We start from the raw sequence: 72089 nt of genomic DNA on the forward strand, positions 1-72089 counted from the left end.
TCTGGCCAGGAAGTGGAAGGCAGAAAGGGCTGGGCTGTAATTCCCTCATAGCCATCAGATCCAGCCCAAGCCATCTGTCTTTTGTCAAGTGGTTCTTGAGTTCTGTAGGGCAGTCTGACATGTCGCCTTCTCTTCTCAATTATAATCCTTTCATTGCTGTGTCACTGCACTGATTACCTTGCACTGTAAGGCCACTCAATCCCTGAAGAGTGGGGATGATGTCTTACTTAGGGAAGACTTCCCAGAGCATGATGCAGCATACCTGGAATCTAATTAATCCTGCCTATGACTGGGTAAGGAAACACATACCCATCTGTTTAAATTACACAATAAGTGCAAACAAAAAAGGTATTAAAGGACCTGAAATTGTCGGTACTTGATGAAACAGAGGCTGGACTTCAGGACAAAGACATCATAATAAACAGAAGAGTGTCTCCTGAGGGGTGACTGCTGAGCTTTGATGTTCCCCACCCTATATAACACTCTGGGTGCTTCACGGGTGAGGGGACAGTGCTGAATCTTAGCTGTAAGAGACAAGTTAGAGTTCCAGATGTGTACAGAAAAGATGGGAATTGGTACTCACTAGAAGACACTTCTTCTGCTAGGTAGAAAGGTTGCTTTCTTGGTTGTGATCTGACTCTCCTTAATCTCCTCAACAGTGGCCTGGATTCAATGAGAGCTCAGGAAAAGGAAAGATAATCACACAGCCATAGGTGCAGGAATAGTGAATCCGTAATAATGCCCTGATATAAAGGAAGACACAAAACACTCAGAGGCATGGCTCCAACTAACACATTTCAGAGAACCTAATATGACAAGCAGGACATTGTCTTTCTTGTCTGGGTTGTCCTTAAAGATGTGCTGTTTGAATTTGATGCTTTGGGTCAACTATGAAGAAGATAAACTCAGCAGCATGTAGAGTACTTGGAAAGGGGGGATCTTGCCAGACTCAGAAAGGTTCTATTAAGCCTTCCTCTAATCCCAAGCCACAGAGCTACCAGGCACCATTCCAGCCTCCACAGTGACACACTACTCTGGCTTTGTAGTGACGATGCAGATGCTCAGAAGGGATGCATGGCAATTTCTGAATATTGAAGTGAAGAATAAACACATCACTCATGGCCTGTGAAGCTAATGCTTCTTAGGGTGTCCAAACTATTAGTAGCATCTTCCTAGGCTAGTGTGCTGACCTTAAAGTACAATGAGATCATTAGGTGTCTGTGAACCAAGGGTTGGTAGCAGTGTGCTCTCCATGATTTCTATGTTTCTGTGCTCAACAATCCTTGATAGTGCCAAGGATGGATCAGGAAAGAACAACCCTTCTGACTCAGGGGGTCAATGTCTAAAACCACTAAGAGATGCTACACTGGAGAGAAAGCTTAGTTAGTTAAATGTATACAGTGCAGGCACTGTGGGGCAGAGACAGCAGATGAGCCATCTCACTGGCCAGCATGCGTCAGTGAGCTCAGGGTCAGTGAGAAACCAGTTCTCAAAAACCATGAGGTGGACAGAGACTGCCATCTACATGGCTTTCTCATACAGGTGCATCCATGTACACATCCACAAAATCATGTACACACACACACACACACACACACACACACACACACGCACACACACACAGGTGCAAACATATACATAAGCACACTAACATGATGTTTTTTTTTTGCAGAATTGTAACCCTATCAACCAAGCTGAGAAACAATCATCACCAAGGACCATGAAAAATGTCAGCTTTCAGTAAGGCTCTCCAAACATGGAGTTCCAAATCTGATCCCACTTCCCAAGCCCTGTGTTTTATCTTGTTGGTGGTTGTGAAAGTTATGAGGGTCCCTTTGTGATGTCTCCTTAAAGGAGGGGCCATGGCTGTCAACAAGCTCTGGGAAAGGGTGTTAATATCAATTGGCAGGTCCCAAAAGAATTGCAGCACATCTGGTCAAAGCCTGAGTTAGTCTTTGGACTGGAGAGACACGTGGGCGGGTGAACATCCCAGAATGGTGGTTGGATGTACAGTGTGGCAAGTGCTGACACCTGCTCTGAACTGTGTGGCTAGGCTCTGTGCAGTGCTAACTATGAGTACCCTGGGGTAATATAAATATATAATTTAGAGTGTGACATAAATATTATTAACAATTAAAGCTTTACAGTTTAAAACTTAGTTATGTTAGGTCCATAACAGGAAGGCCTTCTAGGAGTAGGTGATTCAGGAACTACCCATTGATGTGAACCAGTAAATAGAAGCATTGGTTAAAGGTGGAAGTGCGTGTGTGTAGCCTAACGGTACCAGCATGGAGAACGAGATAAAGAAAAGAAGGAATTGTCTTCCACTATTGTTCTTTATTCCATTTTTGTGACAGGGCCTCTCACTAAACCTGGAACTCACCATTTTAGCTGTACTGACTGAGGAATAAGACCCCAGCATCAACCTGTCTCCAACCTGCTAGAGCTGAAATTACAGATTACACCCCAGACTTGGATCTTAGATGGGAGTTGGGAATCTGAACTCAGAACCTGGTGCTTGTTTAGCAAATACTTTACCCACTGAATCCTCTCCTCAGCTCCATTTCTATATATTTTAAATTTTGACAATTTTCAGTTTAAATTTGTTCATTGCTATGGAACTCCATAAAAAGTCAAGAAGTTCCTTCATTGTACCCCTGCTGAAACATATTTTCTAGAGTATTCTTTTCCTTGAATTAGTTAAGATCTTTTATCTGGAAATGTTTGCTTTCAAATGTATCTATAATCTATCTCTCTATCTCTCTATCTCTCTATCTATCTCTCTATCTATCTATCTATCTATCTATCTATCTATCTATCTATCTAATCTATCTAATATGTTTAGAAATTTCTATTTAATTTTATTTTAGTTAACTTTATTTTCTTCCCTAACAATGTTTCCATGTTGTGTTTGTCTTCTGTGTTTTCTTACCCAACTCCATGAGGGATAGGCTGTATGCTCCCAGTTCAGATAGTCTTAAGTGCTTTAGCCCCTATGGGCAGTGAGAAGAGAAGGGACAGAATGGAGCTTAGGGCATGAAAATTCCCTTCAGCATCTTTGCAAGGCTGGTCTAAATAGTGCAACCAACTGCCATAAACAGCATTTGTGGGAGCTGCTGATATTGTTTTAGAATCAGGAATATTTGAGGAAGAGATGGTGGTAGGGGTGGTGGCATGTGTGTCTAAGGCAAACAGGAAGAAGGTCTCCTTCCAGTAGGATTACTGCAAGCCTGATATTAAAATTTGAGATTCTACCCCTACTTTCTGTTGAGTCCTCCATTTCCTGGGTGTGAATTGTACACTACTCATTTAGAAAACAGGTATCATCAGGTTAAAGAGTCCTAAATTACAATTATACTTTCATCACTGTCTATATGAGCCAGAAACTAGGAAAGTCTCAGTAAATTTATGTTAGCAACTACAATTCAGCCTCCATAAAGTCTGCTGTACAAGTTTCAGATGAGGGCCAGGTATCCTGGTTCCTTGGGCACACTTCTGGTTTCTCATTCTACCTTATATGTTAGGGCTCTCTTGCTTCTTCTGTTGGATCATCTCTTTGATTGCTCAAGCTACCATATCTCTTAGAAGACTCTAGATAGGATATGGATATAATTTTTTATCTTTGTTTTATTGTTCTAGGGAAATGAATTTAATAACCAGTTGGAAATGATAAAGATAACTTTACAGAAGGACATTTATTTCTTAAAGCTGACTATCATCTAGCCAAGGTAAGTTTGTATAGTCTGCCTTATAGGAAAGGATAGATATGTTTTTACCTGGATTTGTATGTGAAGCTGTATTTTAAAAATTCAATTTCTACCCCTTTGATCTTCACTGTTTTGCCTTCCTTTATTAACACTAATTAGTGTTAGTTTTCAGATATTTCTGACACACAAAAAATAATGTGCCTAGTGCCACATTTGATATCTTAAAAACTTGCCATTTCTCAGTAAATAGTAACTATGGTTGTTAATAAAACATAGATATAAATTCCCTGCTTGAAGTAAGGTGTAAGAGACGAGGAGGATGTGGCTTGGTGGAGGTAACTGGGTTGCTATTTTCTGGAGAGCTAGGCTTTGGAAGACTATATGGTGGTAGTCTATGGAAGACCGTAGGATGACCTGTGCTGGGACAATAAATGTTTGATTATCCCTGTCCTTTGTAGGTTTCCATTCCGAAGCAAAGAAGATAAATTCACAAAGAAATCCCCAAAGGGAGGCTATTTAGAAAAAAGAAAGCAAAACCACAATTTTGAATGGAATGACATAAAATAAATTCCCATATACCACCTAAAAGCAACAGATGTCATTGAATTAACATCAAGATTAACTTCATATATTAATCAAAATGAAAACACAAATACCTAGCAGTACTTTTCCATACTGTACTCAATAGCATACAGATACACACATGGTTTGTATTATATTTTTGCTCTAGACTTTTTGGTGCTAGGAAGCCTTTTAGGGCATTATTACAGTGTGTAAACACAGAAGAGCAAATTAGTTTATTTCTACCTCCAAAATGCCTTTGGCTACTCACACTCCTTGCCTTTGAGAAAATCACTTCCATTCTTCAAATGAGAGAGAGAAGCTGACCTTAGCCATCAACAGGACCACTATCACTGCTGAGTTAAAAATGCCACGTGTGGGCTTTCTCAGAGCATTAAAAGCATAGTTTCACTGGGGAATATGCACCAAGACTCAGAGAATAGCCCTTGTGTGTAAACGATGTAACACTTTAGTTTATTACATGTTTCATAAGTTAGTTATCACTTATGAGGCCCAATAATGAACGAGAAGCTGCTTGACTCATGGAGAATTCATGGGAATCATTTTGATTGTATCCCAAACCTACTGGCTCCTAAAATCTCTAGTTCACATCCCACCCACTATCTAGTGTATTAGAATATATTTCCATTATATTTTATCACTGAGTCTACTTTTTTTTTTGTCATCCAGTTGCTTTTCCTGTCCAAATGAAGGCTGTATCTTCAATGAAGTCACCAGATACATTCTGGTGATACCCTTGGGTCTGGCTACTGATTTGCCTGTTACATCTTCTTTTGGAAGAAAAAAAAGACAGACAGTCCAGTGAAGGCTTAATGTCTGAGCATTAACTTTAAGGCCCGAGTATTTTGTTTCAGTGACAGAAAAATGCATAATCCAAGCAATACAGACTTCAGGTTTTTACTTAATAAGATTTAGAAAAACAATGGAATTCTATTTTAAGAAGGATGTTAATATAATTTATTAATCTAATTGGGTGTGAAAAAATGAAAAGCAGTGAAACGGGAATTATCCAAATAAAACTAGAAAATAATACCTTTTATATCAATTCTTAGTGACTTTTTAATAGAATACATGGGCACCTAGGCCAATGCCAGATTACCTCTTATGACTTTCAAATTAATTTACAACCTCCTCAGCAGGTTCCATATTCCCTGCTTGATCTCCCTGGTTATATGTGTCCCATGTATGCCGTGGCACATGTGTGGAGGACAAAGGATAATCTGTGGAACTGAGTTCTCTTCTTCCATCATGTTGGTTCAAGGATTTAACTGAGGTCACTTGCTTGCAAGTGCCTTTACCCACAGAACCATATTATTACTTTTTAGTGATTATTATATGCCACCTCCTTGTGGGTATTCATAGTGTGTGGATGATTTATCTCTCTTCTAGCCCCAAGGTTTTCTGGTGTCAGTCATGATCAGAAAGCAATCCATGGAAGCACAAAGCAACACTTCCTCTATCATGGTCCCTGACTTCCTCCTCATCTGCTTCCCCAACTACCAGCCCTGGCAGCACTGGCTGTCCCTGCCCCTCAGCCTCCTCTTCCTCCTAGCCATGGGGGCCAACGCCACCCTTCTCATCACCATCAGGATGGAGGCCTCTCTGCATGAGCCCATGTACTACCTGCTCAGCCTTCTGTCCCTGCTGGACATTGTGCTCTGCCTCACTGTTATCCCTAAGGTCCTGGCCATCTTCTGGTTTGACAATAAATCCATCAGCTTCTCTGCCTGCTTCCTCCAGATGTTTGTTATGAACAGTTTCCTGACGATGGAGTCCTGCACCTTCATGGTCATGGCCTATGACCGCTATGTGGCCATCTGCAAGCCTCTGCAGTACCCGTCTATCATCACTGACCGGTTCGTGGTTAGGGCTGCCATCTTTGTAGCAACCAGAAATGGGATTCTTACTATGCCTATCCCCATACTTTCTTCCCAACTGAGATATTGTGCAAGAATTATCAAGAACTGCATCTGCACTAACATGTCTGTATCCAAGCTCTCCTGTGATGACATCACTTTTAATAAACTTTACCAGTTTGTCATAGGTTGGACCCTGCTGGGCTCTGACCTCATCCTCATTGTCCTATCTTACTCTTTCATCCTGAAGGCTGTGCTTAGGATCAAAGCGGAGGGAGCTGTGGTCAAAGCACTGAGCACATGTGGTTCCCACTTTATCCTCATCCTCTTCTTCAGCACAGTCTTGCTGGTACTGGTCATCACTAACCTGGCCAGGGAGAGGATTCCCCCAGATGTCCCCATCCTGCTCAACATCCTGCATCACCTGATCCCTCCAGCTCTGAATCCCATTGTTTATGGGGTAAGAACCAGGGAGATCAAGCAGGGAATACGGAACCTGCTGAGGAGGTTGTAAGAAGTAAGACACAGACATTGGTAATCAGAAACACTACATATGAAGCATTATGTTTTTTAACAGCGTCTTCTATGTTTCTAAGTCCCTTAAAACCTTCAGTACATATATGTAACTTTAAATTGTTAAGTAATCATGATGAAATGGGACCTGATAGAGTGAAGATTGTAAAGTCAGCCACAGGTAAAAGAATAAGAACTGGGAAATGAGCTTTCGTTTGCAGCCAAACCCTGAGTTTTTCATTCTGGAGTTATTTGAAAGTTCCCATGGCCTAATATATGTGAGACGAGCTTGCTAAGTTGTAATTATATATGTCATATAATGAGTAAATGTAATTCAATAGTTTAAGAACTTTCTAGTCCCTTAAATTGCTTGTGTGCTTTCACATGTCAAATCTTTTGATTCTCCCTTAATGTTGCTTGTTCCTGCTTCCTGCTGTGCATGACACCTCGATAGACCTTACTAACATTTTTATTATTTAGTTTTTAATTGAACTAAACATTTATTTTGAAATGACATTAGAGACAAGTAAAGGATGAGTAAACATTACAAAACTCATTTGATTTTATTATTTTGCATCAGACTTAACTGTGATTTTATTTTTTCTTTTGCTGAAATAGATTTTTTTTCATACAATATATTCTCATTAGTTTCCCTTCCCCCAACTACTCTCAGTTCCGTCCTCCTTTCCCACTCATCCAGATCCAGTCCCTTTCTGTCTTCTTTTAGATAATAGTCATCTAAGGAATAAGAATAAAATACAATAAAACAAAATAAGAGAAAACAAACAACTCAAAATAAGAGAAAACAAATACATTGAAGAAAAAACACAAGATACATGTCTAGACTCAGAGACACACGTTTGCAAACACAAGAAGACCCTAAAAACATTCCAAAACTCATTTGATTTTATTATTTTGTATCAGACTTAACTGTGATTTTATTTTTTCTTTTGCTGAAATAGATTTTTCAAGGCAAAGGACCTCTAAGGTTAAAAGTATGCCATGGCATCTACTTCTGGGCATGCAGGCTGCCTGTAGGTGCTTTGTTTCCCTAGTGAGACTCCTTTGGAGAAAACAAATTGTTCATTTACAAGTGGTTATCACTTGGAGATGTCTTCTGGGTGGGGTTGGGGACATGTGTTCACTTCTCTGCTCAGCTCTAAGATTCTATCTGGTGCAGACCCATGCAGGCCCTGTGCATGCTGCTGCAGACTTTGTGACTTCATATGTGCATCAAGAGTGCTGTTGAGAAAGTTTCGTTTCCTTGGAGTCCTCCATCCTCCATGGCTCTTACGCTCTTTCCATCTCCTCTTCTGCAGGATTTGATGGACACATCCTGCTTAGGACTGTGTGTTCCAAGGTCTCTCACTCTCAGCTCATTGTCTGGATGGGGTCTCTGATTTTGTTGCCACCTGCTGCAGGAGGTAACTTCTCTAATGATAGCTGAGGAATGGTCCAGGTAGGGAGGCCATGTACCGCCCTGGAAACTTCTTTGCACATGCAGCAGCAGCTCCTGCTCACACTCCTCACACTCTGCCATTTTTAATAAATAGCCCTTCTTTAGGACATGAACTTCCAGCAGCTCTTTCCTTGTGGATAATATCTTTTATAGCTTTAAGATACACGCTTTAAGATAAACAAAATGGTCTGTTCTTTCTTGTGCTATATTTTATCAATGCCTGATTTCATGCTGTCCAGTCTGATTTTTCCATCAGATTTGAGGCACCATCTGCACTCCTCTTTTTGCCACTTGCCTTAGATGTATACATTCTTTCCTCCATGTTGAGCCCAGCTTGTCAGTCTCACATCTTCAAGATTCAGGCATCTGAGCTGGTAGGTTTTGCTAAACACAGATTCTACTATTTGCAGTTATGGTCATACTGCAAGTGTTAGTGACTAAATGCTGATTGATAGGCATTTCCAAGGATTAATTTATCAGCAGGTAGGCCTCTTTTTTTGGAATAGTAACTGAGAACTTCCTGTGAGTTATTTCCTAACAGTCACTTGAGAATGGCTTTTGACACTCTGATGTAGGATGACCTAACTATTCTAAGAAAATACTAAAGAAAGTTAAATTTAACTTTCTTTAGTATTTTCTTCACCAAACTAGCTTTTATCCTTTTTTTCTGCTACATAACACCAAAGTTTGATTCTAACCAAACTATAAGGTGCTTCAAGCACCCTTCTACCACCCCTCCCTCCACAGTCGGCTGCTAGTTCATTTTATTCTGAGATTATATCCTGCACTTACTGATAATCTTACTTTAAGTGCATGCTCATTTATCCTCTTAGAAAAATGTGACATGACTATACCCACTTATAACTTGTCCCTGTCCTCCAGCCTCTGTTAAAGTCTACCTAGTGCACAATGCCTGCCTCTATTCACCAATGGAGGTAATTTTGCCTCTTAGAGTCTTGAGTGTGCCCTTCTGTAAGATCTTCCATGGCATGTGAAGTGCTTTATCTATCTTCTCATCTCCTATGCTTTAGAGGAGCTGATATAAAATGTTTTGTGTTGTGGGTCTTTTGTTGCATAAAAGTGAATAAAACATTACATCCTGTTTCTTACATTCTTTGGATATTTCTTAGGAAAAGGCCTGTATTATTTATATGCTATATTCCCAAAAGGGCAACTGAAAAATCTCCTGTAACTTAAAGTTCAGTGCAGCCTCATATATCATAGAACCCAAGACTTCTTCCCTTGGAAGGAGGCTGAGTTTTGTGTAAACCCTAGCATACCAATATGGCAACTTTGATCTCAATATAATCTCTGGCTTTCTCGTTTAAGGAAGAAAATATTTATATTTGTATTCTGTTTTTGAAGGCTTAGAAGACTTAATCTGTGAAATGATTCTAAACCTGAACTCATATAGGCAATTAACTACTAAATGCAAATGCCTCGGTTCACTTTTCCCTTGCTTACTGCTTCTCCAGATTCTTCAAGAACAGCTGATCTTTATTATATAACATACTACATCCATGTAACAGGTAGACCTGCTGTGTCATTCACCACCTCTAGTACAGTTCCTCTCTCTTACTAGGTCTTGATCCTTATAAAATCCTTTGCTTATTTGAAACTTATAACTTTATGCCTTGAAATTCGATTTAAAATCCATTAAAGTCTTAATCCTTTGGCTCCATTTTATTTTTTTTATTCGATATATTTTTTATTTACATTTCAAATGATTTCCCCTTTTCTAGCCCCCCCACTTCCCGAAAGTCCCATCAGCCCCCTTTCCTCCCCCTGTTCTCCCACCCACCCCTTCCCACTTCCCTGTTCTGGTTTTGCCTATACTGCTAGACTGAGTTTTTCTAGAACCAGGAGCCACTCCTCCGTTCTTCTTGTCCCTCATTTGATGTGTAGATTATGTTTTGGGTATTCCAGTTTTCCAGGCTAATATCCACTTATCAGTGAGTGCATACCATGATTGATCTTTGAGACTGGGTTACCTCACTTAGTATGATGTTCTCCAACTCCATCCATTTGCCTAAGAATTTCATGAATTCATTGTTTCTAATTGCTGAATAGTACTCCATTGTGTATATATACCACATTTTTTTGCATCCATTCCTCTGTTGAAGGATACCTGCGTTCTTTCCAGCTTCTGGCTATTATAAATAGGGCTGCTATGAACATAGTGGAGTATATATCCTTATTACATGCTGGGGAATCCTCTGGGTATATGCCCAGGAGTGGTATAGCAGGATCCTCTGTAAGTGATGTGCCCAGTTTTCTGAGGAACCGCCAGAATGATTTCCAGAGTGGTTGTACCAATTTGCAACCAGCAGTGGAGGAGTGTTCCTCTTTCTCCACATCCTTGCCAACACCTGCTGTCTCCTAAATTTTTAATCTTAGCCATTCTGACTGGTGTAAGGTTAAATCTCAGGGTTGTTTTGATTTGCATTTCCCTAATGACTAATGAAGTTGAGCATTTTTTAAGATGCTTCTCCGCCATCCGAAGTTCTTCAGGTGAAAATTCTTTGTTTAACTCTGTACCCCATTTTTTAATATGGTTATTTGGTTTTCTGGGGTCTAAGGAACTTTCTTGAGTTCCTTGTATATATTGGATATTAGCCCTCTTATCTGATGTAGGGTTGGTGAAGATCTTTTTCTAATTTCTTGCTTACCGATTTGTCCTTCTGATGGTGTCCTTTGCCTTATGGAAAGTTTGTAATTTTATGAGGTCCCATTTGTCAATTCTTGATCTTAGAGCATACGCTATTGGTGATCTGTTCAGAAATTTTCCCCCTGTACCGATGTCCTCAAGGGTCTTCCCCAGTTTCTTTTCTATTAGCTTCAGAGTATCTGGCTTTATGTGTAGGTCCTTGATCCATTTGGAGGTGAGCTTAGTACAAGGAGACAAACTCAAAGAAAAAAACCACATGGTCATTTCATTGGATGCTGAAAAAGCATTTGACAAAATTCAGCATCCTTTCATGCTTAAAGTCTTGGAAAGAACAGGAATTCAAGGCCCATACCTAAATATAGTAAAAGCAATATACAGCAAACCAGTAGCCAGCATCAAACTACATGGAGAGAAACTTGAAGCAATCCCACTAAAATCAGGGTCTAGACAGGGCTCCCCCCTTTCTCCTTATCTTTTCAATATTGCACTTGAGGTACTAGCTCTGGCAATTAGACAACATAAGGAGGTCAAAGGGATACAAATTGGAAAGGAATAAGTCAAACTATCATTATTTGCAGATGATATGATAGTCTACCTAAGTGACCCAAAAAACTCCACTACAGAACTCCTACAGCTGATAAACAACTTCAGCAAAGTGGCAGGTTATAAAATCAACACAAGCAAATCAGTATCCTTCCTATACTCAAAGGATAAGCAAGCTGAGAAAGAAATTAGGGAAATGACACCCTTCACAATAGCCACAAACAGTATAAAGTACCTTGGGATGACTCTTACCAAACATGTGAAAGATCTGTATGACAAGAACTTCAAGACTCTGAAGAAGGAAATGGAAGAAGACCTCAAAAAATGGAAAAACCTCCCATGCTCATGGATCGGCAGGATTAATATAGTTAAAATGGCCATTTTGCCAAAAGCAGTATACAGATTCAACGCAATACCCATCAAAATCCCAACTCAATTCTTCATAGTTAGAAAAAGCAATTCTTTTGATCCATTTTCTCCTGAATTTCTTTAAGTATGTCCTTCATGTGTTTCTCTACCAGCATCATGACCAGTGATTTTAAATCCAAATCTTGTTTTTCTGGTGTGATGGGCTATCCAGGACATGCTGTTAAGGGAGAATTGGGTTCAGATGCTGCCATATTGCCTTGATTTCTGTTAGTGAAGTTCCTGCGTTTGCCTTTTGCCATCTAGTTCTCACTGGTGTTAGTTGGTCTTGTCAATGCTGGACTCACCAGTGCAAGCTGCCTCTTCCCAGGTGGCCTCTGGTGCACAGCTGACCTCTTGCACTGCCTGGATACAGGGTGCTGTGGCCCAGGCTGTTCAGATCTGAAGCAGACACCTGAAGGTGCCCACCGGGGCCTGCTGGACTCACCAGAGCACACTGACTCCTCCCAACCGGCCTCCCAGGTGTCCCTCAGGCCTCTTGCAGGACATGGAGATGTGGTGTTGTAGGCCAGGCTGTTCTGGATCCTGAAGTGGAGATCTGAAGGCTCCCGCCAGAGGCCTCAGGTGTGGAACCTAAGCTCTGTGGTGCCTACCCACTGGAGCAAGCTCTGTGCTCCCAGTCTGCCTCTGGGTGCACACCAGGCCTCTTGCACTTTGTGGAGACCGAGTGCTGTGGCCCAGGCTGTTCAGATCCTGAAGCAGACACCTGAATGCTCCCGCCTGGGCCTGCTGGATTCACCAGAGCACAGTGACTCCTCCTAGCCGGCCTCCCAGGTGCCCCTCTGGCCTTTTGCAAGGCCTGGAGATGTGGTGTTGTAGCCCAAGCTGTTCTGGATCCCGATGCAGCGATCTGAAGGCTCCCGCCAGAGGCCTCAGGACTGGAACCTAACCTCCACCAGAGAACTCCTACAGCTGATAAACAACTTCAGCAAAGTGGCTGGTTATAAAATCAACTCAAGCAAATCAGTTGCCTTCCTATACTCAAAGGATAAGGAGGCTGAGAAAGAAGTTAGGGAAATGACACCATTCACAATAGCCTCAAACAATATAAAGTATCTTGGTGTGACTCTAACCAAACAAGTGAAAGATCTATATGACAAGAACTTCAGGTCTCTGAAGAAGGAAATCAAAGAAGACCTCAGAAAATGGAAAAATCTGCCTTGCTCGTGGATCGGCAGGATTAATATAGTTAAAATGGCCATCTTGCCAAAAGCGATCTACAGATTCAACACAATCCCCATCAAAATCCCAACTCAGTTCTTCACAGAGTTAGAAAAAGCAATTCTCAAATTCGTCTGGAATAACAAAAAACCCAGGATAGCTAAAACTATTCTCAATAACAAAAGAAATTCTGGGGGAATCAGTATCCCTGACTTCAAGCAATACTACAGAAAAATAGTGTTAAAAACTGCATGGTATTGGCACAGTGACCTTTTCAACAAATGGTGCTGGTTCAATTGGAGGTCAGCATGCAGAAAATGTGAATTGATCCATTCTTATCTCCATGTACTAAACTTCACTCTAAGTGAATACTCATTATCCCTGAACTCAAGTTTTACTACAGAGCATTAGTGATAAAAACTGCATGGTATTGGTACAGAAACAGACACGTGATCAATTGAATAGAATTGAGGACCCAGAAATAAAACCACACACTTATGGACACTTGATCTTTGACAAAGAAGTCAGAAATATACAATGGAAAAAGAGAGCATCTTCAATAAACAGTGCTGGTATAACTGGCTGGTTGTAGAAAAATGAAAATAGGCCAATATTTGTCACCTTGCACAAAGCTCGAGTCCAAGTGGATGAAGGACCTCAACATAAAACCAGATACACTGAATCTTATAGAAGAAAAAGTGGGAAAGAGCCTTGGACTCATTGGCACAGGGGAAATTTCCTAAACAGAATTCCAATGGCTCATGTTCTAAGAGCAAGAATTGATAAATGGGACTTCATGAAAGTGGAAAGCTTCTGTAAGGTAAAGGACATAGTCAATATGACAAATTGGCAACCTACAGATTGGGAAAAAGTCTTCACTAACTCCACATCCAATAGAGTGCTAATATCCAAATTATATAAAGAACTCAAGAAACTAATCACCAAAAAAACCCCCCAAACAATCCAATCAAAAAATGGGGTATAGAACTAAACAGAGATTTCACAACTTAGGAATCTTGAATGGCTGAGAAGCATCTAAAGAACTGTCCAAAGTCCTTAGTGATCAGAGAAATGCAGATCAAAATGACCCTGAGATTCCATCTTACACCGATCAGAATGGCTAAGATCAAAACCACAGGTGACAACACATGTTGGAGAGAATGTGGAGAAAGAGGAACACTCCCCCATTGCTGATGGGATTGCAAACTGGTGCAACCACTCTGGAAATCAATCTGGAGGTTACTCAGAAAATTGGAAATAGATCTACTTGAAGACCCAACTATACCACTCTTGGGAATATACCCAAAATATGCCCCACCATAACACTGGGGATACATGTTCCACTATATTCATAGTGGTCTTATTTGTGACAGCTAGAAGTTGGAAACAACTTCTGTCCCACAACAGAAGAATGGATACAGAAAATGGGGTTTATTTACACAATGAAATACTACTCAGCTATTAAGAACTAGGACATCTTGGGATTTGCAGGCAAATGGATGGAACTAGAAGATATCATCCCAAGTGAGGTAACCCAGACCCAAAATGACAAGCATGGTATGTTCTCACTAATAAGTATATGTTAAAAAGAACAGAGTGCCAGAGATTCAGTCCACAGAACTCAAAAGGTTCAACAAGTTGGAGTGCCCAAGTGAGGAAACCTCAGTCCCACCTGGGAGGAATAATAAGCAGTCACAAATGGGGAAGGAGTGGAAAGACCGGGAGGGAAAGTGGATGGGGGGAAGGAGTCGGGGGATAGGGGAACATGATCTGGTATTGGGTGAGGGAAAAGGACTGAAGCCCTGAGGGCCAGCAGAAAGAATGGAAACAGGCAACCTAGGGGCGACCCTCCAGAAGGCACCAGAGACCTGGGAGGTAAGAGACTCTCAGGACTCAAAGGGAGACCTTAGATGAAATGCCAGACAGTTGGGAGAGGGAACTTATAGAGTCCTTTCAGGAGGAAGACAGGGCATCAAATGAGGGAGAGGGTAATCATCTCATAGTCACAACTCTGACCTATAATCGTGCCTCTCTGAAAGAATTACAGAGATGAAAATGGAGAGGAGTCTGAGAAAAAGAAGGTCCAGAGACAGACCCAAAGTGGGATCCAGCTCAGGGGAGGTCCCAAGGCCTGACACTATTCCTGAGGCTATGGAGTGCTCACAAAAAGGGACGGGGCATGACCGCACTTCAGAAGTCCTAACAAGCAGCTGAAAGTGTCAGATGCAGATATTTGCACCCAGTCATGGACAGAAGCAGCTGACTGTTGAATTGGGGAAGACTGAAAGAAGTTGAAGACAAGCGCAATCCTGTGGGAGGCCCAGCAGTCTCAATCACTGGACCACCAAACAGGGAGCATACACCAGCTGATATGAGGCCCCCAACACACAGTGTTCATTCAGAGATGGATGACCTAACCCTAAAGAGACTGGAGGCCCCAGGGAGTTTAGAGGTCACAGGGGCTGAGGGGTGGGACGTGGGCACATCTACATGGAGACAGGGTCATGGGGAGGAGGTACGAGATGTGGAACAGATTGTGGATGGGGGGGTGTGAGTGGTGGGGGTGGGGAATAAAATATGGAGCATAAAAAATGAATAAATAAATAAATAAATAATAATAAAAAACACCAAGTGGAGGTCGGAGTGGGAAAAATGTAAATGCTGCTGTTGCTGACAACACGGATTTGGTTCCATCACCCATGTCAGGTGACTTAACTCCTTGGAACTACAGGTCCAGGGAATCTAATCCTCTCTTCTGGCCTCTATGGGAGCTGTACTCTTGTGAAAACATTCCTCCCTCACATACACATAATTAAACAATGAAATATGCATCATCTCTGCTCTTGAGTGATAGACCTTCCCATTAGAAGGAATACACTTCAGCTTATGTAATACCCAACCATCTCCAGAGAGACTATGCATGACTTTAAAGCAAAAATCTCTTTATTGCTATTTATTGATTTATTTACATTAGATATGTCTGTGTATCCTCAGAGAGGCAGGACCCCATGGGAGCAACATTCAAAACCCATGCCTTTCCAGCCTCAGGGGAATGACTATTACACAGATAACAGTTTAATAAAAGCATCTAGATACCATATTCATGATCACAGGGCATTGAGGAATTGAATAGCCAGACATTGTCTCCAAGCCATGGGGTAGTCCTATCTGCTCTCTAGAGAACTTAGTAAGTGCTTCAGGAACTGTGCATCAGAAAACCAAGTTCAAGTGATCATGAAGTTTATCCTTTGACTCTGTTATTTATTTCAGGATGTTATTATATTCTTGTGAATGTACATGATGAGGATAATTTGTGTCAGAAGAACTTGAGCAGCTGGGGTTTGGGTCATCTGAACTCACAGGACATGTATGTATTCTTTCTCTGACAGAAGCAAAAAGAAGGAAAAACAACCTCATCTTATCTTTTGTCTTTATGTGCTTTGAACCTCCTAAGAAAGGTGGCTAACTTGATATGATGTTATGTGCATGGTCTTATTGTAGCTTGTTATGCCATGTTTCCTTGATGTCTCTGGGGGTCCTGCTCTTTTCTGATGGAAGTAGGAGGGGATGGATCTCTGGGAGAGGGATGGAGGTGGGAGAGACTGGGAGGAGGGAAGAGAGGGGAAACTGTGGCCAGAATGTAATATATGAGAGCAGAACTTAAAAGAAAAAAGAAAAGGTGGCTGAGAAGTATAGACTCACAGAGAGAAATGCATCTATGGAAAAGAAATCTACAATTCTGAAAAAACTGGAGGGAGGGAAAGAGGAGCAGGAAGTAGTTGTGACTTAGGATAAAGATAATGGGAATAGCAGAATAATAGATCTGAAACTGATTGGAAAACCTCTATGGGAAGACTTTTGTATGTATTCAAGAAAAAAGGAGCATCTATAAAGCTTGACTGGGAATATGTTTGCATCCTATATGGTAGACAACCCTTACAGCATTCCCCAGATCCAGATATAAGAGGTGAGTTTGCCTCTCCAGAGAAGAGCATGGCCTAATAACTTCACCTCTCATAAAAATAAAGTGAGATTATTACTCACATTATAAAGCAAAAATAGTGAAATTCCTCTAGTTATTGCTTATATTAGGGGGTCTTATGTCCTATATATTGTTGTATCTTTCCACAGAAAATGCAGAAATATTTTTGGTCCTTACTAAATATACAAAAGTGTTTGTGCACTTGTGTTTTATGTTTATTTTCTCTTTAATCATTTTTATGCCTTTTTTCTTACCATTAATTATTATTTTTTTATTAAGGTAGTTCTTTGACAATTTGGCCTTACTGTTTCCATCCTCTTTTATGTACCTCTACAGAGCAAGCCCCTCTCCTCCTTACTTGTCCATTTCCCAGATTTATGACTTTGGATTTTGTTGTAAGACATTTAATTAGGCCCAATCTGTGTGACTGCTGAGCTGGGGCTTCCCATTGGAACCCAGTGTAGCCATCAGCAGGTACACAGCTGAAGGCAAAGGTTCTCTATTCTTTGAATTTATCCAGAGTAAATAGTTCAGTGGTTAGGGATCAGGCCCCTTAGGTAGCTCCTGTATCCGTGCTTGGTTGTTGATGGGCTCCTATCTCCTGCAGATCTAGTGTGCTCTTGGTAGTTGCTAAGAGTTGTGTTTGCTGTGGCTCTGTGTTGATCTGATGTCCTTTAGCAGCCCTTCTCTCTATATTCTGGCTCATACTTGTACTGTTCTGCATCTTCTTCTACAACGCTCCCTGATTGTTGGAGAGGATGATATCAAAGTCTTGTTTAGGGATGAGTACTAGCTAACTGCCATTTATTCTGTGGACCATATGCCGCTTCAAGTCTCTTCTATCAAAGTTCATTAGAAAGAAGGGCTTTGATTAAGTGAAACCGTTTTAACTGTCTATGGGTATAAGCGTGTATTTTAGAAGGTAATTCGGTGCTGCATCAGTTTATTAAAACAACAGAATTAAGTCCCCACCTCATCCTATGACCTGCCTGTCATGGGTCTTCCAGTAAGTTTAATGCCATATACGAATTATATACTGTGGAGTGGACCTCAAATGCAGAGAATGGTGAGTTACCTCCATAGCAGTAATGATACTATTGTATAAGTGGTCAAATCTTGTTTGTCAGATTGATATCATAGTTTGGAGAATTCAAATTGACTCCCCACGCTAACAACCTATATAGCACATTCTGACACTATGCAAGGTATCAGGTAAGGGAGAGGCTTCTATTTTAGTCCCAGATGTGTTTTTGTATCATGGTGCTGAGTATATTTCACCACTAAATGATGTTTTTACTCTCTGCTTCATTCACATTTTTTCCTGAGAGTTAAGCAGCAGTTATAGTAACCTTGAGTAGGAAAAATGTGGAGTTAATAAATAATACAGTACATTTGTCAAATTTATGGTACTTTCATTGGTTAATCAGGTCTCTACATCTGCAATGGGGTTATTGAATGCCTATCTTTAACCAGTTGGCTAGTATGTTTCTCTATGATATAATAAAAGATGATATTCTGTCCATAACATCTTATAAAACAAATGTAAGTGTGGCTAGCAAAGTATTATTAATATTTAATAACAACATGCCTGACCATTTTAGGACCACACGGGAGAAAAGAGAGAGTTTTTTTTCAATCTGATGGTTATAATATGGTGAATATTTATTTGATGTACACATTTAAGACAATTGTAAGATTAAATAAGAGTAATAATTCCATGCATCCTGTAACACTTCTTTAGTCTATTTAATTTATCTTCCCTGATAAATATCTAGAATATCTTGTGATGATTCTTCAAGTTTCACTTAACATCAAAATCATAACTCCTGATGACAAAGGACTTTGAATATTTTTAAGTGTTTCTTTGCCTTTCAAGAGTCTTCTGTTGTAAATTCTCTGTTTAGCTTTGTACCACATTTTTAAAATTAGGTTATTTGGGATTTTGAAGATTAACTTGTTGAGTTCTTTATATATTTTGGATATTAGCCTCCATTAAGGATGTAGAGTTAGTGAAGAATTTTTCCCAATCTGTAGGTTGCTGATTTGTGCTAATGATGCCATCTTTTGCCTTACAGAAGCTTTTTGGTTTAAGAAGGTCCCATTTATTAGTTGTTGATCTTAGATCCTGAACCATTGTGTTCTGTTCTGGAATTTCTCCCCTGTGCCAATGATTTTGAGGCTCTTTTTTCATGTTCTCTTATATTAGACTCAGTGTATCTGGTTTGATGTTGAGGACCTCTGATCCACTTGGACTTGAGCTTTTTGCAAGGTGAAAAATATGGATATATATTTGGTCTCCTACATACAGACTAGCAGTTACGCCAGCACTATTTATTGTAGAGACTTTCTTTTTTTCCACTGTATTTATTTGTTTCTTTATCAAAGATCAAGTGTCCATAAGTCTATGAGTTTTTGTCTGGATCTTCAATTCCATTGATTGATTTCTCTGTCCCAGTTAAGATCACCCACTGATCTTCCAGAGGTCATGAGCTGAATTCCCAGCAACCAAGGGGTGCCTCACCACTACCTGAAATGCAGATCTGATGCTCTCTTCTGATATGTCTGAAAACTGTGGCAGTGTACACCTGGTTTAAAGTGAAAAGCGAGAAATCACTCTTCCAAGAAATGAAGATAGGGCAAGTAAGGATAGGGCAAGTAGGACTTAATTTTTGGGGACAAAAGGTCTCATTCTAAGGGAAAGGAATGCTACATGTGAATCTCAGAGTGATTTACACAAAGCAAAACAGACCCTGTAAGTGTGACTGCATCTGAGTGCAAGCAATGAAGTCTATCTGGGCTGAGACCTTATATGAAGGTCTTATATTTATTTTCACATAAAATTATGAGTGATAATGTAAACTATGTCATCAGGAAGATGTGTGGTTCAAGTATAATAGAAATGGATATACATTAATTTTGTTGATGAAACAGTAGAACCTTTGAATTCTTGCCTGTTTCTTTTCAGCAATTTTCAACTCTACATGTCATCATGGTATCATCTCCCAACAACACAGGGATTCAGGTGACAGAGTTTCTAATGATCTGCTTTCCAGGAATGCAGGACACACAGCACTGGCTATCCATCATCTTGGCTCCACTCCTGGTTTTGGCTCTTGCAGCCAACTTTGTGCTGTTACTCACCATCCATCAGGAGGCATCTCTGCATGAGCCCATGTACTATCTGCTTGCCATCCTCTCTGTGCTTGACATCATCCTCTGCCTCACAGTCATCCCCAAGGTCAGACCCTGTCAGGACACTCACTTTTCATCTTCAGCTAGATAGTTCTTTGATCTTTGTGTGAATCCTCTCATTCCTGAAGAAAAATGCTCAATGTGTCACTTAATCATCACATCAGATCCTTCTCTCAGCTCTAAGCTGTATCCCCTTCTATTCTTTTCCTATTTATTTATTTATTTGTTTATTTTACATCCCAGTATTAGTCCTGCCTCCTAGTCTTTCACAATTTCTTTTCCCATTAGATATGCAGTTGGTCTTTATTCAGGTCTCCTTTTACTATTAATGCCTATGTTTTGAAGTTTTAATGACCTCCCAACTGATAACTCTTTCCCTATTGTCGTTAGTGATATTTTAAATCCAAATTTCTTCTCAGTTCAAGAGATACTCACCCTCCTTGACTAAAATTTCCCACTTCTATATCCAAGGGATCTAAAATTTAGTCACTGAAATTTAATTGGCTTTTTATGCTTTGTATGTGATATACTTAGGAAATATTTTAGGGAAGATTTCTCAAAGTATGGAGGGACTAGAGATGTTCCAGTGTAAGCATTGGGCTTACTGTCTTTGATCCTCCTGTGACACATGCACCCCTACATGGCAGATGAATCCACTGGAATTGGTTTAGAACCAAGGAACTCAACTGATGATAATATGTGAATAAATTCTTTTACAACAAAAGCTTGGTTAAAGAATAGGTATAAACTAGAGTCTGTAGATCAGTGGTTTCAACCAGTGGGTCATGACCTCTTTAGGGGGTTGAATGACCCTTTTACAAGGGTTGCCTATCAGATATCCTGCATATTATATATTTACATTACAACTCATAATGGTAGAAAATTACATTAATGAACTAGCACAAAAATAATTTTTTGATTGAGGGTCACCACAAGATGGGGGACTGTATTAAAAGGTCACAGGATTAGGCAGATTGAGAACCACTGCTGTAGATTAACATGGACATAGAAAATATTTAAAATTAGGATGCCAACCAGGTGGATTCAGGATTTGGATGGTTTTAATCATATACCTTATGAATTTCCTAAGACTACATATTTTAGGATGATAATGCATGCACAGAGTTTTTGAGAATGATAATTCTGGCAGGTCCTGCTAATCTTCTGGTTCAACATGAACTCCATCAGCTTTGAGGGCTGCTTCCTGCAGATGTTCATCATGAATACCTTCCTTCCGATGGAATCCTCTACCTTTCTGGTCATGGCTTATGATCGCTATGTGGCTATCTGCCACCCCCTGCGCTACCCATCCATCATCACAGAACAGTTTGTCATTAATGCAGCCATTTTTATTGTTGCCCGCAATCTTTTAGCTACACTGCCCACTCCAGTTCTGGCTGCTAGACTCAATTACTGTGCCAGCAATGTAGTGGAGAACTGTATATGTGCCAATATTTCTGTAGCAAAGCTCTCCTGTGGGGACATTCGCCTAAATAAACTATATCAATTTGTGAGCGTTTGGTGCCTACTAGGTTCTGACTTGGTGCTCATCTTGCTGTCTTACTGCTTCATCTTGAGAGTTGTTATGTGTCAGCAGTCTGGAGGCACAGTCACCAAGGCCCTAAGTACTTGTGGTTCGCATCTCATCCTTATACTCTTCTTCTATACTCTGTTGCTAGTCTTTATCTTCACAAATAAGGCAGGAAAGAAGATACCATCAGAGGTACCAATTCTTCTCAATGTGCTGCATCATCTCATCCCTCCTGCCCTCAATCCCATTGTGTATGGAGTACGAACCCAGGAAATCAAGCAGGGGATTATCAAGCTATTCAAACAGTAGTTCTGAGATACATGAGCCAAAGAAGGACTTTGTAGAAGGAATTGTGAAAATCTATCCATATTTTATTGTTGGTTTGATGAGGATACTACAATAGACAAAACGTGTGCATGTTGCTACATTCATCTTGAACTTACAAGTTTAGAATTACTGTTACAATCTTACTCTCACTTTCCTCTATGAATATATGCTAAATCAACCTTTAGGGATACATAGTGTTCTTCATTCTGACTGTCTTTGATCATGATGTGTCAATAACGTAGTCATTAAATATAAATTTATCACCTTCTGTGTTTTTTTCATTATTTACATTCTAATTAGGCATCATAATTTATAGGATAGCCTGAATGGATACTTTGAAAAGGACATGGGGCATCTGAATAGGGTTGGGTAAACCAGGGAGGCTTCTTTCAATACTCTAGGTTAAAAGAATGATTGATAAACAGTCTGGACCAAGGGAGTGAGTGAAAATTGAAGTTATGAGTCACAAGATTTGTAGAGAATCACTAAAGTGAGTAGATATTTCCTCCTGAGTCTAATAAGATAGTCTTCAGTGGAGAAATAATTATCTCAGAAATGCTGAGAACTCATTCTGCATGCTCCTAGACTACTGATAGGAATTAATATTAATTTCATTAAAAAGAATTCCATCTTAAATCCCAAATCATATATTCCTGCTTTCCAACCCCCAATTGAAAATGCATTTAAGCCTGAAATTAGAAAAATTTACCAAGTCTGGGTCACTTTTCCTGGTATGAAATACCTCATTAATTGATTGTCTGTATAAGGTATAGCCTTATATAGTTGGCCAGTTTTTTCACTTCTTATATGGTAACAAAGCAAATAAATATTGAACTTTCTTCTTTGGTCTTCAGGATCACACTAGACCCACTAACATGTGACTAGTAGAGCAGTAATGAAAATCGACGTATGTGTATGTAGTAATGTAGTAGGTTACTGGTTATTTTGGGTATAGCTGCATATGGTAGTTCTATTTCTAGTTTTTATAATCTCCAGATTGATTTCCAAAGTATCTGTACTAGTTTACCGTTTCACCAACAATGTATGCAGCTTCCCTTTCACCTGATCCACACCAGTATTTGTTGCTAACATGCTTTTTATGATGTGTGATTCCCTAAATCTGGGTCATTTCTGGTATGAAATAGCTCATTTATTGTCTATATATGGTATAGCCATGTGTTTGATAAATTTTGTGGACAAGCGGTATAATAACAAAACAAGTCAATATTGAACTTTTCTGTGGACTTCAGGATCATTGGAGTAGTACAGTTAGCATCTGCTTGGAAACATAAATGTCTCTTTAAACATAAGTCATTATTGAGCCTAAAATTGGGTGAAAATCATGATCATATAATATACTCTTTATTATTACATAGGCTAATATAGCTAATAAAAATCTCACTCTTACAAATATTAATGTTAGAATGTCTTAATTATTATAACTCAATGTCAATGAAAGTTCTCAAAATAAAAGTAACATCATCTCACCTTCAAGCAAAACTCGAATTTTTTTTCAGATTCTTTCTCACTGTAGTCAGAATTTCCATTATAAAAAGGACAACACCAAAGATTTTGGCAATAGAAACTGAAATAATTCACTAATATCTATTCAATTTTTTTCTGTGAAGCAGAAACAGTCGTTATCAGTAGTTGGATGCGCTGGGTCCGTAAATGATGTCTGTAGAGGAGTTTTAATCCAGCAACATGGCTGCTCAGGTAAGGGATCATATCCAAAGCCTTTGTAGACCTGTGATCTGGTTAGAATGCAGACACACCCTGGATTAAAGTATGACCTGGCGGGAATACAGCCATGTCCTTAGTACACATCTTTAATTCCTAACAATGAAGATATGGCCAGTTTGTAGACGGAAACAGACATATTTCCTTTCCAAAGTTCCATGTTTGAAAATCATGTCTAATTGAGGGACAAAGTGATAAATCCGAGAAAGATCTAGCAGAATGGATCAGAGATGAGATAGACACAACTCATATGAGAACAGCATAGGAGAGAGAGAGAGAGAGAGAGAGAGAGAGAGAGAGAAGAGGTATTGCAATTTTACTGGGATAGTTTTACAGAGTCAGGTCGCAGAGAGAACAAGCTAGATACTGGTGAAGACAGAATGAGCCAGACAATGAGAAGGAGCCAGAAGATCAGAACATACTGCCAAAGTTATGAGGCCAAGCAGAACAATTCAGGCAGAAACTGAGAGAAATTAAATCAGTCAGCTTGAAAGAACTATTTGTATGGCGACTAGAAACTTCCAGGTCTAGGCCTGGGGATGGTTAGAATGGAGAAAGAAATGTTCTGAGCTCTGACCAAGCTGTGCATTCATAGTTTGAGTGTGACCCTCACCTTACTTCTTCATCTAAGGAAATAAAAGCAACATTTACAGATGTAGATTTACAAACACTCTTTAGGCTCACTTGAGTTTTGATCTGTGAATATTTGGAAATGCTTCTATTTCCTCTTTCAACTGTCACCGAGGAAACCACATGGGAGGTGTCTATGCTTATGATAAATTAGAAATATGGAAGAGGCTCTTCAGTATGAGTGACGCCTGTTTCAGGAGGGCCAATCATTTTGTAGACTCTCAGGACTACATGTGTATTTTGAAACAACTGATTTGCCACCTCATGCATCAGATAAAGATCCTGAAACTGAATGATACTCCTTATTTGTTCTAAGCTGCACGTGTTCTTTGAAGTTGTGCAAAGACTAGAATGGAGAACTTGGAGCTCAAACAGCTTACATTTTTTTTTCATTTTTCAAGTTATTGATTGCATGTATAAGTAGCTCATATTTTTTTCTAGTTGTTTTTTCTAGTTGTCCTTCTATGTTGAAGGAAAGAAAAGCAAGATTTCTTGGATCTAGATTAACAATCTTCCAATATTCCTGAGATTTGGATTGATTTGTATTTACTTTAATATCATCTTTCTCAATAATTGCAAATTTCCATACATCTTTGTATTTCTAATCTCCAATAAGACATCTGAATTTTAAAAAGCTGATTGAAAAATGTTTTGCACAACTAGTAATGGATTGTAGTATATTTATGTTGTATTACAGAGTTTCTTCTGATATATCATTATACATACACAGAGCCCTATAAACAGGTCACAGGGTATTTGTGAATTCAAGAAAGCAAGTTCCAAGGGGAGTGGTAGTGTGATGTCATGAAGGAAGAAGCTTGAAGTGATGACTCTGTCTCCTAAATCCAATAAAATGCACCATGTCACATGTCAGTTCTTCAAAGAGCTCCTGCTTGAGAACTTTGGCTAATGACAAAGAAGCTTTGCTTGAAAACTCAAGGAAGATGGCAGAAAGATGTTGGCCTGGGTAGACATAAACAAAGCAGACTTACTTCTGGCTCTAGCCACTTTCCGTCATTCAGGGCTGACCATTAAAATGCTGTGCTTTGTTCACCTCATTGCAGCCACTCATGTCTACAGTCAGAATAAAAATAAATGTGCAGAGGTTATCAATGTAGGAGCAGCTGGGGGTTTTTCTAGTAGAGTGTTTACTCCTTTTGGATTCTTCTACTTCAGACAAAATAAATTTTTTTTTATTGGAAAAAATTTAAAAGTCACAAAAATATGGGATGCTTTGTTTGTTTGACTTTTTTTCAAGATAGGACTTCACTGTGTGCTCTGTCTGGCCTGGAAATCTCTTTGTGGACCAGGCCTGCTTTGAACTCAGAGATCCAACTGATTGTACCTCTTAAATGCTGGGATTAAAGGCAGGTGCCACTACACCTGAATGAAATAGGGAATTTGTATGTTTGTTTGTTGGAGGGTATTGAATATTTTAGAGGAAGATAAAGCCAGGAATATTATTTTAGAGTTAGTACTTACTTTTCTCATTATAATGTTTGAAGTTAGCATTTCAGCCATCTTTCTATCAATATAATAAATCATTAGAAATACAGAGATGCAGTTGTCCTGTTTACCACCCCTTCTTCAATAATCTCTTGATTCCTTGCTTGATCTCCTGGGTTCTCACCCCATAAACAATGGGATTAAGTGCAGCAGGGATGACATGATGGAGGACATTGAGCAAGATTGGCACATCAGAAGAGACTTTCCTCTTAGCTACATGTGTGAGGATAAAGACCAAAAGGATAGTGCTAAAGAACAGGATAAGGATGAAGTGAGAGCCACATGTGCTCAGAGCTTTGGCTACAGCACCCTCTGCCTTGAGTCTCAGCACAGCTCTTAGTATAAGGGTATAGGAGAGGAAGATGAGGATTAGGTCTGATCCCAGCAAAGTCCAGCCTCCAGCAAACTGATAAAGGCGATTGACAGTGACATCACTACAAGAGAGTCTAGAGACAGACATGTTGGCACAGATGCAGTTCTCAATGACATTTCTCCCACAGTAATGGAGCCGAGCTGAGAGAATGGGGATGGGCAAAGGAATAAGGACATTTCTGACCAGAATGAATGTGGCTGCCTTGACAACAAATTGGTCAGTGATGATGGATGGATATCTCAGTGGGTGACAGATGGCTATATAGCGATCAAAGGCCATGATCATAAATGTGCAAGATTCCATAGCAAGAAAGCTGTTCATGATATACATCTGGAGGAAACAGGCAGAAAAGCCAATGGGCCTGAGATCAAACCAGAAGATGGCTAGTACCTTGGGGATAACAGTGAGGCAGAGTACGATGTCCAGCATGGAGAGGAGGCTGAGCAGGTAGTACATGGGTTCATGCAGGGAAGCCTCCATCCGGATGGTGATCAGGAGAATAGCATTAGCCCCCATGGCTAGGAGGAAGAGTAAGCTGAGTGGCAGGGAGAGCCAGAGCTGCCAGCTGGGAGACCTGACAAAACAATTTAGGAGGAAGTCTGAAACTCCAGTAGAGATGGTGTCATTCCTTTGTGCTGTCATATTTTGTCATATACTCCTACAATTTTCTTTTAGGAAGCTGTAAAGTTAGGATTTAGATAATTAGGTTCTGACTCTAAATATATGAGGAGAGAGCAAGTGTTTTAGTTATATACAATTTTAGTAGGTTATCTAAGTCAACTGAACGTATCTGTTTATCTCTGGTGCCTTGTTTCTGGGGACACTACTACTACCTTAACCAGTGTGGAGGAAGCAAGTACTAAAGTAGTAAGCTTTATCTGTACATTTGATTTTATCATTGAAAGAGTTAGTATTGTCTTTACAGAATTAAAACTGAGAAAAGCACTTAGGAAATTATTTTCACATGCTGGTGAAATGTATATTTTTTACATATATTTTTCTCCCTATTTTTTTAAATACTTACATAAGCTATTATGCACATTAACTACTATGGTATAACAAAACAATATGCAGAGCTTGGCACAAAAAGGACTCAGATTAGTGTCTCTAGTTCCCATAGCAGTCTAGCCTTTCAATTGTATTTACTTTGCTTTAATTATGTATTTTAATCTATTCTATAATGAAAAGAGTGAATCCTTTTGTCTCAAAAAAGTCACTTTTATTTGGCGAAGATGTGCCTTATAAAATAGTTTGTCTCCACTCTGTTTCTTAACTCATCAAAGTTTTAGGAGTCCCAACTTCTGGACCAAAGTAACCTCAATGCTAGGAGAGCAGTGGGTATCACTAAACAAGATGAAGGATCACATGTTCTGACTGAAGTGGTGCGGGAATGATGAAGTTCACTTATTAAAGATCTCCATTCCTGTTCATGTTCATTTCTGCCTTGAATGATCCAGGTACATATTTCCACCCTCCATATTTCTGTAAATCTCCTCTCATTTAGGATTTACCCATAGAATTATTTTAGCTTCTAAGATCACAGAGTTGAAAATGAAAGTATCTTTACTTGTAAGGTGGTGAAACTGTGTTTGTTCAGTGGGATTATGGTGTTAACAAATGAGTGAGCCACAATAAGAATGGGCACACAGAATGAGTTGGTCGCACAGTGATGAGTATAGCTGCTTTCCGGGAAAGAGCACAGGTTACTTGGAGAGGGATAAATCTCACACTGGGGAGAAGTGGGAGAAAAAGTGTAAATAATATGAAACAGTGCCTTCACAGACATCAAATATTTCAATGTGCATCTTCCCTGCTCCTGGACTGGGAACAACCTCAAAGAGCACTGTAGCTTGGCAAGTTGTAGTATTCCAGGATCCTTCAAGTCTACTCATTGCACCTATGTCTGTTTAGGATATAGCAGTGTTTGACAAGGTGTAAGTGAGTCTATGATAATGGAAACTTAAGACAGGGCTAGGTGCAGTGGAACACATCTGTAGCTCCAACACTTGGGAAACTAAGGTAGGAAGGATCACCCAGCTCAAGGCCAGCCTGGGCTATAGATAGAGACCTTATAAACAAAGCAGAAGGCTTAAATTATTATATAATTAATAGTTTTTAAATTGGAATGTGTTAGGAAAAGAGTGGTTCAGAGGTTGGGGTACAGTACAATCAACGTTGTAGTGAAACTGTAGAGCCAGAGCTCTATGATATTTTCACACTGATGAAAATCTTTTTCCAAGAGGTTCATAGTGTATCTATGTGTCTAGTGATGCCTCCTACTCCCCAAATGCAATTCTAGTTTTAGGCTAGCTCCTCCAAGACTATCCCTGTAGTAATGATAGCAGCACAGTGGAGGCAGGATGGGCCTCCCTTCACAGGGTTCCTCTGTTCACTCCTGATTGTCTATCCTTCAGGCATGTCTGCCCAGAAGAGTTCACTAACAAGGTATATAGGTATATAGAAAGAAAAATTTAAATCTTGCATTTTAAAAACCTTGCTAATAATAATGCGCATATTAGTAACAATATATTAATTTTAAGCATATTACCAATAAAATTAATTGAATAGTTTCATTTCTGTTTCACAATATTCTGGGTGAAGGTTAGGTAAGTTGACCACTATAATAATTTATCTTTTACCTGGACAGGAGTCAGTATCTTTACTATGGTTTGAAAGGTAGGCAAAAAAATGAAGAAGAAATAAAAATCTAAATTTCTTTAGATCCAAAGGCAGTGGAAATATAAACACATCTATCTCCTATGGTACCAGGGTGAAAAATATATACACATGCATACCTACATACATACATGTACATAACTATGTAAATACATCTATCTATCTATCTATCTATCTATCTATCTATCTATCTATCTATCTATCTATCATCTACCTCTACCATGTATTATCAGTCTATATATCAATGTATCTGTCATCCATCTTCTATGTATTCATGCATCTACGTATGTATGTATGAATGCATATCTATCTATCTGTCTATCTATCTATCTATCTATCTATCTATCTATCTATCTATCTATCTGTCTGTCTATTATCTGTCAGTCTATATCATCTACCAATCTACCTCTCTACTTATCTCTCTGGGTTTTTCTATGACTCCCTGCCCCAATCTTAAGAATAGTTTACTAGCATTTGGACTCCTCTTATCCTTTTCGTTGTATGTAAAGCTCAATTTCATCCCTCACCCACATTTTGTATTGGTTCTCATTGTTTTTCCTTGCTTTTATGGGCTAATCCTAAAATGTGATTAAAAATTGCAAAGGTATTTTCATAGCTATAATCCCATGACTTCACATTTTATAACTCCATACCCTCAACCCCAGTCTCATTTCAACTTATCTTTTCATCAGTTCTAAACTGTGCTTAATGTGCTTAAATAACCTATTGAAAGTACTTTGTTGTCTGAGTTTGTAACTAAGGAACTTTCCCTGCGATGTGGGCATTATAAACTCTACCTGTTCTTTTTATATTTCAATACATCTATTTGTGGATTTAAGGTATAAATCAAGTTCCTGCTATGTACATAATTGTGACTATTGACCTAATCCCCATTAGCTTTGCTTTTATCCACAACACATATAACTTCAATCTAATGAAATATTTTCTTGATATCAGTATATTCATCTTTAAGATTTTAGGTTTATTGAGTCTTCATTTTTTGACTAATTTCTTCAAAAAATTTACATTTATTCCTTATGAAGTGTAGCTCCTGATCTCACTGTGAGGTCCTTTCTTTCCAAATCATAGAGTCACAAAGTATTCCTGAAAAAAATGGAGGGCTTTCATATTGAAAACAGGAAGAATTTGGAGATTTCATTTGGAAGTTCCCATCAAACTGAAGGTCTTGTGACTGAAGCATGGCGGGTGATGGAAGAGCCTAGGGGAAGGAGTCTGCTTCCCTCACAGAGCTTAATGTGACTCTTCTCACCATTAGATAAAATGTCTGGATGACATATGATCATTTTATATCCTTCCAGCTCAGGCATGCTTCCATTTATCCCTCTACCTTCTTTGCACTGTTTTGTTAGAATTCCCACTCAACAAATATGGACTTGCCTATGCAGCCTAAGAAGCTAAGCACTCAGAACACATCTGCTGTATCTCTTAGTCTTTGTTTGCAACTAGAGCTCACCAGTGACAATATTATGGCTGACACTGGCTTCTAAAGTCTTTGGTTCTAGCCAGAGGCATGGTGAGGAATCCAAGGAAGTTAAATTCAAAACCAAAAAAGACTTTGCAGCCAGAGCCTCTCTCTAAGCTGACAAGACCATGAATCAGCACTACAAAAACACTCTAAGAAGTGACAGTGTTGTTCTTTTCCTCTGGCTTTTTGAAGTTCAGAGAGAAATGTAAGGAATCTGTTCAGGAACTGTAATTTTATGAGGTCCCATTTGTCAATTCTTGATCTTAGAGCATAAGCTATTGGTGTTCTGTTGAGGAAATTTTCTCCTGTGCCCATGTGCTCGAGGCTCTTTTCCACTTTCTTTTCTATTAGTTTCAGTGTGTCTGGTTTTATGTGGAGGTCCTTGATCCACTTGGACTTGAGCTTTGTACAAGGAGATAAGAATGGATCAATTTGCATTCTTCTGCGTGCTGTCAGTTGAACCAACACCACTTGTTGAAAGGCTATCTTTTTTCCCTTGGATGGTTTTAGCTCCTTTGTTAAAGATCAAGTGACTATAGGTGTGTGGGTTCATTTCTGGGTCTTCAATTCTATTCCATTGATCTACCTGCCTGTCACGGTACCAATACCATGCAGTTTTTATCACTATTGCTCCATAGTACTGCTTGAAGTCCAGGATACTGATTGCCCCAGAAATTTTTTAACTTTTGAGAACAGTTTTAGCTATCCTGGGTTTTTGTTATTCCATATGAATTTGAGAATTGCTCTTTCTAACTCTATGAAGTTATTGAGTTGGAATTTTGATGGGGATTGCAATGAATCTGAAGATTGCTTTTGGCAAGATGGCCATTTTTACTATATTAATCCTGCCAATCCATGAACATGGGAGATCTTTTCATCTTCTGAGGTCTTCTTCAATTTCTTTCTTCAGAGATTGGCATTATTGAGTAAATAGAATAGTAGCTCATGGGCATACTTTTCTAGTTTCAGAACTATCATTTTTAGCAATTTTAACTTTTTCTAAAGCTTGCTGAATTATCTTTCCATCAATTACCAATCACAGCTTTTATCTATACCTATGATGTTATACCTAACTAAATTATTTCCTACTCAGTAATCCACTTAAAATATATTTTCCCCTAGACCTCTGAATATTCATAGGTGAAAACTACCTGGGTTCTACAAGACTCATATACTGTCTGGCTTTTCCATTCCTCACTCTACTAGGAATCTAGCAGAAGAAAAGAAGAGAGAGAGAGAGAGAGAGAGAGAGAGAGAGAGAGAGAGAGAGAGAGAGAGAGAGAGAGAGAGAGAGAGATCAGAAGGCAGCCCTCACATTTGCTTCTTTTCCAGACAGATGATCTCTACTCTTCCCATAGCACTGACTCAGCAAAAGAAATCACAGGAATCACAGGTATAACATCTGATCTTCTGGTAGATCTCCTGGAGTATAGATATCTTTGGCTCCCTCTCCTCAGAATCACTTACCAAGAACTTGAAGCATGGGTTCTGGATCCATGGATGCTAGAGTTCTGGCTAGTTTCAGAAGTAGCCAGTGTAATTATACAGCCAGAGCCTCAGGGACCTTACCCACTGCAATGCTCTCAATTTATTTTCTTTCTAACTCTAAAGATCCCTCTGGGAGAGACAAGCAGACAGGCAGGAAAAAAAAATCATTTCCTTTCTTTTGGAAAGGAATTTGCCATGGTAATCCATTCTTACATTGGCTGTCTGTCCCGCAGGGATTAAGTCAGTCTCCTGGGTGAAGTGCTATAACACACATCTGTATGTGCTCAGGACTAAGTGCACACGTTCACTTGGTACCTTCCATGGAGTATACAAGCTCACTTTGTATGAGCTTCCTGCATATGCCTATCATAAATAGACTGCCTAAAACTGCATGACTCAAAGTTAAACTATCACAACTCTTTTCATGGAACTGTTAACAAAAAATATAAGAGAAATAGTAAAAAAATTATCACTGATGTATTAGTGCAAGCTGTTCATTACTCAATGGAAATATTTTAATTTAGTGAAATAAAAGACAATGCTTTTCTTTATTCAGTGCTTAATATGCCCTGAATTCTATTTGTCATTTCAGAAACCATACTTATTATTTATGGAAGGTAACCTTAAGTCTTCCAAATATTATCTATATTGTCATTCTTTTGAATATATAGAATGAAATTCCAGCAGTTATCTTACCCTTCATATCCTCTAATTCTAACATCATTGCTAACGTCAACTAACTTTTCTCATTCCATTTTGGGTTATATTTTCTAATTATTTCTGTATTTGGAAATTATTGTTAATTGTTATATTAAATTATTTTTTTGAGGTAGGGTTTCTCTTTATAGCCCTGGCTGTCCTAGAACTTGCTCTGTAGACCAGGTTAACACTGGACTCAGAGATGTGCCTCCCTCTGCCTCCCAAGTGCAGGGATTTAAGGCTTGTACAACTACTGCCCAGTTCATATCAGATATTTTGGGATTTTGCTTTTTTAGGTACCAAATCTTATAAATATGATTTTATAAGCATTCTTAGGATTCATTATGAAAGTCTAGTAAGTTATTTGAGAATAATTTGCTTTTAGGATATGCGGGCTTTGTTCTTAAGACTTGTTATGAAAGACCCAGAACAAGTCTTAATCTATGGTTACTTTTGATTTAGTATTGAGGAAAGACTCTTTCAATACCTCTCAAGTACCCAGAGAATTGTTTTTCTTTCTGACTGCAGTGGATAGCTATCAGAACTAGGTAATCTTAGTCATAATCCTTGGCTACCTCCCTATCTTCTCTATATGATACATTCACTGGAGGTAGGTTCTCTACAAACTTTCAAATTTCTTACCCATGCACTCCTTCCTCTTCCAAAGCTCTGGTTTATCAAATGTAGCAGATTTCATCTTTCTAAACATTTAAGTACCCTCCTCAACTCAGAGACTCTACTGATGAGCTCCTCCTGCAATCCTGTCTTCCTCTCTGTGTACCAGACTGGAACTCTTTCAAAGCAGTATATCTATTAGGCTTCTCACATTTGTTATCCACATTTCATATTTTCTGTGTTTAATTAATATTTTCAGACTCATTGAATAATATATTCCATGCAGATAGATTGCCATGGATGGACTTCAGATTTTTGTCTCTTCTGTTTCTTCTTGACTTGACTTTGTAGCCATGAGAAGATTATCCTGCAACCTTACCCTCCTTCAGAATTTGATGTAGCTTGCCTTGAGGAATGACCAGCAAGGTACCATGGTATAAAGGATTCAATATCTTTTATGACCTCCTTATTACAAATCTAAGGTTTCTCTTGCTTTTATTTGAGAACAAATGGTATTAAAAATAAAATTGCTTCCAGCTTCTGGCTATTAGGGGAGTACCAGGACAGAGAAATGGGAGGGGGTGATTGGGGAATGGTTCGAGAGAAGTGGGTTTATGGGACATATGGGGAGGGGGGAACTGGGAAAGGCAAAAGCATTTGGAATGTAAACAAAGAATATAGAAAATAAAAAAGAAAAAGGTGCATTTTGCATGCAAAAATTAATAAAATTGCTTGAATCCATGGTCATTAGCTAGTAATAATCTTATGCTTGGGAGTAAAGTAGTTTATATTATTTTAAATATTGTAATCAAGGAGACTCAGTGGGAAAATGGTAAATTATGCACTGAGAGGAACAATAAATAGCAAGCCATGGAAGAATAAAATGAAGAAAGTGGTATAGATAGTGGTTGTAGGAGGGGCTAAGTAGTTTAGACTGTGTATGGTCCTTTCAGATATTGTTAGCATTTCTTTCTATTATGAGTGAATTGTGAGACTATGCACAGTAGAGATATAACTAGCCTGACATGGTTTGAAATAGATGTTCTTATTCCAATATATGTTCCAGAATATGTTCCAATATAGTCATATTAGACTGTACTACAGAAAAAATAAAAGGAGCTAAAGCAAAAAGCTTCATCTATGTCTCATTAGGTCATTGTAATAATCCAATGGAGATGAAGTGGCTTCAGCTTGTACAGATGTGACAATAAAAACAAAACCAGAAAACAATAAAAGGATTCCAAGGCCAAGAAGATATGCTGGAAGGGCAGCTTTCATTTTAAGAGAAATTGAGAGACACCGTAACTTTAAAATTTGTCCTTATGAGATAGCAAGTGTGGAGTTTCATTAGCCAGGACAGGGAAGCCTTTGGGAATCACTCTTCCTTTTCCAAAATGAAAAAAAATGCTTTTTGCTTCTATACTCTGGTCCATGGTCATATAGTTTTATGGTATATTCTTCTGCATCATCCAATCTATCTATACCACTCTCTGTGGTTAGTTTTTGGTACTTTCCAGAGAATCAATATCCCTTTATCTTAGGGCTTCCAACGTCTCTTATGTGTTTTAATCTAATTTTAATGCATTGTAATATACTTGTTTTTTTTTCAGGTTCCTGCTTTGGCACTAGACTATGTTTTTCTTAGAGTTTCATTTTTGATTAATATATTGGTCAAAGAGTGACTTTCAATAAATATTTTTGAATGCTTGAAGGGAAGTGTTGATTTACATGTGAATTAAATATTTTAAGATATCTATTCTTCCAAAATGATTATACTGTTCCATCATCCATCAATATCTTTCTTTCTTTCTTGCCTCTCTTTCTCTCTTTCTCTCTCTCTCTCTTTCTTTCTTTCTTTCTTTCTTTCTTTCTTTCTTTCTTTCTTTCTTTCTACCTTTCTTTCTTTCCTTCCTTTCTTTCTTGCCTTCCTTTCTTTCTTGCCTTCCTTCCTTCCTTTCTTTCTTTCTTTCTTTCTTTCTTTCTTTCTTTCTTTCTTTCTTTCTTTCTTTCTTTCTTTCTTTCTTTCTTTCTTTCTTTCCTTCCTTCCTTCCTTCCTTCCTTCCTTCCTTCCTTCCTTCCTTCCTTCCTTCCTTCCTTCCTTTCTTTCTTTCTTTCTTTCTTTCTTTCTTTCTTTCTTTCTTTCTTTCTTTCTTCTTTGTAGACTGTATATGCGATTTATTACTGAAAATGATTTGATGAAGTATAGGAGAGCAATGTGGCAGTCCTTGGGAAAGCAGGGTTGACCACTTGGACCACTTGTCCAGGAGACTACAATAGGACAATTTGATCCCACAGCCATCAAAAATGAGCTGTTTCTCAACTACCATGTCCTCAAATTCATCTGTGTTAAGCTTAGTGATGCCCAACATTTTTGAGATGTATATGCTCTGGCAGCAAGATAACTCAAACTTGGTTCTTTTTTTTTTTTCTTTTCTTTTCTTTTTTTTTTTATTCGATATAATTTATTTACATTTCAAATGATTTCCCCTTTTCTAGCCCCCCCACTCCCCGAAAGTCCCACAAACCCCCTTCCCTTCCCCTGTCCTCCCACCCACCCCTTCCCACTTCTCCGTTCTGGTTTTGCTGAATACTGTTTCACTGAGTCTTTCCAGAACCAGGGGCCACTCCTCCTTTCTTCTTGTACCTCATTTGATGTGTGGATTATGTTTTGGGTATTCCAGTTTTCTAGGTTAATATCCACTTGTTAGTGAGTGCATACCATGATTCACCTTTTGAGTCTGGGTTACCTCACTTAGTATGATATTCTCTAGCTCCATCCATTTGCCTAAGAATTTCATGAATTCATTGTTTCTAATGGCTGAATAGTACTCCATTGTGTAGATATACCACATTTTTTGCATCCACTCTTCTGTTGAGGGATACCTGGGTTCTTTCCAGCATCTGGCAATTACAAATAGGGCTGCTATGAACATAGTAGAACATGTATCCTTATTACATGGTGGGGAGTCTTCTGGGTATATGCCCAGGAGTGGTATAGCAGGATCTTCTGGAAGTAAGGTGCCCAGTTTTCGGAGGAACCGCCAGACTGATTTCCAGAGTGGTTGTACCAATTTGCAACCCCACCAGCAGTGGAGGAGTGTTCCTCTTTCTCCACACCCTCTCCAACACCTGCTGTCTCCTGAATTTTTAATCTTAGCCATTCTGACTGGTGTAAGGTGAAATCTTAGGGTTGTTTTGATTTGCATTTCCCTAATGACTAATGAAGTTGAGCATTTTTTAAGATGTTTCTCCGCCATCCAAAGTTCTTCAGGTGAGAATTCTTTGTTTAACTCTGTACCCCATTTTTTAATAGGGTTGTTTGGTTTTCTGGAGTCTAACTTCTTGAGTTCTTTATATATATTGGATATTAGCCCTCTATCTGATGTAGGATTGGTGAAGATCTTTTCCCAATTTGTTGGTTGCCGATTTTTCCTCTTGATGGTGTCCTTTGCCTTACAGAAACTTTGTAATTTTATGAGGTCCCATTTGTCAATTCTTGCTCTTAGAGCATACGCTATTGGTGTTCTGTTCAGAAACTTTCTCCCTGTACCGATGTCCTCAAGGGTCTTCCCCAATTTCTTTTCTATTAGCTTCAGAGTGTCTGGCTTTATGTGGAGGTCCTTGATCCATTTGGATTTGAGCTTAGTACAAGGAGACAAGGATGGATCAATTCGCATTCTTCTGCATGCTGACCTCCAGTTGAACCAGCACCATTTGTTGAAAAGGCTATCTTTTTTCCATTGGATGTTTTCAGCCTCTTTGTCGAGGATCAAGTGGCCATAGGTGTTTGGGTTCATTTCTGGATCTTTAATCCTGTTCCATTGATCCTCCTGCCTGTCACTGTACCAATACCATGCAGTTTTTAACACTATTGCTCTGTAGTATTGCTTGAGGTCAGGGATACTGATTCCCCCAGATTTCCTTTTGTTGCTGAGAATAGTTTTAGCTATCCTGGGTTTTTTGTTGTTCCAGATGAATTTGATAATTGCTCTTTCTAACTCTGTGAAGAATTGAGTTGGGATTTTGATGGGTATTGCATTGAATCTGTATAGTGCTTTAGGCAAAATGGCCATTTTAACTATATTGATTCTACCGATCCATGAGCATGGGAGGTTTTCCCATTTTTTGAGGTCTTCTTCCATTTCCTTCTTCAGAGTCTTGAAGTTCTTGTCATACAGATCTTTCACATGTTTGGTAAGAGTCACCCCAAGATACTTTATACTGTTTGTGGCTATTGTGAAGGGGGTCATTTCCCTAATTTCTTTCTCAGCCTGCTTATCCTTTGAGTATAGGAAGGCCACTGATTTGCTTGAGTTGATTTTATAACCTGCCACTTTGCTGAAGTTGTTTATCAGCTGTAGGAGCTCTCTAGTGGAGTTCTTTGGGTCACTTAGGTAGACGATCATGTCGTCTGCAAATAGTGATAGTTTGACTTCTTCCTTTCCAATTTGTATCCCTTTGACCTCCTTATGTTGTCGAATTGCCCGAGCTAGTACCTCAAGTACAATATTGAAGAGATAAGGAGAAAGGGGGCAGCCTTGTCTGGTCCCTGATTTCAGTGGGATTGCTTCAAGTTTCTCTCCATTTAGTTTGATGCTGGCTACCGGTTTGCTGTATATTGCTTTTACTATGTTTAGGTATGGGCCTTGAATTCCTGTTCTTTCCAAGACTTTAAGCATGAAGGGATGCTGAATTTTGTCAAATGCTTTTTCAGCATCCAATGAAATGACCATGTGGTTTTGTTCTTTGAGTTTGTTTATGTAGTGGATTGTATTGATGGATTTCCGTATATTGAACCAACCCTGCATTCCCGAGATAAAGCCTACTTAATCATGGTGGATGATCGTTTTGATGTGTTCTTGGATTCGGTTGGCAAGAATTTTATTGAGTATTTTTGCATCGATGTTCATAAGGGAAATTGGTCTGAAGTTCTCTTTCTTTGTTGGATCTTTGTGTGGCTTTTGTATCAGCATAATTGTGGCTTCGTAGAAGGAATTGGGTAGTGTTCCTTCTGTTTCTATTTTGTGGAATAGTTTGAAGAGTATTGGTGTTAACTCTTCTTTGAAGGTCTGGTAGAATTCTGCACTGAAGCCATCTGGTCCTGTGCTTTTTTTGGTTGGAAGACTTTCTATGACTCCTTCTATTTCTTTAGGCATTATGGGACTGTTTAGATGGTCTAGTTGGTCCTGATTTAATTTTGGTATTTGGTATCTGTCAAGGAAATTGTCCATTTCCTCCAGATTCTCCAGTTGTGTTGAGTATAGGCTCTTGTAGTAGGATCTGATGATTTTTTGGATTTCCTCAGTTTCCGTTGTTATATCTCCCTTTTCATTTCTAAGTTTGTTAATTTGGATACTTTCTCTGTGCCCTTTGGTCATTCTGGCTAAGGGTTTATCTATCTTGTTGATTTTCTCAAAGAACCAGCTCCTGGTATTGTTGATTTTTTGTATGGTTCTCTTTGTTTCTACTTGATTGATTTCGGCCCTGAGTTTGATGATTTCCTGCCTTCTACTCCTCCTGGGCGAAATAGCTTCTTTTTGTTCTAAGGCTTTCAGGTGTGTCATTAAGCTGGTAATGTATGCTCTCTCCATTTTCTTTTTGGAGGCACTCAGGGCTATGAGTTTTCCTCTTAGCACTGCTTTCATTGTGTCCCATAGATTTGGGTATGTTGTGTTTTCATTTTCATTTTGTTCTAAAAAGTCTTTGATTTCTTTCTTTATTTCTTCCTTGACCAAGGTATCATTGAGTAGAGTATTGTTCAGTTTCCACGTGTATGTGGGCTTTCTGTTGTTTCTGTTGCTATTGAAGACCACTTTTACTCCATAGTGATCAGATAGGAGGCATGGGATTAGTTCGATCTTCTTATATTTGTTGAGGTCTGTCTTGTGACCAATTATATGGTCGATTTTGGAGAAGGTACCATGAGGTGCTGAATAAAAGGTATATTCTTTTGTTTTAGGATAGAATGTTCTATATATATCTGTTAAATCTAATTGGTCCAAAGCTTCAATTAGTTTCATTGTGTCCCTGTTTAGTTTCTGTTTTCCTGATCGGTCCATTGAGGAAAGTGCAGTGTTGAAGTCACCCACAATTATTGTGTTAGGTGCAATGTGTGCTTTTAGTTTTAATAAAGTTTCTTTTACGAAAGAGGGTGCCCTTGCATTTGGTGCATAGATGTTCAGGATTGACAGTTCTTTTTGTATTTTTCCTTTGACCAGCAAGAAGTGTCCCTCAGGGTCTCTTTTGATGACTTTGGGTTGAAAGTCAATTTTATCTGATATTAAAATGGCTACTCCAGCTTGTTTCCTGAGACCATTTGCTTGTAAAATTGTCTTCCAGCCTTTTACTCTAAGGTAGTGTTTGTCTTTGACCCTGAGGTGTGTTTCCTGTAAGCAGCAAAATGTAGGGTCCTGTTTACGTATCCATTCAGTTAGTCTGTGTCTTTTTATTGGGGCATTAAGTCCATTGATGTTAAGAGATATTAAGGAATAGTGATTGTTACTTCCTATCATTTTTGACGTTCTTTTTTAAATTTGAATGCTTAACTTCTTTTGGGTTTGATGAAAGGTTACTATCTTGCTTTTTCCAGGGTGAAGTTTCCCTCCTTGTATTGGTGTTGTCCTCCTATTATCCTTTTTAGGGCCGGGTTTGTGGATAGATATTGGGTAAACTTGGTTTTGTCATGAAATATCTTAGTTTCTCCATCTATGGTGATTGAGAGTTTTGCTGGATATAGTAGTTTTGGTTGGCATTTGTGTTCTCTTAGAGTCTGCATGAGATCTGCCCAGGACCTTCTAGCCTTCATAGTCTCAGGTGAAAAGTCTGCTGTGATTCTGATAGGTCTTCCTTTATATGTTACTTGGCCTTTTTCTCTTACTGCTTTTAGTATTCTTTCTTTGTTTAGAACATTTGGTGTTTTGATTATTATGTGACGGGAAGTATTTCTGTTCTGGTCCAGTCTGTTTGGAGTTCTGTAGGCTTCTTGTATATTCATGGGCATCTCTCTCTTTAGGTTAGGGAAGTTTTCTTCCATAATTTTATTGAAGATGTTTGCTGGCCCTTTAAGTTGTAAATCTTCACTTTCATCTATGCCTATAATCCTTAGGTTTGGTCTTCTCATTGTGTCCTGGATTTCCTGGATATTTTGGGTTACAAGCTTTTTGCATTTTGCATTTTCTTTAACTGTTGAGTCCATGGTTTCTATGGAATCTTCAGCATCTGAGATTCTTTCTTCTATCTCTTGTATTCTGTTGTTGATATTTGCATCTCTGTCCCCTGATTTCTTCCCAAGGCTTTCTATCTCCAAAGTTGTCTCCCTTTGAGTTTTCTTAGTTGTTTCTACTTCTGATTTTAGATCCTGGATGGTTTTGCTTAGCTCCTTCACTTGCATGTTTGTGTTTTCCTGTAATTCTTTAAGAGATTTTTGTGTTTCGTCTTTCATGACCTCAGCCTGTTGACCAAAGTTCTCCTGTATTTCTTTAAGAGATTTTTGTGTTTCGTCTTTCATGACCTCAGCCTGTTGACCAAAGTTCTCCTGTATTTCTTTAAGTGTTTTTTGCATTTCCTCCTTGTTGTCTTTTGTATTCTCCTGGATTTCTTTCAATGATTTTTGTGTTTCCCTGGCAAGGGCTTCTAACTTTTGATCCATTTTCTCCTGAATTTCTTTAAGTATGACCTTCATGTGTTCCTGTACCAGCATCATGACCAGTGATTTTAAATCCAAATCTTGTTTTACTGGTATGATGGGGTATCCAGGACATGTTGGTAGAGGAGAATTGGGTTCAGATGTTGCCATATTGCCTTGATTTCTGTTAGTGACGTTCCTGCGTTTGCCTTTTGCCATCTAGTTCTCACTGGTGTTAGTTTATCTTGTCAGTGCTGGACTCACCAGTGCAAGCTGCCCCTTCCCAGTTGGCCTCTGGTGCACAGCTTACCTCCTGCACTGCTTGTAGACAGTGTGCTGCTGCCCAGGCTGTTCCGATCCCAAAGCAGGCACCCGAAGGCTCCTGCTGGAGCCCGCTGGATTCACTGGAGCACACTGACTTCTCCCAGCTGGCCGCCCGGAAGCCCAGCTAGCCACTTGCAGGACTTGGAGATGTAATGCTGCCGCCCAGACTGATCTGGATCCGGAAGCGGAGAGAGTAGAGCTAAGGGCTTCTGCCTGAGGCCTTGCCCCAGATTGTGTCTGTAGAGCAGATGGAGCCTGTGTGCACTCCCAGGGAGTGCCGATGGTGTATGCTACTGTGACCTCTCCTGTTTTCCGCTCACTCCGCTGGGCAGCCGATCCGCCAACCGGGCTGTTGCACACAAGGTTAGCCTGGCCGCCCAGTCCCTGAGTCCAGGCAAAAGCCTGGGAGGCCAAGGTCCGAGCAAAGTTCCCCTAGGGCTATGACTGTTAATTGGGTCTGCCAGGTGACTAGGATGGCGGGCGTGCGCGCCCGCACTCCCTGAAAGCGCCGGGAGAGTCTGCTTTGCTAACAATCACCTGGGCGGGTTGACTCACAGATGGCCCACCAAGCCGCCCAGTTCTTGGGGTCAGTCCTGTGCCTTTTGGGGCCTGGACCCCCGCTTTGTTAGCCTTAGGCTATGCCTGTTACAGGTCTGCCCGCCTGAGCTCTCTGTCGTCCTGCAGGCAAAATGGCGGCGGCACGCTCGCAGGCCTGGGCAAAAAACCTCCTGGCTGGGTTAGCACCCTGATGGACCCCCGACCTGCCCAGGGCCTGGGTGCAGGCCAACGCCCGTCAGGCTCAGACCACCGCGGTGTTGGCCTCGGATTATGTTTGTGTACCTCAGTCTGTCCGATCCCTGGAGTACGGAGCCAAGATGGATGCACCTCTCCTGACTGGAGGGAGGCCGAGTTCTGAAGTGGCCTCCGTGCAGGAAAGGCGCCGCACAACTGCAGCTGCTTGCTGCCCGGCTGGTCAGCGAAGGTCAGTGGTCGTGGGCGCAGGGCCTAACTGGTCCCTGTGACGCCTTGGTTCCACTGCTGATGGCCCTTTAGCTGGAGCAGCCACTGCTGCCGCTGCCGCCGCCGCCGCCGTCCCGAATTCCTGCTGCAGTCTTCTAAATGTTTAAAGGTATTGTCCAACAAACTCACTAATCTCCTCTCAAACTTGGTTCTAACAGGGCCTCAATCACATGTTCTTATTTTGTAGCTTGTTGAAGAAGGGCATGATAACTTGGCCAATGTGCAGGCTGGCTGCTGTCACCTGGGAATTTTCCAAGGTACCACATATCCTTGTCTGGAGCCTGTCATTCCTAGAATAAGACAACATATTGCCTTATGCACACTTGTGTGCATAATGTTTTTGTTTTATAAAGGTTATCCCTGTGTTATTCAAATGCTGATTTCTCTGCTCTCATATGTTTCAATATGGACATGAATTTGCAATCTCCTTTCTCAAATTTGTGTACACAATTCTTTGCTGTAGGCATAAATTTTTTGCAACTTACTTTTAGTACAGTTTAAATCTCTCCCTAGCCAAATACCCGGCAGAGGTAGTAGAAAAGAAAAGTTATTAGGATAGAGACAAAGTGGACTTGTTCAGCAATAGTTTTGTTTTGGGGGGTTGGGGTAGCTTGCTCTTCTTGGGCAGCAGTTCAGTCCCATAGCAAACACCAAATAAGATTCAGCAGCTACAGAACAGTCCTGGAGACAGGCAGACACCAGACTCGAACCAGCAGCTACAGTCTGGTCCTTTTAGCAAACCAGTAACTGTAATTTAATCCTCAGAAACCACAGGGTTCACCAACTGGCCTGTGGTGAGGCTGCAAAAGTGGCAAGCTCCTGCAGGAACTTCACAAGCAGTTCCTGGGTGAGTTTCTCTTATTATTGGAGTTATCACAAATTGAGTTCAGCAACACGATATAAGGTGAACCAATACATGCATGTCCTTAGGGAAGAATAGAGAGGCAGAACAAACCAAGGTACAGTGCTCCTTTCCCACTGTCTGTGGTCATATTTATACTCCTTCAAGCATCCTTTTCATGTGTCTGCTATATCCAAACATCCTTTCACCTGTTTCTGCTTCAGGAAAAGAGTCTTTCATGTGTTTCCTTTAGCAAAGACATCCTTTCACCTGTGTGCCTCAGATAAACATCATTTGGCATAATCAACTTTCCAAAGAACTAGAAGTTTCCACTTCACTTACTGTTTATTTTCTGCTTTGTCAATAAATGTGGATTACCCAATGGCTTTATAGAAAAGAGAATAGGGCGGGTCTTCTGCCAGTGAAAGGAAGAAAGCAAAGAAGGGAGAGGCAGATCTGTCAGGAGGAGGAATGAAGAAAGAGTTCGTAAAGTTCAGATAGACAATGAAAGCCATAATTGCAAGTATTGGGATTCTTAGCTGGGAGGTGGTCAGATTATCTTAGGATATGAAAATAGACAACCTAGGTATTGAGGTGAAGCTTTAAAATAAATCTTGGTTTTTCTGTGTTGTTAATGGAAACTAGCTAGGATAAAGATATACAGCCATCATATTAATTTACTACTTACATTTATATTAAAAACATTTTCGTACTTATTCAAATATGAAAGCCATCCTTGCCACAACTGTTCACTATGTTTTTTTGGGAGGGGGAGTGTACAAATATGATCAGCTTCTAGGGCTTTGGAGGAAAGTTTCTCATTTCATCTGACACAATGTGGCCATAAAGTGGGAATTCATCAGCGTTTACCTTCTTCCATCCCAAGTCAATGATTCAGATCTCAGCAGCAAGCACAAGTATGGCCTGTGCTAATGCCAGGATGTATAGTGTCCCATGATAATTCTGGAGGTTTACTCTGACTAGAGAATGAGCTGAAATGGAACAGAGAGTCAGAGGAAGGCTAAAGACTGATGATCCCTAGCCTTATATCTTATTAGTAAGTACTGTTTTCTTACTATTTGATCTTTAATAAGTCCTGGTTTCTTACTCTGTAGCTGTTTTACTATTTGTGCTTTAATAAGTGCTGGTTTCTTTCTCTTACTATTTTGTTCTAATAAACTCAGATTCCTTTTCGCTGTCTCTTAAGGACCTCTAACTGGCCAGGTGAGAAGCCAGGAACTAATTAACTCTTTGTGAGGCAGAGAAAAAAGAAAGGAGAAGAATTAAAATATTTTACACAGGCAATATGCACAGACATATATTCATACACACACAAATTCTGGTCAGGTCTGGATAGCTGTCTCATCAGCTGAAGTGCTCATGCATACTTTCACAATACACTTTACACTTTACACACACACACACACACACACACACACACGTTTGGTGGATGGAGAAAAAGCTTCCATGAACAAGTTTCATTGATCAAGCACCAGTTTCGAAAGAACTCATTTATTCTGGTTGAAAAAGAAGCTCCATTCTCCATTGCTCAGAGAAAGAAAAAGCTTCTACCTTTTTGTTGCTGAAAGTAGTAAAAAGCCCCTCAGTAAGAAAAAAGACTCATCTCTCTATTGGTGAAAGAAAAAAAGATCCTTTCCTTTTTATTTCTGAAAGAAAAAAGCCCCTTCCATATTGTTCTTAGTTCTTAGACTTTCTCAGGATAAATGATCACATAGTTTTCCAAGTATCATTACATTCCAAAAGTTCATAGCAAGTTTGAGACATAAAGTCAAATCATAAATCGAATGAGTTACAGCAGAAATGTTTACGTGTGTTCCATTAAGACTAGTACATAAACATACAAACATACTAAATATTTGTTATCTCTCTTCTATCTTTTAAGTTCTTTAAAAGTTTAAAGCAATAATTTTTGTTATAAGTCAGCACAGATTTTTCAAAAGGTATATCATCTGCTTTGTGTCTCACTAGTTTTGAAGTTTTGTATAGATAAATTAGTCAATTATTTATTTTCTGTCCTTGAATGTACAATAATTTTTTCATTTCCAGTTTATGACTTTCAGTTATCAGATAATGGTTTTTTTTCCAAGCCAAATTCTCCCAATTTCTTTTATTTTTTAAAATTTTTTATTTGATATAATCTTTTTTATTATTATTGATATATTTTATTTACATTTCAAATGATTTCCCCTTTTCTGGGTCCCCACTCCCCGCAAGTCCCATAAGCCCTCTTCCCTCCTGCTGTTCCTCCATCTACCCCTTCCCACTTCCCTGTTCTAGAATTCCCCTATACTCTTGCACTGAGTCTTTCCAGAACCAGGGGCCACTCCTCCATTCTTTTTGGACATCATTTAATTTGTGGATTATGTCTTGTGTATTCAAAGATTCTAGGCTAATATCCACTTATCAGTGAGTGCATACCATGATTGATCTTTTGAACTGTGTTACCTCACTTAGTATGATGTTCTCCAGCTCCATCCATTTGTCTAAGAATTTCATGAATTCATTGTTTCCAATGGCTGAATAGTACTCCATTGTGTAAATATACCATATTTTTTGTATCCATTCCTCCGTTGAAGGACACCTGGGTTCTTTCCAGCTTCTGGCTACTACAAATAGGGCTGCTATGAACACAGTGGAGCATGTGTCCTTATTACATGCTGAAGAATCCTCTGGGTATATGGCCAGGAGTGGTATAGCAGGGTCCTCAGGAAGTGTCATGACCAGTTTTCTGAGGAACCACCAGACTGATTTCCAAAGTGGTTGCACTATCTTGCAATCCCACCAGCAGTGGAGGAGTGTTCCTCTTTCTCCACATCCTTGCCAACACCTGCTGTCTCCTGAGTTTTTGACCTTAGCCATTCTGACTGGTGTGAGGTGAAATCTCAGGGTTGTTTTGATTTGCATTTCCCTAATGATTAATGATGTTGAACATTTCTTAAGGTGTTTCTCAGCTCTCTGAAGTTCTTCCTGTGAAAATTCTTTGTTTAGCTCCGTACCCCACGTTTTAATAGGGTTATTTGGTTCTCTGGGTTCTACCTTCTTGAGTTCTTTGTATATATTAGATATTAGCCCTCTGTTGGATTTAGGGTTGGTGAAGATCCTTTCCCAATCTGTTGGTTGATGTTTTGTCCTTTTGACAGTGTCCTTTGCCTTACAGAAACTTTGTAGTTTTATGAGGTCCCATTTGTCAATTCTTGATCTTAGAGCGTAAGCTATTGGTGTTCTATTCAGGAACTTTTCCCCTGTGCCCATGTCCTCCAGGGTCTTCCCCAGTTTCTATTTGATTAGTTTCAGTGTGTCAGGTTTTATGTGGAGGTCCTTGATCCATTTGGAGTTGAGCTTAGTACAAGGAGATAAGAATGGATCGATTCACATTCTTCTGCATGCTGACCTCCAATTGAACCAGCACCATTTGTTGAAAAGACTATCTTTTTTCCACTGGATGCTTTCAGCTCATTTGTCGAAGATCAAGTGACCATAGGTGTGTGGATTCATTTCTGGGTCTTCAATCCTATTCCATTGATCTGCTTGCCTGACATTGTACCAATACCAAGCAGTTTTTATCACTATTGCTCTGTAGTAAAGTTTAAAGTCTGGGATATTGAATCCCCCTGAAGTTCTTTTACTGTTGGGAATAGTTTTAGCTATCCTGGGTTTTTTGATATTCCAGATGAATTTGAGAATTGCTCTTTCTAGCTCTATGAAGAACTGGGTTGGGATTTTTATGGGGATAGTATTGAATCTGTACATTGCCTTTGGCAAGATGGCCATTTTAACTATATTAATCCTGCCAATCCAGGAGCATGCAAGATTTTTCCATTTTCTGAGATCTTCTTTGATTTCCTTCTTCAGAGATCTGAAGTTCTTGTCATATAGGTCTTTCACTTGTTTGGTTAGAGTCACCCCAAGATACATTATGCTGTATTTGCTATTGTGAAGGGACTCATTTCCCTAATTTCTTTCTCAGTCTGCTTGTCCTTTGAATATATAAAGGCTACTGATTTGCTTGCGTTGATTTTGTAGCCAGCCATTTTGCTGAAGTTGTTTATCAGCTGTAGGAGTTCTCTAGTAGAGTTTTTAGGGTCACTTAAGTATACTATCATATCATCTGCAAATTGTGATAGTTTGACTTCTTCCTTTCCAATTTGTATCCTTTTGACTTCCTTATGTTGTCTAATTGCTCTAGCTAGGACTTCAAGAACTATATTGAAAAGATATGGAGAGAGGGGGCAGCCTTGTCTAGTCCCTGTTTTAGTGGGATTGCTTCAAGTTTCTCTCCATTTAGTTTGATGTTGGCTACTGGTTTGCTTTATATTGCTTTTACTATGTTTAAATATGGGCCTTGAATTCCTGTCCTTTCCAAGACTTTTAGCATGAAAAGATGCCTATTTTGTCAAATGCTTTTTCAGCATATTATGAAATAATCATGTGGTTTTTTTTCTCTGAGTTTGTTTATGTAGTGGATAGCATTGATGGATTTCCTTATATTGAACCATCCCTGCATCCCTGGGATGAAGCCTCATGGTGGATGACCGTTTTGATGTGTTCTTGGATTCGGTGGGCAAGTATTTTATTGAGTATTTTTGCATCGATATTCATAAGGGAAATTGGCCTGAAATTCTATTTCTTAGTTGGATCTTTGTGTGGTTTTGGTATCAGCGTAATAGTGGCTTCAAAGAAGGAGTTGGGTAGTGTTCCTTCTGTTTCTATTTGGTTGAAAAGTTTGAAGAGTATTGGTGTTAAGCCTTCTTTGAAGGTCTGATAGATAGAATTCTGCACTGAAATCATCTGGTCCTGTGCTTTTTTTGATCGGAAGGCTATCTATGACCCCTTCTATTTCTTTAGAGGTTATGGGTCTGTTTAGATGATCTATTTTATCCTGGTTTAATTTTGGCAAGTGGTATCTGTCTAAGAAAATGTCCATTTCCTCCAGATTCTCCAGTTGTGTTGAGTACAGGTTTTTGTAGTAGAGTCTGATGATTTTTTGAATTTCCTTGGTTTCTGTTGTAATATTTCTGTTTTCATTTCTAATTTTGTTAATTTGGATACTTTCTCTGTGCCCTTTGGTTAGTCTGGCTAAGGGTTTATCTATCTTGTTGATTTTTTCAAAGAACCAGCTTTTGGTTTTGTTGATTCTTTGTATGGTTCTCTTGGTTTCTACTTGATTGATTTCAGCTCTGACTTTGATGATTTCCTGTCTTCTTCTCCTCCTGGATGAATTAGCTACTTTTTGTTCCAGGGCTTTCAGTTGTTCTGTTAATCTTCTAGTGTATGCTTTCTCGAATTTCTTTTTGGAGGCACTCAGGACTATGAGTTTTCCTCTTAGCACTGCTTTCATTGTGTCCCATAGATTTGTGTATGTTGTGCCTTCATTTTCAATAAATTCTAAGAAATCTTTGATTTCTTTCTTTATTTCTTACTTGACCAAGGTAGCATTAAGTAGAGTATTGTTCAGTTTCCATGTGTATATGGACTTTCTGTCGTTTTTATTGTTATTAAAGACCACTTTTACTCCATAATGATCTGATTGGAGGCATGGCATTATTTCAATCTTCTTATATTTGTTGAGGTCTGTCTTGTGACCAATTATATGATCTATTTTGGAGAAGGTACCATGAGGTGCTGAGAAAAGGGTATATTCTTTTGCTTTGGGATAAAAAGTTCTATATAGTCTGTTAACTCCAATTGGTCCAAAGCTTCAATTAGTTTCACCTTCTCCCTGTTTAGTTTCTGTTTTCCTGATCGGTCCATTGGTGAGAGTGGAGTGTTGAAGTCACCCACAATTATTGTGTTCAGTGCAATGTGTGCTTTGAGCTTTAGTAAAGTTTCTTTTATGAATGAGGGCACCCTTGTATTTGGGGCATAGATGTTCAGGATTGAGAGTTCTTCTTGTTGGATTTTTCCTTTGACCAGCAAGAAGTGACCTTCCATATCTCTTTTGATGACATTAGGTTGAAAGTCAATTTTATCTGATATTAGAATGGCAACTCCGGCTTGTTTCCTGGGACCATTTGCTTGTAGAATTGTCTTCCAGCCTTTTACTCTAAGGTAGTTTTTGTCTTTGACACTGAGGTATGTTTCCTGTATGCAGCAAAATGTAGGGTCTTGTTTCCTTATCCAGTCTGTTAGTCTATGTCTTTTTATTGGGGAATTGAGTCCATTGATGTTAAGAGATATTAAGGAGTAGTGGTTATTGCTTCCTATCATTTTTGATTTTAATTTTATACATGTGTGGTTATCTTCTTTGGGTTTGATAAAAGAAGCTTAATATCCTGGTTTTTCCAGGGTATAGTTTCCCTCTTTGTAATGGTGTTTTCCCCCTATTATCCTTTGTAGGGCTGGGTTTGTGGAAAGATATTGTGTAAATTTGGTTTTGTCATGGAATATCTTGGTTTCTCCATCTATAGTAATTGAGAGTTTCGCTGGGTATAGTAGTCTCGGCTGGCATTTGTGTTCTCTTAGAGTCTGCATGAGCTCTGCCCAGGATCTTCTAGCTTTCATGGTCTCTGGTGAGAAATCTAGTGTAATTCTGATAGGTCTTCCTTTATATGTTACTTGCCCTTTTTCTCTTACTGCCCTAAGTATTCTTTCTTTGTTTAGTACATTTGGGGTTTTGATTATTATGTGACAGGGGAGGTATTTCTGTTCTGGTCCAGTCTGTTTGGAGTTCTGTAGGCTTCTTGTTTATTCATGGGCATCTCTCTCTTTAGGTCAGGGAAGTTTCTGAAGATATTTGCTGGCCCTTTAAGTTGAAAATCTTCACTCTCATCAATGCCTATAATCCTTAAATTTGGCTTTATCATTGTGTTCTGGATTTCCTGGATGTTTTGGGTTACAAGCTTTTTGCATTTTGCATTTTCTTTAACTGTTGAGTCCATGGTTTCTATGGTACCTTCGGCATCTGAGATTCTTTCTTCTGTCTCTTGTATTCTGTTGTTGATATTTGCATCTATGGTCCCTGATTTCTTCCCAAGGCTTTCTATCTCCAAAGTTGTCTCCCCTTTTGCTTTCTTAGTTGTTTCTACTTCTGTTTTCAGATCCTGGAAGTTTTTGCTCAGTTCTGTTATTTGCTTGTTTGTGTTTTCCTCTAATTCTTTAAGAGATTTTTGTGTTTCCCCTTTCATGACTTCTGCCTGTTGATCAAAGTTCTCCTGTATTTCTTTAAGTGATGTTTGTGTTTCCTCCTTATTGGCTTTTGTATTCTCCTGAACCTCTTTCAATGGTTTTTGTGTTTCCCTTGTAAGGGCTTCTAATTTTGATCCATTTTCTCCTGAATTTCTTTAAGTATGTCCTTCATGTGTTCCTGTACCAGCATCATGACCAGTGATTTTAAATCCAAATCTTGTTTTTCTGGTGTGTTGGGGTATCCAGGACTTGCTATTGTTGGAGAATTTGGTTCAGCTGCTGCCATAATGCCTTGGTTTCTGTTAGTAATGTTCCTACGTTTGCCTTTAGCCATCTAGTTCTCTCAGGTGTTAGATGGTCTTATTGTCACTGGTTGGTGCTTCAACCTACTGTGGATCTTTAAGGTTATTTCTGCAACACTGGATGACTGGGTTTCCTCTGGCACAGATTACTGATATGCTGCCTTCCTCTTTTGTGCCTTTGGAGCCCTGCTCAGTCTTGCCTTAAGCAATGTTACACTTAGGTTGTCAAGGTCAACCAGGTGTTCTCTGTTTGCTCTATTATGGAGCTAAGATGGTGTGGTGGGGGTCACTCCCTCTGTTGATTCTCACCTAGGACACAGGTCCTGCGATGGACTGGCTTGCAGATGAACTGCCTATGTGCTCAGTTCCTGAGTGCAGGCAGACCCCTGGAGATTTGCACCCCCAGAGATCTAAAGCTCAGGGTGATCCAGTACCTAGTGACCCTTTTCTGTCCTGGCAGGCAGCGAATATGGCTGCGGGGCTTCTCTCCTTCTGCAGCTCTCTGGGCAGGACATAGGCCCTACTCCCGGTGGGCTGGCAGACAAACCGCCTATGTGCTCAGTTCCTGAGTTCAGGCAGATCCCTGGTGGTTTGCACTACCAGAGATCTAAAGCTCAGGGTGATACAGTACCTAGTGACCCTTTTCTGTCCAGGCAGGCAGAGCATATGTTCTTTCTGTTTCAAATCTACATTCTGCAACATACTCTCATAATAACTCAATGTCCTTATGAGTACAGGAGTACAAGGTACAAAGTACTGCTCAAAAGATCCTCTATCTGATAAGTTTGTACAGATCCTTAAATCCTTATGTATGATCCAGGCCCTCCGCAAAGAATATGTGAGTCTAGCTTAGAGTTGGTACAGTCTCCACCATGTCATTTACTAGTTTTCTGTCCCAGGACTCTATCTAGTATCCCTTCAAGGTCTACTCCCATATGCTATTCTCACAACTTTCCCACGTGTAAGCCTGGCTATATTTTCTCTGGTATCATGGAAATGACTTGATGCCTTTATTTTTCCATGAGGTTAAATTTACTGGATGGAGATAGTACCTCTAGCATGCAGTAATAGTTCTGTTTCTTAGAAAGGGAAATTTATATTACAGTTCATATTCCTTCTGTTCCCTGGAAAAATACAGCTTGCTTGCCATGAAGTTGGGGAATAGAGAACACAGTATATTTTCAAATTCTTGAGTATTGCTCTTAGGTTTTTATATCCTGTGGTTCCCAAAGCAGAGTCACTAATTGCCACCAAAGTTAGAGCTCATTTCTGCTTTTGACATATCTATTCATTGCTCTACTTTATTCTCCCCTCATTCCATATTACTCCAATCTTATAGCCAGCTACATATTTTTAGGTCATATATATTTATTTATATATAAATATAAACTTCATATGAAATAACAGGTGATATTTGTTTTTCTTAATTTCTTTATTTCACCTAAATTAATGATTTCTAGGGCTGGAGGTGTAGCTGGGTTGGTAGAGCTTTTATTATTGTCAATAGGTAATGATAAGATAGAGACCCATAACTATTCAAAAAGCTGAAAACATAAGTGATTGTAAGTACTCAGAATTAAAAGGAAAAATATTGCCTCAGGACCCCCAAAACAAAGTTCTCAGCACAAAGGAGATTTATTTTCTCCAGAGCAACGGAAGGCAGAGAATAAGCAACAAAGACAGGATGAGAAAGAGAGGGAAGGGAACAGAGGAGAAGGATAAGACAAAGACTTGCATCTAGGTAAGGAGAAGACAGATATGACACATAGGAAAATGGCAGTTTATAAAATGAGAAAACCCATATTAGGAGGAAGTGTTTAATTTTGATTGGGCATGTTACTTAGGTGAGCCAAATTGGGAGGTGTTGATTGCTGGACTTCAATACTTTGATAATTGTACCTTGTTAGTCAGCCTCAGGAGGAAGAAAGGATCAAAAATGGGAATAGACCTTGGTGGCTAACTTTTGGAATGTAATCTAAGTTTTTAGAATTACTTTTATTTTCTTACAATCCAGTTGTACCCCCTTCCCAGTTTGCCCTCCCACAGTTTCTCACCCCATTCCTCTTCCCTCCTGTCTCCAAGTGATGCCCCCACCCACACCTCCACCCCCACCCCTCCACCAGGCCTTCCCATTCCCTGAGGCCTCAAGTCTGAAGGGTTAGGTAATCTAATGGTTTTTAGATTTAATGGGCAGAGAGAATGGGAGAGAAGGGCAAGGCCTGCCTGAGCTAGCCAGAGTCCCTTCAAGTGTGGATTGGATATCTATGTTGGCCTGCAATTCTCCCCTGCCACCAAATATCCCAGAACATCACAGAAAGAGTGTAAGAGCTGGAGGATAGGGAAGAATATGATGAAATATCTTCTGGACAGGATATAGCTGCTGCAATATGACCTTACAGCAGCTATGGCTACATGCAGGTATAGGACTTGTCCAAGATCAAGCCATTTAAAACCCCTAACAAGGATATGCTGAAGTCCTACCTCTAGCTGAAGTGCTATTATTAATTCATGATTGGTTGGGGGGAGGGTGAAGCCATTGATAGATTGCCCACATCCTAGAAAATGACTCCTTATAAATATGGACATCATTAATTGGACTCAGTGGGTTAAATATGTAATAGAAAAAAGAAAATGAAGTTGAAATGGAGACATGTTGGATGGGCAGGGTAAAGGATGAATATGATTAAAGTACATTGTACATATACATAAGATTTTGAAAGAATAAACAAAAATATGATTAAAAAGATAAATCTACAAACACCAAGAAAAGCAGACATACTGTGTTAAGTATCCAAGATTCCATATGTTTTGAAGTTCAATAGTATTCAAATATTTCCCATTGTTTTTGAGTTTATAGCATCAAATTAACTTTTTGTTGCTTTTTAAAAAGTATTTTGTGGGCAGGAATACTGAAGCTTATAAAGGTTTATCTAGATTTTGTTTGTTTGTAGTCTCTCTCTCTCTCTCTCTCTCTCTCTCTCTCTCTCTCTCTCTCTCTCTCTCTTAGAAGTTTTTGTGAGCCAGGAGATTATTATGCAGCCCAGACTGGTCTAGAACATACTGATCTTGTGTAGCTTAAGATGGGTCCAGATGCCCATCCAATATAGCTCCAATATAGCTGCCTCTGCTTCACAGGAACTTGGATTTCAAGTAGTCACACCCACCTTCAAAGACTTTATTGTACTGTTCAGGTTAAACTTCCAGAAAAGGCCAGAGTTGTGGTTAAATGAATATATGTTTTATGACATTTAGTTCACCTTTCACCACTCTATTCTTGGTTTAGATAATATTCCATGCCATTTTTTATCACTATAACTTTGGATCTGACATGTGACTCAATAGCATATGTGGGAAGATGCCACTCAAGGTAGTTAATGGGCACCAACTCTTTCCAATCCTCCTCTTTTTTTTACACTGGGAATTTTATGTTTTCATAAATATTTTTAAAAAAGAGTTTTATTGTACCTCCCATAGGTTGGACTAGAGATAAGATTTTGGAATCTTTATGTAATATCTTTTGATGGTGTACACTAACTTATTAATCATGCGTGGAGAGTCATGTAATGGGATTGGCTTTTATGGTGATAGTGAGGGGGAAGTGAGCATTTTTTTCCCTCAGAATTTATTGTTCACTTGCTGTCTTGTGGAAATTTAACAAAATGTGTTTCTAATGTTTACTTCTGACTGGACTGTGTTAAGTATGTTGGACTGTTATGGAAGATCTTGGAACTAACTTTCAGTACATCTTAGGGTTAAGCATTCTTAGTACTCTCTCCCTTATCTGTTTTGTCCTGACTCCATAGATAACAGGGTTCAGGGCAGGAGGAACAACCACATACAGGTTGGCTAGAAGTATGTGGATGTAGTGAGGGATAGTGTGGCCAAAGCGGTGTGTCATGAATGAGAAGAGAGCTGGAAGGTAAAAGGCCAACATGACACTGACATGTGAGCCACATGTGCTTAGTGCCTTCAGCCGAGCATCCCAGGATGGAAGGTGGAAGACTGCTTGGAGAATCCGGATGTAGGAATATCCAATCACAGATAGATCAATGAATCCCACTGAGAAAGCAACCAGTCCATAAATGACATTGACCCTGATATTGGCACATGCTAGCTTGGCCAAACCCATGTGTTCACAGTAGGTATGTGGGACAAGCCGGACACCACAGAAAGGCAACCTCAAGATCAGAAATATAAACGGAGTCACAAACACCAAAGTTCTGACTATGATAATTATACCTAGAATAGCTATCACCTTGTTAGTAAGGATCATACTGTACCTCAGTGGGTTACATATAGCAATATAGCGATCTATGGCCATAACTGTTAGCACCACAGATTCCAGGCCAGTGCATATATGGATAGTATACATCTGAGTGATGCAGGCTCCAAATGCAATCTCCCTGAGATTAAACCAGAAAATACCCAGCATCTTGGGGATAGTAGCTGTGGATAAGTCCAAATCAGTGCATGCCAACATGGCCAAGAAGTAGAACATGGGCTGGTGGAGTCTGCGTTCAGTTTGGATCACAAATAAGATGATGATGTTCCCCAAGACAGCTACTAGATACACTGCAAAGAAGGGAAAGCCAATCCACAGGTGCAACTCTTCCAGCCCTGGAATCCCTATCAGGAGGAAGGAGGAAGGGTGGAACTGTGTCTTGTTGGAATGAAACATGTTAGTGTGAACTGATCACATATGTATTTCTTGCAGTTTTCTGGCTTCCACTGAGAGACCCTTGCTTCTTTCATAGTATGTTGTGTAATTCTTTCAGAAGCAGAAATCCTATTCTTTAATTCCATAATACAGAACATGAAACCTACAGAAAGAATGAGAGATACTTTAACTTTGACAAATTTGCCTCATATTTATGGAAAAACTATGTAGAAAATGTTCAAATTTGCAAAAAAAAATCATGCACTTCTGTCTTTTATCTTTTCAGTTTTAAGGAAGGACTTACATACATTAATTTAGCAACTATTTACTTATAATTACACTAGCTAATCAGAATATAACATATATAACCAATATGTAGTTTCTCCTTCCCTCCCTGCCTCCATTCCCCATGTGTATTTGTGTGTGTGTGTACATGTACAGTGTACAAAAATATGACTGGGCTGGAATTAGGAGATGATGACTCAACAAGTTGTGGGGAATAAAACATTTCTTGAAAAGCAGAAGAGAAATTGTTGTATGTGGCAGTGGAGTAAGAGGAGATAGGTTAGATAGACAGTGGTTTGGAATTAAACTATGGAATGAAATTAAGGAATAGAGGCAACTGGAGACTAATACACAATTCCATAAAACAATACTCCCTCTTAGAAATGTAAAATTCTGCCTTAGTATTACAATCATTACATGAACAGACCTTTATATCAAAAATTTATTTCAGACCTTTCATGTTTCATGGCCTCTAAAAGTTGGAGCAATATGACGAGTACTTACTGGCTTCCATTGTGTAAGCACTGTATCTAATTTTTCAGATATTGTATGTGGTGATATTTAGTTACTAGTTATCTGACTCCAAAAACTGAATTCATCTGTTGCCTTGTTTTCTGGTCTGAATTATCACTTGTAACATATGAGGTAATGTGTGTGAGCAAATAACCTATTACTTCACTATTAACCACAGAGGGTGAATTTTGTGGTAGACTCTTGAGCACTCCTTTGAGTACAATGCATTCTAATTTGGTAGTTATATATAGTCTTTAAAAACATGGTGATATATTTCATTTAGATTGACATGTGCCCATATTATATCCCATTTTTCTAATGTACTATAGAATTATTTCCAAATATGTGTTATAATTAGCTATTTTGTGATTTGTTCACTCCTGTGTTGGATTATCCTGGTCTTCCTCTTCCTTTGGTTTTGATTATATCAAACTCAGTATCGGTAGCTTTCATACCCATTGTCCCTTTTTTAGATCTCTCTTTGTATTTATCCCTAGCCATTACCTCCACATAAAATAGTCCAAAGTGTTCTTTTAATTTTACTTTTCACTGAAAAAATAATACTTTAGATTTTTTTTTTGGAAAGAGGTCTAGTATACATACAAACCTCAACACTTGGAAGGTTTAAGTAGGAGGATCATGAGTTTGAGGATGCCTTGTGCTTCAAGGTTAGATACTGTTCAATCAGCAAAGGCAGCTCACATCCTATATAAAACTAGAAGCTCACATCCTGTATATAACTAAAGAAGGTCATGTGTCCAGGTCATATAACAAAAATGCAAACATTATGAAAGGTTATGACAGTATTTCTCCCCATAAATCTGTCAGTCCTAAAGAAATGGTCTCCAATGATAATTACCTGCATATTAATTCAACATATAGCATTTAAAGTAGCAATGATAAGCAACATCAAAATTCAAGGCATTTGAAGAAGACACAAAGAAACATCTCAATGAACATAAAAATAAAAGCAATAAATATCTGATTGACGCACAGGAAAACAAAAATAAATATTGAATGAACTAATGAAGACAATTTGTGGATATGAAAACTAAATTCAGTAAATGGAAATATTGAAGAGAATTCACATTGAAATGAAGATGGGATTGAAAAACTCGATACATCAATTAGAAAGTTCAGAGGAATGCCTTTTAAATAGATTAGATTAAATAAAAGTCAAAATATCAGGACTTGAAGGTAACATAGAGGAATTGAATTACTACAGGAAAGTATATGAAACATTTCAAAACACACAAAAAAGAAACATGCAAAAACTATGGAACACTATGAAAAGATCAAAACTTTGAATCATAGACATAGATGAAAAAAGAATCCTAGGTCCATGATATAGACTAGTTTATTCAACAGAATCATAGAAGAAAATGTCTATTAAGGAAAGACAAATCTATACAGATACAAGAAACACACAAAACCCAAAATAGACAGTCCCAAAGAAACTACTCATGGCATATCATACCTAAAACATCAAGTATACAGAACAAAGAAAGAGTATTCAAAGAAAATACACACACACACACACACACACACACACACACACACACACACACGTTGAAAAAGGGGAGAACTTACTAGAATAATAGCTGATTTCTTAATGGAAAAATTTAAAAAGCCAGAAAAGCCTGGTGTAGGGTACTTAAAATTCTAAAAGATCACTGATATCAACCTAATTTACTGTACCCAGCAAAACTATCTAAGCCAAAGGAGGAAGACAAACTTTCCATGATATAAGCAGCCTACTTAAAAACCAAAACCTAAATGAACAAACCAAAACACCAACAGATAAATAAAAATTTAAAAAAATGTGAATTTGGGAAAAAGTAAGTAAAAGAAATAAAAGGTTTTGTTTGAGTTTAGTTTTACATTGCTGTGGTTTTTTGGGACTTTAAATCCCTATTTTCCTTGCTAATGTAATTTTCAACTCAATAATTATTCTTTTTAAACTTCAGACTGTACTTCTTATCATATGAATTGTATTTTCTAAAATACTAACTCTGGAAAATTGTAAATTTTTTGTTAAAATTTTAAAGTAATTTGATACATTTTAAAGTAAGTTTGATTTTGCCAGTAACATTACTTAGCCCCCTATTTTGGCTATCAAATTTCTTTCTCCTGCCACCAATTACTAATTGGTAATTTGGCCTCATTTCAAAAGAAATGGAAATGTATAAGAAGGAAAATATGTAACTATGACAACTAACCCCTTTCCATGAATATTTCTCATATGTAGCCAATATGCTATTCTTCTTGTCACTGTGGATATTGGTGTCTGATTTTGAGAGATGAATCTGAGTAATTATCATATTGACCCCTCCACACACTGTGCACCTGGATATCTATCAACAGAGTCTACAGTCACTGGCTGACTTGCTGAAGGTCAGCTAATGTTTGGAGACCCTTCTACCAGCATTATTGGAACTTACCCACCTCTGACCAACATCTGAGGAGTCATTTGTGAAGAACTGGATGCCATAGACTATGACATGTATGGGACCAAGTTCTTAATAGCCAGAATCAGGAAGTTAAAAGAAGACTTCTAATTCTCTGGGGAGAGCCTCCTCCCAATGAGGATCTAGACACAGCACAGAAAATTCCCACATCTCTGAGAGTAGTTATTTTTTTCTCTGTTTCTGCGTACCAATGATCAGTTATCTGAACATCACTAGGGAGCACTCTCTCTTGAACATGTCCCAGGAAGTTAGCTTCTCAGAGGCATAATGGCTTCACACTAATTCTGCAAGTCTCACTGTGGTGAAAGTAGATGTCACTTTTGGCAGAGAAGCAATAAAGGAGGAAAAGAGCACAGTAGGAAACCCCCAGTATTTCTAAGTCATCTCTGAAACTTATAAACTAATTAATTAGGAGAAAAATATGATTCTTATTTATTTCCCAAACTGGATATAGACACAGACATAGACACAGTCAGACAGCCAGACACACACACACACACACACACACACACACACACTTAGACACACATGCACACACGTATAAAATTGTATGTATTTTTTGTGAGCATTTGGTGCCCTTAATTCTATATATTAACCAAAAAACATAAACATAATAGACATTTATGCCAAGCATAAAGTACAATTTAAGGACATGATATGATTTTTAGTTGTACTTGTATTATGTTCGCTCTTTGAAGATGTCACATATGTAGTGCATTCTGTTGACACTCATCCTCTACCTTCTCTTATCTTTCTTGCACCCCTGTCAAACCCCTCTTCTTCCCTACAAGTCTTTTTTTCCACTTTCATGTCTTTTTGTTTTGCTTTGTGACCTACTGAGCTATAATTAGGTGGTCTGTGTAACTCTGGGTTCAAAGGTGCTTGGTGGTGACACAACTGAAGACAATGTCTGTACTTTCCCAGAATCCATTGGTAGTCAATAGTTCATCAGGGCACGGTAAGGACCCAAACACCGCTCCCAAATCCCAACTGACTAATGACAGGCCTAGGGTAGGCAACTTTAGTTTTGGGGGGATCTTAACTGCATGGCTCTGCTGTGCTTTTTGCATTCTTTCTGTCCCTCTGTAGAACCCTCAGAGAGCAGTGCCAGCCTTTCAAAAACTGCAAAGTGAATTTCTAGCAAGGGAGAAAAAAAAACCAACAACACAGAAAATCAAAAAATCAAAGTCTCAATTAACCTGGATCCCCGATCCCTCAAACCCTGGACCACCAACCAGGCAGCATACACCAGCTGATATGAGGCCCCCAACACATATACAGCAGAACTTCTGGGTCTGAGTTCAGTCAGAGATGATGCACCTAACCCTCAAGAAACTGGAGGCTCCAGGGAGTTTAGAGGTCTGGTTGGTTAGGGGGTGGGCACATCCTGGTGGAGACAGGGGGGTAGGGAGGAGGGGGAGGAGGTATGGGATATGGAACAGTCAGAGGGTGGATGGGGAAGGGGGAATAAAATGTGGAGCGTAAATTAATAAATAAATAAAAGGTTAAATTAAAAAAAATAGCAAAACACCTTCCAAGACTTAGTTTTTTTTTAAAAAGTACTTTAAAAGAACATTTTATTTGTATTTTTATCTAAATTTTATACTCTGTACATATTGCTAGAGGCCAACCAATATTTTTAATTTGTATCTTTTATTGTACCAAAAAATAGCAAAATTTCTTCTTTCACAAAAATAGATTCCCCCACCATGGTCCCTCTTTGCAGCCTAGATTTCAGAATAGATTCTGTAGCCCACCGTGGGGGCATCTGCCACTGCCCTCAGTTCTGAGACACTGCCAAGGCTGCAGGCCAGCATGCTTCCCTTGGGGACTTTTCTGGAGTCAACAGAGACATTCTAGGTTGGTCCTGCTGCCCCGAGAGCCCTGGCCTTTTCTCTGGAAGGCACACAGGCAGCTCCTCAGCCATAGAAGGGGCCTGTTTTTGGAGGTTTGCCTCAGCAGCCATCTCTAGCTAACCCAGGGTGTAGTGGAATTTTCTGGCTTCAGGCTAGCGATCCTTATTCAGTGAATTAATGGTTGTGTTCTAGAGAGTATATGACAGCCTCTCTTTGCACACACGTATCTCCATGTCACAATCAGCAGGTCCTAGAGTAAAAGTCAAGAGCCTTGGATTTTTAACGGTTTCAATTTCCTCCCATGCATATTGAGAGACAGATACAATATTCTTATGTGACTTCTTGTTCTCATCCTGGCCTCTCAGGATAAAGGCTCTGGAAGGGCAGAAACCTATTTCTGTCAGTCTCCCTACCTGTGAGTCTGTGCTTAGGGCTCAGCATGGAGGTACTGAGTAATGGTTACTGAACGAGCATCCCAGTCTCTCTGGATAGCTGTGCTTGGAAATCCAAGAATCAAGAGAGTGGGCTGAGGCAGGTGTTTTTAAGATGGGAGGTTCTCCATCAGCTACATGATCCTCAGTGTCCTGAGATAGAATCTGCATTCTTCAATTCAAGCTCCAATGGCTCCTTGGCCTGAGGCCTATTTTGTGCTGGCCTTCAGTCATGCCAGTAGCTTCTGGGTTTGATTCAGTCACAAATGCTTTTGCCAAGTGGCAGCATCACCATACTCCGAAGGTCCAGGCCAGACTTGAGTGAAGCTTGTGCCTTCTTATATAGCTCAAATTGCTGTGTGCCAAGCTCAGAGTGCTTTCAGGCTGGAAAGTCTTGTCCTTAGCAAACACCTGCTTCAGACACAGTGCCATGGCTGGGCAGGTAAAGCTGGATGTGTAGACACAGGGACCTAAAAATGCTCTACTCCTTCTGAGTGGACAGCTCTGGGTCCCAGCGGAGACCAACCATTTTTAATGGGCAATGGTAACCAAATTGGCCTTCAGAATGTTCTCTGCTCCCTTTCTGACTTAAAGTGTGTCATGACTATGTTAATTGTAATCTCAAAGGGGAAAAGTCTTATTCAAACAAACAAACAAACAAACAAACAAACAAACAAGGCGGTGGTAGCACCTTTAATCCCAGCACTCTGGAGGCAGAGGCAGGTAGATCTGTGAGTTAAAGGCCAACATGGTCTACAGGGCGTGTTCCATGATGGGCAAGGCTACAACAGAAAAACCTTGTCTGGAAAAAACAACAAAAAAATCTAAACAAAACCAAACAAACAAAAGGAAAGGAAAACAACAAAATCTTACTTCAAGCATTCCAGTATGTTTCTGTGCATTTCTCTGTGTGTTCCCTATGCTATAATTATTTGTTTTGTATGAGGTAGCTAAAAATGCCAAAGTGAGAAAAGGTTCTTTTCTTTTTGTCTATAAAGTAATTATTTATTTATTTATGGCTTGATTGATGTATATATGAGACAAAGCCCAGCAGAAAGCTACAGTTTTGTTTTGCTTGCCTTGTTCTGACATAAAAGTTGTTTAACAAATAAAAATAGTCATAATTATTAATTTTTAATCATCTTATTGCTGGAATTAATTCTTTGGGAGTCAGGCAATTGAAATCCATTTCCAGTAATTCAATAATCAAAAGCCCTTCTCATATCTTTGGGCCTTATCATTTCCATATAGATTTTTCATGAGTGATAAAATTGACAATATACAGTCCACATGGCTTTTCACAGAATGCAGTGAGTTAATATATTAATACATAAAAAAATAAACTAAATTATTAAAGATAGCCCATGAAAAACTCAGTAGTTTTTTTTTTAATCAAGATACATATTTCCTTTGACCACTAGATGTCAGCAATATGCATTTGCCAAGCTAATGATTCTAGATGCAAACTATCTTCATGAGCTTATGTTACAGTTTCAACATACAATAATTTGATTCTTGATAAACGTAAAACAAACAAAAGACTTGCTTGCCACTTGAAGTGTATGGATACTTAATGGTCAAATCAACTACATTTTTGCAGAAACAGTGAAAGAGCCCCAAGCTATCACCCTACTTCTAATATTTCAATATATTTTAGATATATATTTGTGTAGCTGCAATGTTGAGAATATCTGTTCAGAGATCCTAGATTTCTTTCAGGATAAAAAAAAATAGGGCAGGAGGTTGGCAAGTTTTTAAAAATGGTGGACACAGTTTAATAACAAACTGTCAAATTATAGAAAGAAGACATTTGGTTTTACAGATTTAATTAGAATATTCCAATTGTCCACAGGAGTAGGTTTTATTTCATAAATGCATATGACACATTGGTAACATTTACACCTCCCTCCATTATCCTGTATATGCCCTGTGGCCTTATCTCCTTCTCCCCTTATAATCATCCTACCTTCATGATGACTATCCCCAATTTTACATGTGAGAAATACTTAATACTTGTCTACCTGAACCTCACATTCCACCTAATGAGAGTTAATTATTTCTGATAAATATAATCTGTATGAGCAAGCTTTTTTCTTTTGTCACATGAAAATTATGCTAAAGATGGGGCTATTTGGTATATTTTGGACATAGGTATCTATGTTCATTTTGACATCAGACATTTTATTTGTAAGATTAAGCCCATAGATCAGATTTTAATGCATTTTAAATTTTTTTCACTTGCAATTTATAGCAAATAATTTCCAGATGCACAAGGTAGAGGCTATAAAACTCAAGTGCAATTCATGCACACAAACCAGGAAATTCTACAGGTTGCTACACCAGGCAGGATTGGGGTATAGCTGGTGTGATTCAGAACAAAAGTTGCTTAGGTTCCCAGAGGTGAATAGATGCTACCTTTTACTTCTTGACTTTTTATATCAATATTTCCTAGTCATCTAATAATTTGAGTAATTTTGTATTGACATGTGGACCTAGACAACATTTCTGAACAGAAGACATTCAGGATTTATCTGTTGATTTTGAAGCAAGAGTTTTCTAGAACTGACTATTTGTGAATTTCATGTCAATAACAATTTAAACAAAACCTCATTCTTCAACCATATTGGGAACTTGAGAATATGAACAAATATTCAAAATTCATAGCATTAAGAAAAAAATGTTTTTTTTTTTTTTTGGTTTTTCGAGATAGGGTTTCTCTGTGTAGCCCTGGATGTCCTGGAACTCACTCTGTAGACCAGGCTGGCCTTGAACTCAGAAATCCACCTGTCTCTGCCTCCCAAATGCTGGGATTAAAGGCATGCGCCACCACCGCCCGGCTAGCATTAAGAAATTTTACAGAGATTTTTTTTTTAAACTTATGACATAGAATTGGCTTTATTTTATCCTCTAAACTTTATGAAGTACTATGTACATGAAGGCAAATTATGTATACAATCAGATTGAATTTAGACACAAGATACTTAGAATTACTCACACCTACTTGCATTAAACTGGAAAAAAGAATCACATTTCCTTAATGTCCATATGGTAGTTTGTCAATCCCTTAAAACCAAATTTATTAGAGAAATGATGGTGAGGTGGGAAAAGGAGTAAGAACACAGAAGGAGCAATAATAGCTGTAAAAATAAAATGTAGAGAACTTAATCAAAGTGAATCAATGATTTAGAGATGAAGGGAAAGTCTAGGCTTATTGTAAAGGATAGAATCCTGTGAAGCACTAGATGTTCTAATTCAAGTACCACTACCTACTAAGCCAAGGGCTAAGCATTGCATTCATAAAACACATTAGGTCACATTGTTCTTCAATATTTAAACTTACCTAAAGAGAAGATGTGTGGAGAAATGGAAAGGTAGTCCTCTCTACCTCAAGTGACTCTATTCAAAGGGCATTGTTACCTTTAGCATTATCTCTATGACTTCTAAACTTTGTCCAGACATGTGGAGGGAAGTGGGGAGACTGGGCAGAAATGTATTTTTCTTAGCTCTTAATACCAAAGCATTTGGATCAAGGTGTTAGGCATGGAAAGCACACCAAAAATTATAAAGACTTTCAGGAGAGCTCTGATTATACCTTGAGCCATATGTGGATACATTTATGCAAATCTACTTAGAATTATTCTTTTTGTACAACTATTTTTATAATTTTCTCGCGGATCTGCTTAGTCCTGACGCCATAAATGACAGGGTTCAGAGCAGGTGGGACAACTACATATAGATTAGCTAAAAGAATGTGGATGTAGTGGGGAATGTTTTGGCCAAAGCGGTGAGTCATGAAAGAAAACAGTGCTGGTGTGTAAAAACACAGCATTATACAGACATGGGACCCACAAGTGTTGAGAGCCTTCAATCTGGCATCTTGAAAGGGAATTCGGAAAACAGCTCGAAGGATAAGCACATAGGAAGAGGCAATCAGGATCATGTCCACAAGGATATGGGAAATCACCACGAGTCCATAGATGATGTTGATCTTGATGGGTGCACAAGCTAATCGGGCCAGACCCATGTGCTCACAGTACGTGTGAGGCATGATGTGGTGCCCACAGAAGGGCAGTCTCAGAATGAGAAACACAAACGGAGTCACAAGAATTAAATTTCTTCCAATAACAACCGAGAGGAGAAGGCTGATGGTTTTATTGGTGAGGATCGTGGTGTACTGGAGAGGTTTGCAGATGGCAACAAAGCGGTCATAAGCCATAACCACTAGCAAAACAGTTTCCATGCCTGTAAACATGTGGATAAAGAACATCTGAGCAAGGCAGCCCCCGAAACTGATCTTCTGAAGATTGAACCAGAAGATGCCCAACATTTTTGGGATGGTAGATGTGGATAGACACAGATCAATCATTGATAATGTGGCTAGAAAGTAGAACATGGGCTGGTGGAGGCTGTGTTCAGTCTTGATCACAAACAGAATGGTGATATTTCCCACAAGGGAAGTCAGATACACAAGACAGAATGGGAAAGCAATCCATATGTGGAAAACTTCCAGTCCTGGAATCCCCAGAAGGAGAAAGAAAGAGGGATGGAACTGGGTACTATTGCTAAAAGGCATTCTCCTAGCAAAAGTCCGAGAATTCTTGTTAAGGAAGACTATCCTCTCACTAAGCTCTTCTGTTATCCAGATCCTGGGAGATGGAAAAACATCCGTCCGTGTGCTGAATAAAATAGCATAAATATGAAAATAAGATATTTTTTCAAAAGTAATTTAGCAATTTGCTCAACACCCATCTTACTTATGAGACCTATTGTAATCAATATTGCTCACTTTTTTCTGACTCATGAGATCACTGAAGAAAAATGGCATATTCCTTCTTCTGTTACATACTCACATTTTTTGGTGTTCTCTTTCATTAATCACTTTGTGTACTGCCACCCAGGTCCAGTGCCCCTCAAAATGTGCTCTACTATTAAAAAACCATAAATTCTGTGAGATGTGTTTACTGTCACCAATGTTTTGATTTGTTAAAATCTAGGGGTTTGTTCATTAGTTCAGTATTCTCAACGTGGAATGATAAAGCTCAATTAGATGTTCTGTCCAAGAAATTTCCTTATTTTAACTCTGATGCTCTGAGAAGCCTGTTTGCTAATGTTTAGTGCTTTTTCATCTTATGGAGCTGAGTTATTTTCAAAACTATTTCTAGCCTCCTAGTTCTTTGACAATACTCACATACCTCTCTTAGAGTTTTGATTGCTGTGATAAAACACCATGATTAAAAGAAACGGGGAGGAAGGTTTTATTCTAATTTACAAATCTCAGGCCATACTGTACTACTGAAATAGGTTGGAGCAGGAACTCAAGGCAGGAATCTGGAGGCATGAAGTGAAGTAAAGGTCATGGGGCAGTATTGTTTACTGGCTGGCTCCTCATGACTTGCCCAGCCTGCTTTGTTTTACAATCTGGACCACCTGCCCAGTGGTGATACCATCTACAGTGAGCTGGGACCTACCTATCAAATTAACCATTGAATAACACAATACCCCACAGGCCTGATGATAGGCCAGTCCTATAAAGGCATGTTCTCAATATAAATTTGAAAAAGAACAAAGGTATAAGGAAAGGTTTGGAGGGAGGAAAGGGAAGAGGGAATGATTTAATTATATTTACTTATAATCTCAAAAGCAAATGAAATAATTTCCTCTTCCCAGATACATCTAGATTTGTGACAAACAAACAATAACAACAACAAACCAACCACTCTGTATATCTTTTTAAAAAATGCATTTCTTGTATCAGATGAATCGTGAATATTTGTCTTATAATATAGAGGGTAAATATTATATACACATAATATGTATAACCTAAAATTATATCTAGCTTTAAGTATAAAAAGATTAAATATCTAAAAGATATTTAGACACCAAAGTTAAATCTTTGTTAGGTTATCTTTTTTTTAATCCTTTAACAATAACAATTGATCAAACAAAAATCCCTTGACAGAAACAACAAAATCCTTTAACTTTTTGTGCTCATAGGAAATTACATAACTCTAATAACTAACATTATCTAACTTCTTTATCGTGTAGTGGCTGAACATCCGCTACAGAGGCATAGAACAAGAGAATTTTTTAGTTTCATATTCCCAATATCCAGATATAAGATTTTGTTCCATCTGTGTGTGAGTGTGAGTGTGTGTGTGTGTGTGTGTGTGTGTGCATGTGTGTGAGAGACAGACAGACAGACAGACCATGACAGAAACACAGATACACAGACACACAGACACACAGACATACAGACACAGACACAGACACAGACACAGACACAGACACGACACAGGCACAGAAAGAGAACGTTTGCCAGCATTGGAGGAAAGATGGCAGTCTTAGAAATTAGATGTTGTTTGTGGAATTTGGCTAACTCACAGTACCATCTTCATGGTTGTTGTTTATAACAGGACACTTTACCAGCAAAGGTAGGGGCCAACGGGAGTGAAGGAGGGGGCTAGTCTTGCACAGTGTCATTTACAGCCACCAGGACATTTACTTCTTAAAAAATTAGCCAGAATACTTGTTCTTGTCTTTCTGCTTGAGCTGTGTGATCCCAGTAGTGTCTGATACATGCAGCTAACAAGTTAGTCATTTTCGGAGGCCATCTTGGTTTAGATGGGCTCACTGACAAACATCTCAGTCCCACAGCACACTGTTGAGTTGGTGATAGTTAGGCCCCTTTCCCTTAATAGCATCCACAAATGCTGTGGTCAGTAATAATGTAATTTCTTTTTACAGTATTGTTTCTTTCTTTCTGGCCTTTGCAGAACTTTAAGTGGACTGTTTTTGACTTGAAACTATTTCAATGTAAAGTAGCTAAATTTTTTGTTGTGCCATTTACTTGCTGAGGAACTTTAATCTCTTTTATGAATCATTTTCTTTTCCTATAAAATTGGGGAATATCCAACTAAAATCCAACTATTATTTTTATTTTCAGAATGAACAAGACTAATGGATCTGAGGAAAGCAGGTCAGAAGGTAACCAAAAAATGTCACAGGTGTTTCCTGGGGTTTTATTTTAATTCAAGATTCCATGAAAAGGCCATTGTTTAAAATGCAGTCATTGTTGTCTAGAAGAAGAGTGGGTTGTTATAGAAGAATGAAGGGCTGCTATCAGGCTAGACATTGCACTTTTCCAGATATCCATTTATAAACATAATCCAGCACTGCTCAATTTGAAGAGAACCAGGCTCTCTTCTCATTCTTACTCTTCCCTCTTCAGCTTTCCTCAGATTCACTGGATCAAAACATTTGAATGGTCTGGGAAGGAAGGTTAATTCAGGCAATTTCAAGACTGAGACACGAAGGAAGCTAGAGTTAACAGGCTGCTCTAGCAGGGGATATTATATCAACTATTAGATACAGTTCTCCAAAGTAGGGAAGCAGGTGGTGAAAATAGCTGGAATGAGCTTTAAATGAGAATGAATATGAGAGAGGCAGGAACCAGAAATTAGTGAAGATGAAATTACTGATGAAATTGTATCTGGATACTGACATCAGTCATAGCTTTATCCTGACCCAAACATATCAGTGATTGGCAAATTTTCATCTGCCACCGAAGCACAGAAAACCTTGCAGATGGCTGTGTCTGTGTTTTTATAAATTATATAGAAATGGGATTGTACCAGGGAGAGATCAAGAAAGGGGAGAAGGGAAGAAGTAAGCGAAGGAGAGAGAGGGAGGAAGGGAAAAGAAAGGCACAGAAACAAAAGTACAAAGTTTTAATGAATACCATAGTCCTTACCTTATCTATACCAATCCCACTGAATTGCATTTTGCTATGTACAGAATGGTTCATAAGATAGTGGTTAAAAAAGGAAGGCTTCTGCTTATTTGACTGTTCTTCCTCTTCTCTGCCACCTCTTCTGTATCCTTCTCAGATTCTGATGTCTCTAATATTTTATTTCCATGATCAGAGTAGCACTGTGGTCTAGGCTCTTAAAGATGGCCCTTTAAGCCTCTGGGTTTCCAGCCTCACTAGTCCCTTGAAGAGAAACGTTATAGGGAGCCTAAATGTGATCCAGCATCCCTGAACATAGTTTTCAGGACCTTTTGTGCATAAACCTGTGCTCAAGGATCTAACATTTTATTCATCTCCACAGCATAGTGGAGAAACACCAGATATAATCCCTTTGCTAAGAGCAGATGCAGTGTGAATGGTGAGGAAGGGAAATACACCAAGGGAAGATGGTAATGACTGGGCCTCCCAAGGGTAAAAGAAGACATTAAATTTATCCTAGAGAATTCTCCAAAGTATGACATTCTTCAGCAACTTTTCCATTTTGTTTTATTAAAAAGTTCAAGTGCTAGCTTAGTCTGGTCATGGCCACAACTAAGGGTTTAAAAACACAAAGAAAGTGTAAATTCTTAAAATATATTCATCTCTGTGTGTGCAGAATAACAGATAAATCCACCAAAGTCCTTCAACCCAGTGAGAATTCTCATCCCAGCCTGTGCCTAGCATTCAAGAGATGGGGTCTATAGGAAGGTAGGTGTATGGTTACTCTTTTGTTAGATTGTAGCAAAATTTTCATTTCTCCTAAGAAAACTATCCTGATGTCTTTGCCTTGTGGGTCACTGGTAGTATTTCCCCAGTGTCCTTTCCTGTGTGGTGAAGTAGGCTTGATATTCTTCTAAGGACATGCTATAGGCTCTAATTTCCTGGATGTAGGAACAAAACATTCAAGGAGTAATGGGATATGTTTTCATTTTCTACATTCAGAGTTTTTTAAGTTGTTATCATAGAGAAAATAATGTTCCTGATTTAAAAGAGATTAGGGGATTGTTCTGCTCATCCTTCTCTTTTGATAGACAAGATGAATAGTTCCTAGTCTCATGTCCTTCCCTTACAGAGTCCAGGTTGATATTTTATCTACACATAATATTTTCACATTAAGCCTAACTCTAAACAGTCTCTGCTTAACATTTTTCCTATGACTCCCATTTCTTTATTGTACAATGAAAACTTCACATGGTAAATCACAAATGCTACTGTTACCAATTACTTTTTTCAATAACCAATAATCAGACAGTTTGTTGTAGCATGATTTTTTTATACTTTATATCACTGTCTTTTGGGACCAAAAGTCTTACATATAAAATCATCACCAGTCATTTTTATGTTCCTTCAATTCTTCCCCAGGGACAGTCCTCCATGATAACCTTCCATATGACCTTTGTGCTTTTTATATTTTCATGCCATGGTCACAGCTTGAATATTCTCCATTTGTTTGGGGTGGGGGGGTTAGGGTTTCCTGGCATTATCATTCTCTTTGTGTGCTGATAGCAATACAATATTTCATTTAACACTACTCTTCTGTTCACCTAGAACAATGTCTTGGATAGAAAAATTGGTTAGATACTGCTGGGTTATATAAATCCAGAATGAAATGTCAGTTCTGTAAACAGCCCAATGGTCTATAATCTTAGATTTCCTATTCTGATCTTATTGTGAAAATTATTACAGGGTCTTCTGGCAGTTTATCATGAACCCCGTAATTATCTTTACTTTAAACCATTACACATGTTTTTCTCATTTCCCTTTTGAGGTAGAAACCCAGATGTTCTTTAAAGATATAGTTCCTGTAAAGATTTTAGGGATGAGTATATTTTTATACTGTAGGTCCTTAACCCAAAAGTCTCAAGGAGAGAGGATCCTAACTCATACCCAGTGATATATCTTGAATAGTATTCACCCTCATCCTTAAATGTCTAACATATACCTTGATGCTTGTGATATAACCAATGACTCTAAGTTGTTGAAGATTTGGAGATGGCATCAATTTTACTTTTTAAATATTTACCAATGTATCTTTTGTTGTTTCTTCTCTTTAAAATAGGCTGGATAGTTTATTCCTGTTATGACTTCTGTTTTACATATAGAATTATCCACAATAGTCAAATTTTCAATTTTGAAGGACTGAGTATATAATAAGAATGAACAAAAGAATAAGATAGAGTACATACCATGCATGTACTCTGAGTAACTTCACTCACAATGATATTTTCTAGTACCATTCGTTTGCCTGCAAAATTCATGATATCCTCATTTTTCAAAATGATCTTTAATTTTTTATAGTCTGGTTGTTATCCAACTTTTGGTCTACCCACTGACAGTTCCTCATCCCAGTCCTCCTCTCTTGTTCCCACCCCCCACCCCAGCAGGTCTCCCTACTCTCTAGGGCCTCAAGTCTCTTGAGGGTTAGGTGCATCTTCTCTCACTGAGGCTAGACCAGGCAGTCCTCTGCTGTATATGTGTCAGAGGCCTCATATCAGCCAAGTCTGCTGCTTGGTTGGTGGCTCAGTGTCTGAGAGATCTCAGGGGTCCAGATTAGACCAGTGAGACTGCTGGTCTTCCTATGGGGTTGCGCTCCTCCTCAGCTTCTTTCATTCTTTCCCTAATTTAACCACAGGGGTCCCCAACTTCAGTCTAATGGTTGAGTGCAAGTATCTGCATCTGTCTTAGTCAGCTTCTTGTTGGGCCTCTCAGAGGACAGTCATACTAGGCTCCTGTCTGTAAGCACACTATAGCATCAGTAAAAGTGTCAGGCCTTGGAGCTTCCTCTTAAGCTGGATCCTAAGTTGGGCTGGTAATTGGACCTCCTTTCCCTCAGTCTCTTCTCCATTTTTGTCCCTGCAGTTCTTTCAGACAGGAACAATTCTGGGTCAGAGGTTTTGACTGTGGGATGGCAACCTATCTCTTCACTTGATGCCCTGTCTTTCTACTGGAGATGGACTCTACAAGTTCCCTCTCCTCACTGTTGGGAAATTCATCTAAGGTCCTTCCCTTTGAGTCCTGAGAGTCTCTCACCTTCCAGGTCTCTGGTACATTGTAGAGCCCCAGCCCCCACCTCCTTCCTCTCAAGGTGGCTTGTTTCCATTCTTTCTGCTGACCTCAGGGTTTCAGTCCTGTTTTCCCCACCAATACCTGATCATGTTCTCCTTTTCCTCTCCCTGTCCACTTGTAAATCAATCTGGAGGTTCCTTATAAAATCAGAAATAGATCTACACGAAGAAAGAGGACATCGTGAGTTTTGCAGGCAAATGGATGGAACTAGAAAATATCCTGAGTGAGGTAACTCAGACCCAAAGGATTTTCATGGCATGTACTCACTAATAAGTGGATATTAGCCAAAAAAGTACAGAATACCCAGGATACAATCTATAGAACAAGAAGGTTAACAAGCCAAAGGGGCCAAGTGAGGATGTCTCAATCTCACTTGGGAGGGAGAAGATGCCCTCATTTTTAATAGGTGAATAGTATTCCATTGTGTAAATGAACTACATCTTCTGTATCCATGCTTTGATTGAGGGACATCTGGGTTGTTTCCAGCTTCTGGATATTACAAATAAGGCTGCTATGAACATGGTGGAGTATTTGTCCTTATGGTATGGTGGGGCAGCTCATGGTATTGCTGGGTCTTCAGGTAAAACTATTTACAAATTTCTGAGAAACT

The 72089-nt window shown here is 39.0% G+C and overlaps 5 protein-coding genes across 5 annotated transcripts; 2 read left to right on the top strand and 3 right to left on the bottom strand.

Moving 5' to 3' along the window:
* The first annotated feature begins 5702 nt into the window (after nt 1–5702).
* LOC127680476 (olfactory receptor 56A4-like) lies at nt 5703–6659 on the top strand. Its single transcript, XM_052175945.1, has one exon. It carries the CDS (start codon nt 5703–5705, stop codon nt 6657–6659), a length of 957 nt encoding a protein of 318 aa, XP_052031905.1.
* Nucleotides 6660–19886: 13227 nt separating this feature from the next.
* LOC127680481 (olfactory receptor 56A4-like) lies at nt 19887–21929 on the top strand. Its single transcript, XM_052175958.1, has 2 exons — nt 19887–20135; nt 21240–21929. The coding sequence occupies exons 1-2, from the start codon at nt 19887–19889 to the stop codon at nt 21927–21929; spliced, it is 939 nt and encodes a 312-aa protein (XP_052031918.1).
* A 3961-nt stretch (nt 21930–25890) lies between these two features.
* Nucleotides 25891–26838, bottom strand: LOC127680487 (olfactory receptor 56A3). The gene has a single exon (XM_052175972.1). It carries the CDS (start codon nt 26836–26838, stop codon nt 25891–25893), a length of 948 nt encoding a protein of 315 aa, XP_052031932.1.
* Nucleotides 26839–54153: 27315 nt separating this feature from the next.
* On the bottom strand, nt 54154–55095 carry LOC127680493 (olfactory receptor 52E5). Its single transcript, XM_052175983.1, has one exon. It carries the CDS (start codon nt 55093–55095, stop codon nt 54154–54156), a length of 942 nt encoding a protein of 313 aa, XP_052031943.1.
* Nucleotides 55096–64261: 9166 nt separating this feature from the next.
* On the bottom strand, nt 64262–65200 carry LOC127680502 (olfactory receptor 52E4). The gene has a single exon (XM_052175994.1). It carries the CDS (start codon nt 65198–65200, stop codon nt 64262–64264), a length of 939 nt encoding a protein of 312 aa, XP_052031954.1.
* Nucleotides 65201–72089: the final 6889 nt, after the last annotated feature.

Source organism: Apodemus sylvaticus, chromosome 1 (genome assembly GCF_947179515.1).
Source record: "Apodemus sylvaticus chromosome 1, mApoSyl1.1, whole genome shotgun sequence".
Taxonomy (NCBI): domain Eukaryota; kingdom Metazoa; phylum Chordata; class Mammalia; order Rodentia; family Muridae; genus Apodemus; species Apodemus sylvaticus.

Coding starts and splice junctions, on each gene's coding strand:
- LOC127680476 (XM_052175945.1), top strand. CDS start 5,703: ATGATCAGAAAGCAATCCATGGAAGCACAAAGCAACACTTCCTCTATC.
- LOC127680481 (XM_052175958.1), top strand. CDS start 19,887: ATGGTATCATCTCCCAACAACACAGGGATTCAGGTGACAGAGTTTCTA. Junction 20,136..21,239: donor GCCTCACAGTCATCCCCAAG/GTCAGACCCTGT, acceptor TAATTCTGGCAG/GTCCTGCTAATCTTCTGGTT.
- LOC127680487 (XM_052175972.1), bottom strand. CDS start 26,838: ATGACAGCACAAAGGAATGACACCATCTCTACTGGAGTTTCAGACTTC.
- LOC127680493 (XM_052175983.1), bottom strand. CDS start 55,095: ATGTTTCATTCCAACAAGACACAGTTCCACCCTTCCTCCTTCCTCCTG.
- LOC127680502 (XM_052175994.1), bottom strand. CDS start 65,200: ATGCCTTTTAGCAATAGTACCCAGTTCCATCCCTCTTTCTTTCTCCTT.